This window comes from Archocentrus centrarchus, chromosome 5 (assembly GCF_007364275.1).
Source record: "Archocentrus centrarchus isolate MPI-CPG fArcCen1 chromosome 5, fArcCen1, whole genome shotgun sequence".
Lineage (NCBI taxonomy): Eukaryota > Metazoa > Chordata > Actinopteri > Cichliformes > Cichlidae > Archocentrus > Archocentrus centrarchus.
Window position 1 is genome coordinate 5,666,503 of NC_044350.1, and position 72,089 is coordinate 5,738,591.

Below are 72,089 nucleotides of genomic sequence, written 5' to 3' on the forward strand. Positions count from 1 at the left end.
TGCACTTGTAGCTGACATTTTGGGGAAAAAAAAATCAATGGCACTATTATATTTGTGCATGCTTAAAGACAACACTTAAAACTTTAACTCAACAAACTAATTAAAGGAAAGAGAGTGACTGAATGCTTCGTTTAAAAGCTGCATGTTAAATAGGTGACACCTGCTCCTTTTGTCTGTATTTAGAGTTAGAGCAAAGTAAGTGGAACTGTAGAGTCGAATGGGGAAACTGGGGCATGGACCTGTGCTCAGGTTCGCTTCTCAGTGAAAGATAAGAACTCATCTTCCTGTGTTTATCAAGTGCGTGCATCCCGGAGGGCTGTAGTGGTCCTGAAATCCACAGATGTAATTGTGCTGTTGCCTGTGAGTACCGGTCGGGCCAGAGATTTGTGGGGCATTTAAAAACCTGTCAGAATGGTCCCAGATGGAACATTTCTAGTTGCTGCTGCTTATTCCATACATCTGCAATGCAGAGGACAATCTTACAATATTATTACTATTATTATAGGGTCTTTACCTTACAATATAAAGCACCTTGAGTTGGCTGTTGTTGTGATTTGGTGCTATATAAATAAAAACTGAATTTGAATATATTCTTTTTTTTTTGTGTGCAGAGCTGATTATAAAGGCATTAGAAGCTACAAAATGAACACAGAAAATATCATGAAAGAGCAAAAATTAATTGAAACTGGTAACACGAATCCTTTTGAGTTGAGACCTATGAAAAAAAGAAAGCAAAAAATAATGTTAGCAAAGAAATCCAATACATACCGTTTGTGTTTCTCTTTTGTATCAGACTTAAAGCTCTGAACAGGGGAAAATTGCTTGCAGTCTGAAGTACGTCTACCTTCTTGACAAAGAGGAAGGCCATTTGGTTTACAATGTTTCTAAGATGTCCTCTAAATCAAATTGCCATAAAGAATAAAAATGTGATGCAGCATCTGAAAGCCAGGCTAAAGTTGAAAACTTTCCTTTTTTTCCTTTTTCTGTTTACTGAAATTTCAAAACTTGAGTGTGAATATGCAAAATAGTCATTTCTTTTATCTCTCCTTGTTTTCTTTTTACCAAACTGTCTCTTCTTTAGTAACAATGCAAACACACAGTCATGTGTAGCATATTCCTAAAGGATTAAACTTACAATAAAAAGCTCCACTAAGTTTGCAGGGAACTGCTGATCGATCACAATCCACACAGAGTTTTCACCGAGGGCTAAAACAGAAAAGCCACATTTCAGTGGCTGACTGGCCAGGTTACACCCCTAGGCGTGCGTGTGTGTGTGTGTGTGTGTGTGTGTGTGTGTGTGTGGCTGCACTGACCAAAGTTTTTCCTCTCACAGCCGAGAGGTTTTCTGGATGAGGATGTGGGGCAAAAATAATGTGTTGTTGATTTTGTTTATGCATCAGAAGCTGTTCAACAAACATTTTTCAGACATAGCTGCGAGAGATATTTGCAGACAGTGAAGTTGAGATAAACAGTGGAAATGCTGGAAAGTCTGGTTGTTTGCGATTGGCTGTTGTCTTTGCTTTTTTTTGTGTGCTGATTCACAAATGCAATCAAGAATTGTGACAGTTCATGTGTAATTATAAATTTGATAATTATGGACAAGCATGGGAGAACTCTTTCACAGTTTGGTGGAAAAGTCTGGCAAAACTTCAAAACAGTTGTAAAATCTGCACATACTGGAATCTGGAACACAATCAACGGTTATGCTTAAAATACTCACAAGTGCTTGTGAATGGCACAGTTTTCATTATAACTTAACACCTGTCTTTAGGCTGTCTTTCCCTTCAAAGGTAAATAAATCATTGTCCATAGAGGTATTAGTTGGATTTTTGATTCCAGCTCTGTAGACACTGCGCAGGTAACAGACAGATATTGTGTTTCTCATGTTACTCTGGGGAAAAAATGAATGAAGTACTCTTCACTTTAGGCTTTAAATGGCTACAGCTTTCCTGGCACAGGCTATCTTGTACCTTACTTTGCACTTATACACTGCGGTACTCCATTTAAATGCTACACTTCATTTTGATTTTTTGCACTTAATGTATTAAATTTCAGTTTCATGAAACTTTATCCACATAATGTGAAATACATCAGTGAGTGTTTTTTTTTTTAGCTACATTTTACCCTTGAATTTTCAGCGGTCTGCTTTAGTTTTGAAATGATCACAACAGAGTAGTTGCTTTTTTAAAAATATTCTAATGAACACGTTTCTGTTTCGAATAGCTTCAAGCCAGTCATAATTTCATGAAATCTGAAACACTACTAAAACGCAGAACATCCTGCCTACACAAAAAGAAACACAAGTCAGAAGAACTGACAACTGAAGACCGAAGCAGTAGATACGACCGACAGTAAGGTGGTTTAATTTCATATTGTCGTTTTACCAACCTGGCTTGCCGACTAAATCCATTGTCATAAAACTAAGTTTTTCCTTTTCCATCTGATCTGTGAAAAGATATCTTTAGGTTCACTTTCAAGCTCTTCTAAATTTGTTTGCCAATTCACAGAAAACACTAGATTTAGATGAGAAGTTTTTTGTGTTTCTTAATTATTAAACAATATAAGTGGCATACACCCAGACTGGCTGAACTGAAGGCCAGACAGTCCTGATCTCCAAGGACCCCCAGAAGGGACAACTACCGGCCATTAACCTGCCTCAGAACAACATGGAAGCTCCTGTCAGGCATCAGAACAGCTAAGATGAGCAGGCACGTGACCCAGTACATGAGCAGGGCCCAGATATCAGGGGAGCAAAACACCAGCTACTGGTAGATAAAGCAGTCACTCGAGTTTGTAGGACTAGGCTAGCATCGCCTGGATTGATTATAAGAAGCCTATGACTCGATGCTGCACACATGGATCCTGGAATCCTAGAACTATACAAGATCAACAGGACCGTAAGAGCCTTTATCAAGAACTCAGTGGGAATGTGGAGAACAACACTAGAGGCCAACTTCAAGCCCATCGCACAAGTCACCATCAAGTGCGGGATTTACCAAGGAGATGCTCTGTCCCCACTGCTGTTCTGCATAGGCCTGAATCTCCTCAGCCAGATCATTAACAAGACTGGCTACGGATACTGACTATGGAATGGAGCAACCATCAGCCACCTACTCTACATAGATGACATCAAGCTGAATGCTAGGAGTGAACAAGAGAGCGATTCACTGATCCACACCACACGGATCTACAACAATGACATTGGAATGTCATTTGGACTGGAGAAGTGTATGTAGCTGGATGGTAACAAAGAGAGGGAAGGTAGTCAGAACTGAGGGGATTGCACTACCAGACGGCAACATTGCAGACACTGAAGACAGCTACACGTGCTTTGGAATCCCAAATGGGAACCATGAAGAGGCCGCTAGGAAAGCTGCAACCTCCAAGTACCTGCAGATGCCCTGAGACAATCCAGCACATAAACAGCAGGTGCAAGATGCTAGCAGGCAGGGCATACATGGAATGCCATAACCAAGTGGGGGGCATAGTATACAAGAAAATCTGTGCCGACCTGGAAGTCCTGAGGTCAAATGGGATGCGCCCTCAAGGGTGGTTGAGAATAACAGATCTAAGATCCTGTGGGACTTCCGGATACAGACAGACAAACTTGTGACAGCTAACCACCAGACATAGTGGTGGACAAACAGAGGAAGGAAGCCATAGTGATAGACTTTGCAATACCAAGTGATGACAAAATCAAGAAGAAAGAACACGAGAAGCTTGAAAAACACCAAGGGCTCAGAGAAGAGCTGGAAAGGACGTGCAAGACGAAGGTAACAGTGATAATATAGAGTGGTAATCGGAACGCTCGGGGCAGTGACCCCCAAACTGAGAGAGTGGCTCCAGCAGATCCCAGGAATATCGAAGATCTCTGTCCAAATTATCTACAGTATTAGCAAAGTAGTGTTCTGCAAATATCTTAGTTTGGCCAAAGTATGACTTCGGCAATTCTGTTGTGGGGCTAACAATATAATAAATAAGTCCCGTTCATGTCTGCCATGACCCAGTGGCTGCAACTAAATAATAATCAATCTGCTTGATGTTTTTATGACTCATCTAAAAAAGAAGAAAGAAGATTCTTTATATTTTCTCATTTTTAGATAATTATTTTGACAGCTTTTTCTACAATTTGTCTTCCTTTTTTATTAGCCTGGGTTATTTACACTATTCTAATTTTTTAAATTCTACAGTAGAAGCCTAGATTTGTTGATTTAGAGTGTGTACAAAATATTAAAAAAACAACAAACAAACACAAAATTACAGTGCAGAATGAATTAGAACGGTCAGACCTTGTTTAGACATCTTAGATTATTTTCCCTATTTACACATTTACTTGTTTGTTTTGACAACTAAAGAGAACCTCTTAAACTCTATAGTCTGTTTTAACTAATTCATCATAGCAGTACGTCAGCTTTACCTGATTACATTCTTGGGTTTTAATTGCATCAGAGGCAACTGGTTGATACTTTGAGTGAGGCTGAATAATGTGGTCTGATTGGTTCATCAGCTACAGCTTTTAGGCAGCTTGCCTGAACTGACAGACAAAGTTAAACTGTTTTGTTGCCAACAAATTTAGACCTAATGAAAGTGGTCAATATCATAAATAAATAGCATCTACTCTCTCAGTGGACATTATCACTGCATGAAACTACTTGCCATTGTTAGTATATATGCCAAAAATGTTGAGCTATTGTAAGTAGCTATGAATAAAACAAGAAACTAAAAAGCACAAGGTTCTTGGGTGAGATATCTTTTGTATATTTTGTGTCTCTCCCTCTTGGTTGCATGTCAGTCTAATTACAATTTTATGTGTATTCTGTTCAAGCTACAGTAAAGCTGATAAACAATATCAGTCACACAGGGGATTAGTCACACACAGTACACCCACACTGCTTCTCTGCCTAATTCCAACTCCCATCATTTGTATGCTATAGTGTAAGGAACTTACTGGACATCTTTGGTATGGCGGATGGGACCGCTGCTGGTGCCATCGCCCCCTTCGGTCAGAGCTTGATCTCAATGAGGTAGTCCTCTCCAGAAGGGATTTGCAGCTCCACACTTGTCTTATTGGTTTCCAGTACAGTAGTCCTGTCATGCCAGTTCCGACGATACACAACCTGGTGGACAGAATGTATTTCGTTGGCTGCAGCAGTAAAAAAATGACACATTTATGACCTCTAAGCAGAAAATTTTACAAGTTATTTCAACATATTTATCTTTTGTGTAAAAAAACACAAAACCAAAAGGAAGACATGAGAGTGTAGCTACATTTTGGTTATACAATCCCTATCTCTAGGAGGTAATGAATTCAAATGCCACACAGCATGACGGGGATGATTTAGCCTGATGACTCAGGCACTTCAAAACAGGACTTCAGATATCATTTTGCACATTTAGTAGTGTAGTTTCACCTTCATTAATATGCAGCAGAATGTTTTATTTTGTCCTCTAAAAGAAACACACAGTGTAGAGAGCCACAGTGCAAAATTTGTTTCAAAAACATGAAAAATATGCAAGAAATGTTCACAGGAGTCTCTTTGCAAAATCATAATGTCAATCATGTCTACATTAGAGCTTCACAAAAAATACCATTAAATGGAGCAGATGTCTTTTGCATATTGTCCCACTTAAATGTTTCAGATCATTAAAGAAATTTTATATCAGACAAAGATAACCTGCAACTTTTAAATAATAATTTTGTTTATTAAAGGAAAAAACAAAGTTATCCAAACCTACCTGCTCTGCGTGAAAAAGTAATTGCCCCCTAAACCCAATAACTGGTTGTGCCACCCTTGCAGTAACAATATTATAGTTTCTTGCAATCAAGCATTTGCAGTGACTGGCAATGAGTCTTTCACATCGCTGTGGAGGGAACTTGGCCCGCTCTTCTTTACAGAATTGTTTTAAGTCAGCTACAGTCGAGGTTTTTGAGCGTCACTGATCTGTTTAAGATCACTCCAAAACATCTGGATTTAAATCCAGACTTTTTTTTTTTTTGAGCCATTCAGAGGTGACTTGCTGGTGTGTTTTGGATCACTGTCCTGCTGCATAACCTGAGTGCGCTTGAGCTTCCGGGCACAAACTGACTGGTGGAAAACCTCCATCAGGAATTTCTGGTAGAGAGCAGAATTCACGGTTCTTTCGATTACAGCAAGTCGTCCAGGTCCGGAAGCAGCAGAGCAGCCCCAGACCATCACACTACCACCTGTTGGTTTGACTGTTGGTATGATGTTTCTTTTTTTTGTCTAAAATTTGAATTTATTGATGATATGAAACTTTTAAAAGTGACAAATACACAAAAAAATAAGAAACCAGATATGATCAATAACAGTGTGTTTTTTGAACACAAAGTATGCAAAGTGGCTCAAACATGATTCATCGTTTTACGGCTCAGAAGAAGCTGAATTTCTCTGTGGCATGACGCCCTTCATTTTATCACCTGGAAAAGATCTTTTAATTTTGAAAGGCCAGACAGGGCCAATCCATAATATAACACTGGAGTGCTGAGGTCTATCTTTCCGCTGCGATGAGAAAGCCATTTATTGGGATGACAGCTGCTGAGGCTCTATTTGTTTCCCCAGTTCTGGACTTTCTGCTATTATTCTGACAAACTCACCTTGTATCCTGTCACCTCAGACTCATTCGCCATCGCTTTGACATGTTCCCAATTTAGAAAGATCTTAGAGTTGGTCAGGTTCCACTCAATACTCCCCGGAGGCTGACTTGGTGCTGCAAGACATGTAATTACACAGACACAAGATTCACAAATGAATGCATAAAGCCATGCCATCCACAGTATTCGGTAAGTCTCAAAGTCTATACTCAGCCTTGTTTGCATTTCACATGACATAATCTTCAACCTTGAAGAGCACACTGCAGAAAAATGAAGGTCAAGAAAAACAGAATATGCATTCTCTTTGAGTACCCACAGGAAATCTGAATATTTGATTAGAAATTAATCCGGTGTAGAAATAATTTGCAGGTTCATGTGCAGCCCTAATGGTATTGGGCACAGCAGAACTAGCAGTACTCTAAGTCCAATGTATTGGTGGTGGTGGTGGTGGCAAATATTCTTTAAGGTCAACTCTTTGTTTACAATTCACTAGCAATGGTTGTTATAAATTATCACCAGGAAATATTACAGTTAAAAAAACAAAAAAAAATATTTAAACCAATTGAACCTCTACCACAGCAACACTGTTTGCTTTGCAATAAGGTATTCTTACCAGAAGTGTTACCTTTTCACCTTTGCTGTCAGCACACACTTGTTTAATCACTATGTCTTGCACACTATTTTTACCAGCAAGTTTTCATTCTGAGGAATCACATGATGCTGTTTCATCAGATGCCACCTGCATCGGCTTTGATATGCCAGCGTTGGCCGGCATGAGATAACAGCCCTCCGAAGCCCTGAAAAATCTGTGTACAGACATTGACGAGATGGTGATGGTTCAGAGCCCAGTGTGTCCAAGGTCTTAGACTTTTTAGGTTAAAAAAAGGTGTGACTGTAAAGGAGCTGAGAGATCCACTCCCAGCGTGCTTTTAACGAAAGCAACAAGGGAAGAAAATTCACAATTTCCCTTGAGTGCAAAAATGTACATATGATACAGTTTGGAGGATGTAACGCATTAAAGCTTCAGCTGTTCCATAAATCAGATGAAGTTACATTTTACCACAGATAAACATATTCCCTGTTTGTCTATAGTTGCGGGATAATAACAAAAGATGGGCTTTTGTACTCAAGAGGCTCTAACAGGAAGACACTGTGAAGCTGAAGCTTTAATGACTTCAAAGAAACTTTTGAATACAAAATTGTCCTGAACAGGGGCTCCAGATTCTGTTGCTCAACAGGTAATATTTTAATGAACTACACCAGCAGGAGGACTCATGGACACCTTAATACTGTTTCATTGACAGGTTTGAATTATTCTTACAGCTCTCTTGTGTTTTCACACAGTAAACAAGGTTTGCAAAATTCTTAATTGAAGGAGTGAACGCTCTTCTTTGCCCTTCCCTTTTCATCTTTATTTTGGTTTAATACACAGAGGTACAAAACTTTTGACTGCATAATGATAATGAAGCAACTTGTAAATTGGTGTTCGTTAAAAAGAAAATCAAAGAGCGTAAGAGAGGCAGCTGTGATGTAGGTGTATGTGTGAATGTTAGTGTGAGGTGGGAAACAGCTGGAACTGCTGGAGACTTCAGTAGTCTGGCAATAAACTGCAGGAGTGTTAGCAAACAAATGCAAGAATATAAAGTGGCTTTCTTCCTCAAAAGCTGGATTTGCTGTACAATTATTATATCTGGGAGAATATGACAGCAAATAAAAGTATGACTTAAAGTCACTCTGAGGCAGGATAAGCGACAGTAAATAAACAACCTAAACTGTTGAAGTTGTTTGACTTGTGTTATTTTAAGTATGCTTTTACTGTTTTTGTGTTTGCATTTTAATAACTATGCAGTCCTAGTGTTGGGTTGGGGCACATTCTAGTGATGTGGTTGAGTGATAATGCAAATCCATCGTGGAGAGGAATTGAAAAAGAATTAGTATGATCATTGGGTTCAATAATATTCTGCAGAAATAAAGTATGATAAATAATAATGAGATACTTCTGGAGCCCAAAATTCATTAAATTTTACTTCAAATTAGAATAAAAGTTTAAATTCTCAGTGCTGGAGGGGAAAGGAATTCAAGTGCATACATAATTTTTACTCGTACAATGTTTTAAATAAATTTTGGTTATAAGTTTTTAAGTTTATAAAAGAGGTATTTATCCATCCATCCATCCTCTTCTGCTTATCCTGTGAAGTTTAACATGATTCAGTCATGTTTCAGTTCATTTAACTATTAAAAGAATAAGCACGGCAATATGTGTGAATAATCACTGCAGTCCCAATTGTCATGAGAAACATGGATAAAAAGACAACACAGTGACGAGTAAATCATCAGGCATTTATAGAGTACGGCATGTGTGAGCGACATTAAAATGGACTCGAACCTCTTTTTAAAGAAATAAACTTTAGTCAACATAATCAAAGTGATAAAAGTGGTTAATGTAAACAAATCCCCGTATTGTGTCCTGTTTGTGTGCAGACTCACGTGGTTTCTTGGTGGTGACATTAAAAGGTGGGCTGCAGGGTCCAAGTCCAGCACTGTTCTGGGCTCTGACTGAGATCAGATAAAGTGTGCTGCCCTTCAAGCCGGAGAGCAGAGCTGTGCTGTTGATAACCCTCACTCTGTCTGCTTCACTCTGCCCCAGTGCTTCCTCCCAAAAGACAACCTGGACCAAACAGACAGGAGTTACCACAGACCTCTAAGCATAGTGCCTACTTTTGCCTTTTTTTTCCCCCCTTTGAAACAGTTTTCATATCTGTAAAGCTTTGGCAGCTGAGTCAGGGTAGCCTGTTTTCCCCCTGATTGGCCATTAAGATCGTCGCATTATGATTATGAAGTAAAACATCCTTTCTAGTGTCACTTCAGAGTGGATATGCTGGAGGTTCAAAGTGCATACATATGTTCAAGCAGTGCCTTACACACAGTAGAAGGGAACATACCTTTGAATAAGATACAGATATCAGGTTGAAAGGAACATCATTTTAGTGCTTCCATTTTATCAACTTAGCTATTGTAAGTCCCCGAGCAGTCCAACACATATTTTTAAACCACCAAACGATACTGTATCTGACAATCAGCAATATCAAAAGCAGCAGTGAGAGTGAAGAGTACCAGAATAAAGAGCTTGTCAGAATCTGCATTCACAGAGAGATTGCTCATGACCCCAACACGAGACAGGGAAACCAGACAGGGAAATGTCAAACAGATGGTCTGAATGTAGGTACTTATTTAACTAACTGCGAGCACATTTTATAGGGGCTTGCTTGGGAAAGGCAGATTAGCAATCGTGCCTGGAGTTGCTGATAACAGATGCATCTGGGGTGGGTTTTTTTTTTTGGTTTTTTTTTCATCAGAATTTGAATTTTTGAAGTCTTTTCAAGCACTTGGGAAAATACCTAAAATACCTGAGCACAAGAAGTTTACAGTTTTATACCACCTCTGCAAGGAATCTAAACACACCCTCAAAGAAGGATGAAAGAGAGGGATCGAAGAAGGCTTAAGCTGCCTTGCTGCATCTTATGCCGTCTTATAGAGACAGTGGCAGTAAAGTGCATCATACCTCCAATACAAAATGTGGCTGTGTGTGGTAAGCACAAACACTAAGTGCTGCTGATTTTACCTGCAATATATATTAAAATATAAGTTAACAAAGCAGAACTGTGAAGAGGAAGAACCCCCCCCTACACACACACACACACACACACACACACACACACACACACACACACACACACACCACACACACACACACACACACACACACACAATCTTTCCTTTTCTTAGTATGCAGTTAATCCATGAAACATGGCACATATTCTAACTGGAATTTTGAGCTAAGGTAGCACTCATACAATGAAGCTCATTACATATTTCTCAATATTAACTGAGAACTTTTCTCTCCTGAAATTTGAGAAAGTTCAGGAGACAATGAATGTGGATGATTGAGGGATTCAAACAATATACAATAAATACAATCCAGATAATTTTCTCACACAATTATTTTGTAGTAAAAACCTCCAGTTTGTTCTTATCTCTTTCACTAATTTGTAGATTTTAAAGGCATTTAAAGGTACCCCAAACTACTGAGCACCAATCTGAGTTGCTGCAATGAAATTTCAGTAAAATTGACTCCCCTGCTGAATCATTTTTTTTTACTTTGATTTTCAGGATGTTTGGAATTCAGCCCTCTGTAGGTTGATCATTTTCATTTCCTAATGATTACCCAGTCAATATCAGTAGATATCCAGCATGATTTTTCCCCCCATTGAGATCTGATGTGTTTTCAAAGAGTTCCTTTTAAATTTTCTGAGCAGTGTATTTTTATGGTGCAGTGGGTCACTACATTATTAATATCACACAAAGATGTGATCCATTTCTGATGGGCTCACAATAGTCCACTGATTTTGCTATAACACAAAAAAAGAAATGCCTAGCAATGTGCCAAAATAAACTCTTTAGGTTATGATTGTTTATGTTATGTAAATTATGAATATTTAAGATGAATGTAGCCTTAGGGTCTGAAAAGTGAAACCATTATGGAAGTGTCTTCAAGTGCCTTCTTTCTAATGGCCCATGGAGGTGACTCCCTTGGTTGCAAAATTAGATTGCTTAATTAATTGATTAATTACCTCAGTATATTTTCCTCATAAAGTTATGGACTAAAACAGTCATTTCAAGTTCTATTTAATACCCCATGATGTTTATTTTGCTAAAGAAATTGTCACATTGACAGTAAAATAAAAGATAAAGCAGAGTATGCCTCCTGAACCATCTACCACGTGGTTTTGATCTGTTATTCTCAACAAAGCAACTGCTTTGTCTTTAATAGCAGATTATTTTCAGTTAGCTTCCTCACGAAGTTAGGAAGTTAGCAGTGACAAGGGAATGCTACACACTAAGAATCAGAGGGACAGAAGATAAGATGATAAGATAAGATGGTGTTTATTTGTCACATGCGCAATTATACACAGTACAATGCACAGTGAAATGTATTTTGTACCTGCAGCCATATATACATACACACATATAAATAAGGAGAATAAAAAGTAATTCACACTATATACTATACACTATACACACAGAATTATAGAATATTATATTATTGGACCTAAAAAGGTACAAAGGCTTTGTCGCTCCAGCTGTACCCTAGTGGGGTACAACATTGTACCTCTGAACCTCAGAATGATTTTGTACCTTATTGTCTGTACCTTTAAAAGAACATTTCTGTACCTGTAGTGACAAATATGTACCTTTATATACAGGTTCAAAACTGTACCCATTAAAAAGGTACAAATTATGTACCTGATAAGGTACAGCTGGAGCGACAAAGCCTTTGTACCTTTTTAGTGTGTAGAAATGTGGCATGCTGGTACACATGTACAAGACCCCAGCAAGGCCAATGCGATGACACTTTACCCTGTCTGGATTTACCTTTGAATTATGCATCTCAGACTGCTGGCTTGTTTGTAAGAGAGACCTGCATAAGAAAAAACAAAAACAAAAAAAAAAACATAGATTTTGCAGTTGCCCACAGTTTGAAATAAGTTAACATGGCAACATCTAAAGCTGACCATCATCCTCCTCAATCACACATTGAAGGAGCGGTACATCCCAAGAACCTCCCAACCACCACCAGTGTGTTAGCACAAGCACACACTTCAGTGTGATGGGCTAGAATGGTGTGCTACCTCTGTCCAAAGTGTGTGTAAAGGTGGAAATCCCAGAAATACAACATGTTCTCGGCTTAAATTCACACCAAGTGTTTTGGAAAATATGGTAGAAATAACGGGGCTCTAATGCCCAAAAACATGCTGTCGCAGGTGGTTCAGTTACAGTAACACACATTTGAGGAAGGTTTATGGTCTTGCTGAAACGTTTTAAGTGAGTTTAAGAATTTTATTTGATTTGCACTAATCTGGTTTTCCCATAAAGGGAAATCTCAACAGTTTGGTGTAGGCCTGTATTTTAAAAGTGTGAGATTGTTTGAATAAAGAAATAAAGATTATTGTTATTATTGCCCAAAGAATAAAAAACATTAAGAGAACATTGTTTTTTCTTTTGTGTCCTTTATAGGGAAATTGTTCTTGCACAGCTCGTATACAGATTCATATACACAGGACATGCAGCTGAACACTAACGTCTGTTTCAGCTCCAGTGTCACAAGTACAGATATAGAAAATCTTGATCATCTCATACTGCAGCACCTGCATCCTGCTTTTTAGACTCTAGCTTCTGCTTATTGTATCATTTTTATATTGAAATTTATTGAGCTCTTGTTTTTTTGTATTTTCAATTTAATTGAACTCCTTCTTAAGTTTAATTTTTCAACTTTCCAAACCATTTCATACTCTGATATTAGATTTACATTATGCTATTTTTTATGTTTTTGATGCTGTAACACAGTAATTACCCAACTTTGGAATAAATAAAATATTCAATCCATCCATCCATCCATCCATCCATCCATCCATCCATCCATCCATCCATCCATCCATCCATCCATCCATCCATCCATCCAAATCGAAATGGAAAAATGGATATTCTTATCTTATATTCCAAATAGAGTTAGGACATCTCATGCACATAAATCATTGTTTGTTATATCACAATATGAATGGTTGCTGATATCTGGTTGTGTAGGCAAATAATGAAGCTGCCAAGTGCTGTGATCAATACCCCGTTTTCACAGCAGACATGTTGACCTTTCACAGTAGAAATGCACAGATGCTAATAACCTTAAAGATGTATATTAAAGTGTTCCAGGTAGATATGATAATATGATAGTGAGCCAGCATGCGTAATATCAGCTACATGGGATTCTGCCGTTTGTTCACCATGCATTTACACCTGTGCTTTTCTTACTGGTAGACATCAAAACATAAATCTGATGGCAGTCGTCATCATTAAAACCATGTTTTGTATTTTCAAGTGCAGAGCAGTAATCACTGGGTTTTCAGAGTGTTTTTTTTTTTCAGGCATTTAACATCTGGAGCTGTATTTTTGGACTTGCGCACTCAGATGGATAAGGCGTGTCCAAGTGCTCCTGTTACTTTTGCTCATGCGGCTGAAGCAGTGCTGTGAATGGTGGGTTGGGTGGATTGAAGGGTGTGGTGATGACTCATTACCCTCTCAGCTGGTCAAGTTACTTCTCTCATACGTTTCAAACAGCTGTTCCAATCAGAAAGGCATTGGAAGAAAACGTCACTGAGGTCTGACCTCAAGTACAAAATTGTATTGTGCAGCAGTGCAATTAAGTAAGATGTGATTTTGCTCAATTTTAGGCAGACCCAGGTACATTTCCTCATTTGGTTGAAAAGCATTCCTTTAAAGGTACATTTAAAAGGTACACAACTGACAAAGACATACAGATACAAAGGGGCGTGTCTACAAACGCAGGTGCAGATTGTCACCAAGAGACGGTGCTTTCTTCACAAAACCTTTGACTTGTATAGTTTAAAATAGTTTTGATAGCTTTCATGCTGGGATGTTTTTAATGGCTGCTATACAAAAAGTTACGTTTTGAAAATGTGACAAATGAAACTTTACAGTCAGTTTGACCATTCAGACATTTTGCAATGCAAAATGTGCCGCAATGCACCAAAACTATTCCCAGCAAACATTCTTCATTCATCCATTTTAATTTCATTTAATAGATACAAATTAAAACAAAATGAAATAAAAAAAATATTTTTGCACACAACTTTCTCAGATCCAAAAGCAGACTTTATGAAAGTCTTTCAGAGTTGTTCTTTGGACATTAGCTGTTTTAAACTCATTTTCGTCCAGTCCAGAGACAAGAGATTAATCTCTTAATCTCTGGTCCAGTCTTTGTACCTGAAGAGGAATGTTTTCTGTTTGCTAAGCCACTTAACAATGAACTATGAATTACTCACAAAAGAAACTTGACAATGGGTTTCATGGAGTTTATTCTTCTTGCCTGGAGAAGAATTATTCGACACTGGATCATTTAGAGGTGACAAAAGTTTCACAGTAATGAAAATGATGCACAGCAGCTGAACAACAAGCACTAAAACAAGAAAAGACAAATTCCTCATTTTAACGTTGTCCTAGTTCTGGAAAATACAAACAGGAGGACAAATTTTATTGTTATGACAGTGTTCTGTAAAACTTTCTGCCAAAGATTCCTCCACAGAGGACCATGTACTTTGTTAAAATCACACCGGGCACAGAGCGTGATATTTGGGCTTGGGTTTGGAAGTTGTTGTCCTGTGGGGGTGGGAGAGCGCCTAAACTACCACAGAAGAATCTACTGTAATGCTAATGATAGTCTGGGCTCTCTTCCCTGTCTGCAAAGTTTTTTCATACTTAAAATTACAAGACATGGACACTTTTTTTTTTTTTTTTGGAGTGCTGCTTTCAGAGTGCACATTTTAAAAAGGATAACACAACGCGGTTTAAAATTATGCAGTCCATAACTTATTTGTAAAACTAGTGATAGGACATCTGTGTAACACGTTTATAAATCATGTTATTAATGTGTTTATTTTTCTTGTCAGTCTTAGGAAAGCCCGGAAAGACATCAGGAAGTTCCTGCATTTTAAGACACTGTTTCCTGTAAATTTTGGGTTATTCCCAGCAGTCAGGTTGAGGGATCGTATGATTATACTGTATAAGCTGTTGTTGCTTTGAGTACACAATCACAAGGAATGATCTAGAAAATGTATAAAACAGTTATCAGTTGTTTAATCTCTGATTGCATAGTTTAAGAAACATCTTTTTTTTTTTTTAAAGTCTCCTGCAGTCTTACAGTATCTATACAATAAATCAAACAAGCGTACTGTGATTAAAAAAGTATTATGGAGGGATGTAGATAGAATGATTTTATTGTCATTATACAGGATGTACAATGAGATTGGAGATGTTTGTGGTGGGGGTTGAAAATCATGGTTTGTGGGGGCTGGGAGAGCTGTTTGCATTGTCATTAAGTGCAAAGAATGAATGCTAATGGTATGTTAATTCCCTCCTACCTGTCAGAATACGCAGATTTTGCACCTATAAATAAATAAATAAATAAATAACAGAGTATTCTGGACACCTTTTTTGCAGGACATGTATCTGTTGTTGACAGATGCAGCATGACTGCGATCGTTGCTGCTATGACTTAATTTATTTGGAAAGCCGGCGCGTCAGCAGCACGGCATTATTCCCTGTAACTGGCCAAACCTTTGGGCCCCTCCTCTACAGTAGCTTTTCGCAGAGTCGTCACCCTAAATGCTCTGAACAGAGCTCCACGTATTTCTTGCATTTCTTTCTGTATGTGCACGTGTAGCAGAATAAACACACTCATACTGTACAGTACTGTTGAGCAATCCCAGTGCTCTTTGTCATATCACATCAAAAACCCAGCAATACTTGATTCGCGTTTAAATTTAATTTTAATTTTTGTTTAAAAACATAGCAGAGTGGTTAAATAATGCTTTCATGTTCAGAAACATTAGTCACCAACAGCAATCGAGTGTAAGCATCACTTCCCGTGTTCTGTTTTGCTTCTTTGTTGTGCACAACCACTACTTTATGTGCTGCAAGCGAATATCTATATCAGTGTTCACGGAAAGATTCAACATTATGATTCTGTTAAAATGACAGAACCCCTGAACAAATTTAAAATGCATGTACCGTATTTTCGGAGTATAAGTCGCACTTTTTTTCATAGTTGGCTGGGGGTGCGACCTATACTCCGGAGCGACGTATATGTGACATTATAAACACATGAACCAAAATACTCCAGCCACTTGACATCTCCGTGAACTGCAGCTTTAAGGCAGTCTTGCGTAACCTGTGGGCGCAGTGGATGATGGATGGAGAGCACAGCTTAACGGCAACTGGGAGAATGCGCCACCCAAATTTCCTGGAAGTCATTGTATGGATCAAGAAAAATGGGCTTCAGTGACAAAACCATCCTGTTGGTATTCAGAAAGGCTGGAATAATGGAACTGCAGCTGACGACGAGTCTGACTAACGCGACACAGAAGAGGAAGCGGCGCTTCGTCTACGGAGTGTACGGAATTGTTTAGAAGTGACACCGAGGATGAAGAATTCAATGGATTGATGGTTTGGTTAACTTGTTAGTATGTTCTTTATGCTATGGTTATCTGAATAACTTAATGTTACGTTAACATACTGTAGCGATTCTCTTAGTTAGAGAGCGTGTGATGTTGTGGGATTTCGGACTGTTCGGGAGGTTCGTGAAGGCAGCATGGAGAGAGAGAAAAAGACCGAGAGCTTGCCGTGTGTGTGTTGCTGTTCCGCTGTTGTAGTTGTGGTTGGCGTGGCTGTGGCCTACAGCAGCCGTTTTTCTGTTAATAAAGACGACCTTTGTTGTGAATATCGCCGACTTTGGAAGTGTGTTTACAACGTTACAATACCGAACACGTGTTCGTTGTGCGTCATGTAGCTGAATGTGCTACGTTAGCATAACGTAGGTGAACCGTGTTCGTCCTGTTCTTTAATCCTTATTATTTTAAATTGCCGTTCAAGATGGAATTTGTGCTCTGAGTCTCGGATTCTATCAACCCCCCCCCCCCCCCCCCCCCCCCCCCCCCCCCCCCCCCCCCCCCCCCCCCCCCCCCAAAAGTGCGACTTATAGTCCAGTGCGACCTATATATGTTTTTTCTTCTTTATTATGCATTTTTTGGCTGGTGCGACCTATACTCCGGAGCGACGTATAGTCCGAAAAATACGGTATATACAGCGTAGCAGGTTGTAAATGAATGCGCTTCCAATATCACTGCTCCCCCTGGTGGATAAACAGGACATTACCACCATTTTCCTGCTGCTTTGGCGCCTTATCACTTGCGTTCGCACTGCTAGTGTCACAAGTGAGGGATCTCATTACGGTCAAGAACCAGCCATGGCTCTATCAAGGACCATTTAAAGTGGCTGTATCTGTACTGTATGTATCTGTATTGTAGGTTCTTTGCATAACAACTGGCAGTTCAGTTTCTGGACAAGGCAATAACAAAAAGCACTATATCAGTTAACCTAATGCAGTCACACCTGATCACATTTATCAATCTGTGAATCCTTAGTTCTCCACAGGAATTCAGTCCTTAGTTCCCCCTTACTACAAACCTTTGATAAAATAACTCAGAGAAAAGTGCTGCATTTTGGCACGGTGTATGAACAGGATCATATGAATGGGCAAAGCTCTCCAGTTTCACTCCCACTCTTCCTTCTTTTGCTGGAAAGAGGAACTTACTGTGGGGGAGGAACAGGTATCCTCTTCTGGGAGATTAAAGAGCAACTACAGATGGAGCTTATTTCTGGAATTCCTCCAGAGGATAACAGGTAAAAAAAAAGAAAGTTTGTAGGCCAATCCAACTATTTTCTGGGACTCAGGAAAAGTAGGTACAATCTCTCCAAAAATGCTTCTTATAATGCCACTATGGTACTTGCAATAAAGACCCTTCCTCCTGGATTTTCAAAGAGTAATGATGTGACATGCTTCTACCTACAGTAGAAGTCCCCAGTTTAAAGTGAATCCAGGGAGTGGCTCATGTTCACGGTGTTCAGTTAAGGAATTTCTTAATGCCACAGGAGTTTACAACCATTTAGAAGAAAAGGAGCTCTGATGCCACCCAGCAGGTGTAGTAATCACATAGTGTGTACACATAGTAAAACCGGAACATTAGCAGAGAAGAAGCTGCAGCTTGTATTCAGTCTCTTGGGGCACATAACATTGAAATATAATAGAATAAATTTGACCTGAAGTGTAAAAAATGCTGAAAAAACACAGATGAAAGGCCTCCTGTGTAGCAACACAGCTAGACCGAGCCACGCTTTGGATGATGCTTTCAAAGCCCAAAGAGTCAGTTACTGTAATAACACAGCAGACAGAGCAGCAAGACTGAAGAGCCACAAACCCAACACTTCTCTGTCTAATGCACAGGAACTACCTGTACTGCTGATTTAATGATAGTTTAGCCTTAAAGTGGCTCTAATTTTTTTAGTGGCTCACACAATGACGTGCATGTGATCAGGTAAAAAACAGTTATCATCGCTTTGCAATTCTCCTCACCTTCACGGAGCTTTACAGCTCATTGTTGCAGTTTAACGATCTCACGTTTTACTGTTCTGGTTTGCTCTCCTCACCACAGAAGGCGGCTTCTTTCAGAGAAAAAGTTTTTAAGAACCCTCAAAAAACAAACAAAAAAAAAAAACTAAAACAAAAACCTGTAAACTCCTGACTGAGCACTAAACAATTATTCACAAAAGTGGAACTATAGTGGATGTAACTGAATGAATGACATATTTATGAAGCAGTGAAGTACAAAACAGAGTGAAAGTACTTATATTATACAGTTTGCCATGAACCTACAATCAGCTGCTAATTTATTAGCTCCACCTAGCTAAATGTAAAGCATTATAATACTAAAAGTGTCCCTGTGTAATGTAAAGGTTACAATATACAGTTTTTGCAGATTTCCTGTTGATATACTTTTTGGCTGTTCCTTATTTCCCAAGGGACCACCACAGCAGATGGATCCACAGATTTGATTTGGCACCGTTTTTAGGTAGAAAGCCCTTCCTGACACAAACCTACCATTTATCTTGGTCTTGGGACCCACAAAGCAGTTACATTAGCTTGTGACCCCCTGAGTGCGGATTCCTCCCGATCTCAATCTTTTATGTATAAGGCAAACGCGTTAACCTCTACACCACGGAGCCACTTCTCGATCTAAATGTACAATATTTTTGAAGATGTAATTTCTTGCTTTGTTAGTCTCTAAATTTTATATTTCTCTTATTAAGCCTAGCCTCACTGATTTAAACAGGATGGTCAAAATAACAGCAATAACCTTTCAGTGTAACATGATTTAAATAGCACCACAAACTTTAACCTGATCACACAGTGCAGCTCTCTGCATTAGGTATAAGAACACCTGAATATTACAACCTTTAGCCAGGGCTAGCTTAATGCAGCTACAACTGTTTTTAGACTGCATAAGCTTTAGCACACAGTTCCTAATACACTGGAAACTGAGTGTGAGCGATAATAATGTGCAGTGTCCAAACAGATCATTTACAATGGGTGTAAATGTCAGCTCCCCTGAGCATTCCCCTGACAGCTTGAAGGGACATGCTTGACCAAAACCGGACTTGGAGCAACTTAGGTACGAGTGGTCTGACCAACACCAATCAGTGACATTGGGCACTGGAATATAACAGTATAATTACAGTAATGTCATGATGGCAATAACAGCCTTCTGGCACAATCCCACTTTAATTCCCAGTCAATCCACTGCCACTGTAGCTAACACCATAATAATTTAGGCTATAAATTTTCCTCTGGAGCACTGCTGCAAGACAATCACACTCCGGGGGGGGGGGTTGTAACCAAATGTGCAGGGTTTAGGTATTCTGAAAATAATCAACAAAATGGACATAAAATAATTCAATTTCTTAAAGAAAATTCCATTATGTGATGATCCAGATTATAATAGGTTTACTGTGTACTCTGCAGGCACCAAAGTGAACAGCGCTGACGGACGTGATGCTGCTGCATCCCTGAACAGTACGCTTGCTGGAATTATGCCAAGTCTTTAAAATTCAAATGATCCTCTAAAACAGGTTTTGAGAGGCAATTTAAGCTCTAAATTAGATTAATTAGAATGTATGTCCAAAATCCAGTGGACCTCTTTAGGAATGCTTTGTCATTGTGAGACTTCAAATGTAAATATCTACCCACAGACTGCTGAAAGTTTTCTCAGATGAAGCTGGACCAGCCAGCTGACAAAAATATTGCAAATATTTATATTTTATAGGAAGATGGATTTTTCTTTTATTTTCATCCAACTGGCATTCTGGGTTTGCTGCCCCAAATGGAGGAGTTTGAGTATCTTGGTGTTTTTTCACAAGTGACAAGAGTGGGAGATTGGTGCAGTGTCGGCAGCTATGTGGATGCTGTACCGGTCTCCTCTGGTGAAGAGAGAGCTGAGTGTGAAAGCAAAGCTGTCAATTTGCTGGCTGATCTACATTCCTACCCTCACCTATGGTTACGAGCTCTGGGTAGTGACTGAAAGAAGGAGAAGGTGGATACAAGTGATGGAAATGAGCTCTGATTAGGATGCCTTAAAGGTGCCTTCTAGGTGAGGTGGTTTGGCCATGTCCTACCAGGAGGAGGCTCCAGGGCAGACCCAGGACACGCTAGGGAGATTACATCTCTCAGCTGGTTTGGGAGTGTCTCAGTGTTCCACTGATAGGAGGCTGGGTGGAGGGGGGCCTGGGTGTCTCTGCTAAGACTGCTGACCCCACAAATTGGACGAGATAAGCAGCAGAAAATGGACGGAGGGATTTTTTTTTGTTGTCTGTTTGGATTATACACCGATCAACCATGGCCACCTGCCTAATATTATATTGGTCCATCTTTTGCTGCCAAAACAGCCCTGACCCATCGAGGCATGGACTCCACTAAACCCCTGTCATATCTGCACCAAGGTGTCAGCAGCAGATTCTTTAAGTCCTGTAAACTGTGAGGTGGAGCCTCGGGGGTCAGACTTGTTTGCCCAGCACATCCCACAGATGCTCGATTGGATTGAGATCTGGGGAATTTGAAGGCCAAGTCAACACCTCAAACTCATTGTTTTGCTCCTCAAACCATTCCTGAACCATTTTTGCTTTGTGGCGGGGCGCATTATCCTGCTGAAAGAGGCCACAGCCATCAGGGAATACCATTTCTATGGAAGGGTGTACATGATCTGCAACAATGCTGAGGTAGGTGGTATGTGTAAGTAGGTGGTACATCCACATGGATGGCAGGACCTGAGATTTTCCATCAGAACATTGCCTAAAGCATCACACTGCCTCCACCGGCTTGCTTTCTTCCTGTAGTGCACCCTGGTGCTCTCCAAGTAAGCAATCCACACACACCCAGATTTCCATGTGATGTCAGAGAAAACACGATCCATCAGAGCAGGACACTTTCTTCCATTGCGCCGCAGTCTAGCTGTTGGTGTTGGCAGTCTAGCCCAGTGCTCAACAAACTGTGATGCACTGTGTATTCTGACACATTTCTATTAGAACCAGCATTAACCTTTACATCAGCTACAGTAGGTGATCTGTTGGATCGGACCAAATGGGCCAGCTTTTGTTCCCTACGTGCATCAATGAGCCTTCTTTGGACCAGTACTGACCACTGCAGACCAGGAACCCCCCACAAGAGCTGCAGTTTTGGAGATGCTCTGATCCAGTCTAGTCATCAAAATTTGGCCCTTTGTCAAACTCGCTCAAATCCTTACACTGCCCATTTTTCCTGCTTCAAACATCAAGTTTGAGGCCAAAATGTTCACTCGCTCCCTAACATATCCCACCCACTAACAGGTGCCATGATGAAGAGATAATCAATGTTATTCACTTCAGCGGTCAGCGGTCACAACGTTATGCCTGATCAGTGTAGGATTTACTTAGGATCAATAAAACCAGCAGGATTATACACTATATTTTATAACTGAGCAATAAATGTGCACTTACAGGGGCTTCAAATATTAAGCTGAATATTTGAATACATTTTTACTCTTAGGGAGCTGTATATTTCATTATATTTTCCCCATGTTAAACATGAATAATCTAAGCTCAGTTAAACAGCTTTGTCTCGTTCCCAAACATGGAAACGCCTGCCTTAGAACAATGTGTGTAGCAAACATTGGCAGCGACCTCAAAGCATCTCTGCAGAGGTTAGGCCACCTGGGTACACGCTGCCATGTAAAATATCTGGGGTTTCAGAGAGAATGTTATTTTTATCTAGGTTTAGCACAGCTAAATCCCAGGAGAGTGTTTGTTATACAGGATAGTGATGTATGATGTTCACACGTTCCCTTATTTATTTTTTTCCCCTTTGTTTTTAATAGCAGCTCTGAGACAGCCTTGGGAGCAGAGTTCTTTTGGAGACTGTAACAGTTGATTCCAACACATGCGGTATTTTAATGCCAGAATACTTCTACGATGTCACCAGTGGTGCTTATGTTCATTTATATATTCATTTATTGTACCACTACTACTTTAACTTTTCTTTTTCCTACCTCATATGCAACGATCTTCTCACTGCTGGACCTCGGAGAAACTGGTGCCCAGTACACCTCGATCTCAGAGGCTGACAGAGCACGGGCCCATACTCTCGAAGGTGCATCAGAGGGTTCTACAAAGGACAGATCATTAATTATGCATATGTGCAATTAGGGCTGCCACAATATCAGATTTTCACTTCACAAATATTTTGGTCAAAAAAGATACTTTTTTATTGTTTGTTGTCTTTTTTTTTAGCACATTAATAAAAATCAAAATGCAGGAGCGGACTACATAGCGTGAGGGTTCCAGGTCACCGATTCTCAGAGTTACATAAGACATCAATGTCACCTGACTTTAAATTTCTACCACAGAACAACATCAATGTGACCTGCCCCTGCCGAGCTACCCTGTGCCCCTGGTTTGGGACTTCCTTCTGTACCACTCCATCACCGCTGACTCTGTGCTGACTCATTTTTTCATCTCCTTTTCTGTCACTTTGTTGCAAAGATCCTGGACAAGACTAGACTGGACCAGACACAGCATTTCCTCACACAAACACACACATCCAAATGCACAAATCTCTTAATCTTTGCATCAGTTTGTCTTGTTTCTCTAAGAGTCCATGTCGTATCCCATTTTTTAAAAAATAAGCATTTAAAAAAACAACTCAAAATACACGTGAATGGAGTCTATAACCATAAATGTGCAAAAGGAAAAAACAAAAAGCAATATTACAGTTATTTGTGATATTATCATATGTGCATCATTGACACAATAAGGATATTTATTTTAAAATATTACAGTTATGATCGGCACACTGTTGTTGTGAAAGCATAACATGATCGGCTTTATTTCTATGTGCAGCATGCTCACCTTCCTCTGCAGAAAGCACTCGAACGACGCGGCTGAACGGTCCCTCTCCCACATTGTTGTAGACTCCACTGTCACCTCAAACTGGGACAGGGGCGCGATGCTGTCATTTCTGTAAATGTATCTGGATGCATCAGGTGATGCCAGCACTGTCTGGATCCAGGTGCTGCTGCCAAGTGGGCGGAAAGCTACAACATAGCCAAAGCCCTCTCCGCTCTGCTGTTCCTCTGGAACTGGCTGAGATAGGGACAGAAAAGTTACGCCTCTGACCCAAACAACTGTGAGCAGAAATTAAAATTAGGCAGCTGCAAACGACTAAAGCAGTAATAATGTTTTATGTCTAACAAACTTTTGAACAAATCAGCCATTCCAGCACCTTTCTGTGCTTTGACCCACGCCCCAAAAATGTAAAGCTGTCACCTAATTCTAGATTTAAAACATGTGCAATTTGCACTAGCCCTGTATCTTCTTGTTGATTTACACAACAGGGGGAGTCAGCAGGCAGCAAATCAGAAAAGCTCTGCCTTTTAATTAAAGCCATTCCACTGAAGCCAGACTGCTGCAGACACAGTAACCTGCCAGGATTCCATTCTCATCAAAAGAAGAATACTCTGTCACAATGAATGCCCACTCAAAAAATGCCATGATCCTCTTACCTCCCACATAATAACAAGTTCTCCTCGAGCTCCTCCACCGCCACTCACGTTAATCGGTGCAACCTTGGGAACTAAACAGACACAAAGGAAACTTGCTCATCCCTCAATTCCAACTGTTATGTCTAACGCAGGTGCAGAAGTAGTTTAAATAAGGGGATCACAGGCAGGATGGGGAGCTTCTGTTTACACAAAAATGGGTTAATCACACAGGAGAGGAATTAGGTTTTTGTTGACAGTGGCATTACCACTCGTGTGCTTGCCGTTATTAACCGAGCGCCATATGTCAGCCCCGTGTGTGAGACTCAACGGGAAACTTGCTCCCTTGTGATTCAACCAGCGGGATGGAATTACTCAGCAAACCAGTTAAAAGGAGACGCACTCATGTCAGTGTCTCGTGGCCCGTATGAACAGGACACCGTTTCTCTTGGTGCAATTGCTAATTAAACTCAACACATGCGAAAGAGTGCACAAAAGCTTAGCGCCGATACTTTGAAAAGTGTTAAAAAGTGTGACTCAATTTCCGCTTATCCTGCATGTGATGTGAGCAATCAGAGTAATGGCATGAAAACATACAACAGATTTAAAACATCACGGGAGCACGGACAAAAAGTGAAACTAATCAAACGGTTAAATTGTGTTTTCCAAGTGGGACTGATTAATTTGTTATGAAGAAAAACAACAAATCGAGAGGGTACCTGCTGCTTTGGTTCGAATCTGTTTTGATGGCGTGCTGGGTTCTCCAACACCAACACTGTTGATTGCCACCACCCTGAATTCATAATCCACCCAGGGGTTCAACTCTTTCACTGTTGCATGCATCATCTGTCCAGGCACCGAATCAGGAACTAGGATTAAAGAATTTAGAATTGAGATGTGTTTTGTATTTTTATGTTTTATGTGGCACGTTCACAGTTGGTCCCAACATGTATAACTGGCACATATAACAATGAAATATATCAACTGAAACTATGACATTTGTAAATCTTTATAAATTACAGTATATTAGGCTTGTCAGCAGTCCAGCAGCTCTGCAAGCTCTGTAATTATTGTGGCTGCTGCACAGTAGCAATTTTTTATCAGAAACAACAATTAGATAAGCAGAATTAATCACAAGACTCTATCACAGAAAGAAATTCTCTTTATGTGACTAAAATGCGACTGCATTATACATATTAAAGAAATCAATTTAGGTCTCAGGAAAAACAACAAACAAAAAACAGGTAAGTAGTTTACTTAAAATGTCAACAATAGTTTGTGAGTGAATTATCATACGTCCCACACACATGAAGATATAAAAATAATAAAGACACCCGAGCCTGTTTTACTTTAATGCAGGGCTCCAGTAAAACACAAGCATCTAATGGGGTACATACACGAGACAAAGCATGCAACATTAAACTAGCTTGAGAAAGTGATTAGAAGCATCAATAATATAAAGTATTATAGGGTTGTTGTACTGAATATATATATATATATATATATATATATATATATATATATATATATATATATATATATATACTATATATAGAAAGGTTGAAGAAGAGTTTTTACCCACAAGCCATCCGTCTGCTCAACTCTGAGCCCTAACTGGACCATTATTGCACAATGTAAATATTATAATTTATAAAAGTGTGTATAGTGTATAGTATATAGAGTATAGTGTATAGTGTGAATTACTTTTTTTTATTTTTATTCTTCTTATTTATATGTGTGTGTATATATGGTTGCAGGTACAAATACATTTCACTGTGCATTGTACTGTGTATAACTGTGCATGTGACAAATAAACACTATCTTAATCTTAATCTTAATATTCAGGGGTGGCATGGGGGAGCATTTCAAGTTCAGACTGGGCCTGAAAATGCCCAATCTGAACTTTTTGTACTTTTTGCACAGTGGTTTTACATTGGAAGGACTGGGTATTTTTGAAACCTCACTGTTTCTTGTGAACTAAACATCAGTATATCTCACTTTTATATATCAGTGAAAAGGCAGTGCTGAGTTGCTGAACTACCCCTTTAAATACAGTAACACTTATGTACAAATGCTGCTCAGCTATGCTATGTATCTGTGTGAAAAACAAACAAACAAAGAAAACATATAACTATAAAATTCTGAGAGTATGTTCAAAACAAATTCTGATTTTTTTTTCTACTTCAATTGTCCCTGTTATTGTGGAGCTATTTGCAACTCACTGAACAGCTTAATTCACTGGAAAAGCTCTGGAGCATTTAGCTTTCCTCTGTTAGACTCATTAAATGAAAATATGATGCGGGACGGTGGTGCAGTTGTACCTGTCCTCACAGTCTGCCAGCCTATAGAGAAGGGCGTCCTGGCCTGCACCATGTACTTAGCAACAGGACTGTGGTTGTCAGGTCCAGAGCCCCAAGACAGTTGCACAGTAGTGTCAGTAATGCCAGTCAACAGCCAGGCCCTCGGGGGGCCCAGGAGGTCCTGCAACACCCAGAAGAAAAAACACCCTGCATCAGCCTCACTGTGCAGCAGCCAAAACGAATGAGAGCACGTCAGCTTTGAGACTCCACTGCAGGTGTTATTCATAGCTCAGGTAACAGGAGATATAATGGGTTGTGACACTATCATAATTAATATACTGAATATCTGAATCTCAGATCAGTGGGGACTCAGGTTAGATTCCTTCAGTATTTTTAAATGCTTTGTACCTTCCCATAGCCCCTTAAAGCTTAAATATATAGATCGATTCATAGATTTGGAAAAATGAGCAACCCAGATAAAAAAAAAAAATTGCCAAGGCTCCAGTTTCCCAGAAGAAAAAAGTGGATTAGCATCATCTGCTTTTATGTTTCATCACTGGGTTTCAGAGATTAGTTGCACAATAGGTTAAAGTTGGATTTACATGCACAATAAAAAGTGTGCGTGCACAAAGTTATAGTTTTATGCGCTTTGGGATAACCTGTATTGGGGTAGGATGAGCTTATTTTGCTCACCAAGCGTCTTGACTGTGGTTCAGTACTTTCTAAGTAAAAGAGGAGTACAATAATAACAACAAAAGATGACATTAATTACCAGAGATTTGGAAAAAAAAAAAAAAAAGAGATTTTCAGATGGTGGCTCAATGAAATTAGTGAAGCAGCAACATGAGATCAAACAAACAGGCCGGGACTTGGATAACTGACATGAGATTTCCTGCTAAGCCTTGCAAATCTGCAAAAGTAGCGCTGTGTCCTCAGTGCGACTAACTACTGCTGGAAGAAGATCACGGAGCATCAACAATGCTGGTTTCAGATAATGCATACAACACACAATATGTATAAGCTGCACGACATAGACCTGCTGCAGACTCCTGATGCCATGATTTGCTGATGTGAACGTCCCAGACAGCAATATTATTTTCTTGCTTTGTAAGGCTGGTCTGAACTTTCCTATTAATTTTCATTGTGTATTTCCATTGTGTAATGGGTTGTGTATGAGTGTCTGTGAAGATATCAGGTACTGAGGCTGACTGGTCGGGTTCACCACAACTCCCCTTAGTTTATATTCAGAGAGGCATTCCTTAAATCAACTGTCTGACCCAGAGCAATGGGTCAGACATCTACCTTACTGTAAATTATGCTAGTGTTTGCTGTTTTTGCCAATTAAACATGGAGAAATCTGACATGGAAAAACACAGGTATTGTGAGAAAGTATTATACATTTAATGACACTAAATAAAAAGGTTGATAAAAGTAAGGACATTTGATGGCTTGATAAAACCTGCCTTGCAGGACAGTTAGCACATCAGCAGTTAGGCTCCATCACTGACTGCAGGTCAGGTAAATTAGACTAAACTGCTAAACTGAGGAGAAAGCCATACATTGAATGATTTTTTTTTTACAGATTACATCTCTGCTCACACGATGCTCGAGAATAAATCTGACCAACGTTGAAACAGTCCTTCCTGGCAGAGCCCATTGACCGCGTAACATGACGGTAAGCTATGCTAACTCATAATAAAACATCATAAAAAGAAAAGGAAGCGGCTGGAGCTGAGGTGGCAGGTATATCTCTGAAAGCCATCTAGCAGCAAACACTGAGCTCAGCATTGTTGAATACTGTCTATTGTGTGATGCGTCAGGGACATACAACTTTGACCCCTGCATGAACTACTGTCACATTAAGAGACTGGTATGTAAGATATCTACAATCCTTAAGTTTAAACATCAAAAATGATCTCCCCAAAATACAGTGTATGGTAAGGAATCTGTTAAAAACTTTTAGTCTCTGATCTTTCTGAATAGCCCCGAGCTTTTGTGGCAACTTACTTATTCTCTTAAAGTTAAATATAATGAAAGAGCCCATGGGTTTAAAAAATACAGAACTTTTTTTTTTTCTCAAAAACTTTGCAGTTGTCAGTCTGAAAGCTAATATGGCTTTTTTTCCCAGCTGAAAACTAATCATTGGGTAACAAGTGTTGGAAAAAGATGTTTAACAGAAGTAACAGAATAATTTAATTGACACTAAACTTAATTATCCATCTATTTTCCTTTTTTACTCCTTAGCTAACATCCAACAAGTCTGTCCAAGCTGAAATAAGGCGAGACGCTACGGCCAATTATAATCAGCAGTTACACTAACACCCATCTCTTGGATTGTTAGAAGAAATCGAAGTACACAGGAAAAAAACCCACCACTGTGCCACCTTTAATGAGTTACAGTTAAAGTACAAATTCCACTCACTAATCCTAATGATTACAAAGTGTTTAGATTGGGATATTTTATTTTCACAAAACATCTTATAAGCAGAATCCAGTCTGCATAATGCCTTCTTTTGGCATATTTCCAGCAAAGCCACTGGGACAAATTTGAGTGTAACACCATCGTGGGGATGGGTTACAAAGCCCTGTCTTCATGTCTAGACAGGCTCCATTCATTTGGCACCGTGAAGCATCGTTCTCTTGGTTGAATTTGAACCGACTCTCGTCTGCCAGTCAAATCGATCAATCAACGAACGGCACCTGTGAGCAACCTGAGTCTGCACTGCCTGCAGCAAGCCAACCACTCCAATGCAGGCAGCCATGTCGCCGTAGGTTAGTAACGCTATCAATAAGTAGTAATGAAGTAATTAAAAATACACAACTAATTACATTATTAGCAGGATGTCAGGCAGTCTGTAACTTGCAACATTTCTAAAGTCACACTCTCCAACACTGTGGGTGGTACAAATCTTATCATCATGTTAAGAAACAACCGCCCCAAAATCAAGATATGGAAAAACTCCATTAAGACTGCTACAACATGACAAGCAGTGCAAATAAGGAGGAGAAGGCGTACCTCTGACAATTACATCTGCTGCAGCTGAAACTGTGTCGACTTCAGTGTGTACCATACACACATACTTCCCAGAATGCTTCAGCTGAATATTCCTCACCATCAGGTCCCCCGCAATCCCTGATGACAGAGACATATATGAATAAAAGTGTTGGAGAAGGAAAAAAAAAACAGACACCAAAAGCAGCAAATTCAAGTAAAAAAGAAGTCTGGGAAAATCCTCAGGAGCACATTCAATTTTGTTCTCAGTCATGTGTAAATCCTCCACAAAAGAAGCTGGAAGAATCCACCATAAGACTATAAGAAAAAAAAAAAGGCAAAACTAATTAATTTGGTTTTACATTGTAAGAAAGGCCACACAAAACTGACTTGTTTTCCTCTTTGGATCAGTGTGTGTTGTGGTTTACACTTTACCCTTACAACTCAGATGAATGGTTCCAAGAATAATTTCAGAGATGCTTTTCTCACTTTCTTGCTGCTCACACACACACACACACACACACACACACACACACGGGCAGAAAAATCCAGACTCTTTGTTTGATTTTTTTTTTTTTTTTTAAAGCAAAGTGAAGCAGCTGTTGTCATTATGCTCACTGTGAAATGTTAGTGTTTACTTCAATGTCAGTGGCCCTGCTATGATCAACCTGAGAAAGCATAAATCTTGTAATCACAAAAATTTAGTTCCTTTGTGCAGGCATAAATGGACTGATTTGCACATGCGTTAAGATTGCCTCCGGGCTCGAAAAGTCACATCCCTGCTCATAGACTTTCTCCTCAGTAACATCTGTTGGCATCTCTGAATTAAATGTACACAGTTTTTAATGTGGGTTTAAACTGGAGCTAGTCTAAAAACACCGGGTCCCCCCGGTGCCTTTATGTTCTCGCACAATCAGTTCAGCGGATACCACATAGGGGAATAATTTGACAGTGTGAGAAATGCACTTAATTAGCACAGAATCAAGAGAAAAGAGTGATACCACTCACTTGTCTCACAGATGGGCTGGGAGGCATTTAGCCTAGCTTAGCACACACACACACACACACACACACACACACACACACACACACACACACACACACACACACACACACACACACACACACACACAGAAGGCAGTTCAAAAGCTTGTTTGTTTGTTTTTTTTCCCAGGATCACAAAAAGCTCAACAATGACAGAAAAAATAAAATACAAAATGTGAATCTATTCATTGAATATAAGGCTACACGTAGCAAGAGGTTAAAGACTGCCTAACCCAAACAGATCACTAATTTCTTTTTTACTCTTTACACAAAGAAGTGGCTAAAAACAAACCTCGAGTCTGTCTGGGGGATTTTTTGTGCAGGGATGTCCTGGAGTCTCAGCTGGCTGCTGGAGCACTTTATTGTTTAGCGAAAAAATAAATAAATCTGGCACATAATCTCTCTTTAACTAATATTTTTTTCATTAAAGTTGAACCCAATGTAATTAGTGAGGTTTAGATGAGCATGTATGCTGTTTTGTTACCTTTGCACACGCACACACACACACACACACACACACACACACACACACACACACACACACACACACACACACACACACACACACACACGCACACACACACACACACACACACAGTATTTTTACTAAACTAGCTTAAATTTGCTAGATTTACATTTAAAAGGAAGATTATCAATCATCATGAAAACTGATGAGACTGATGAAACCAAATATTTACACAAGTTTTTAACTGTTCTTAACATGTTTCATCACGTTTGTTTAATTGTGAACAAACAACAATTTATTGAATCACAGGCAGGTGTCGTCATTGTGATGAACTTCAATTTATTATTATAAAAAAAAAAAATGACAGCACGCTGCATGACGCAGTGTTCTGTCATTTGATGGCTGCAACATATACAGAAGTAGTCAAGGGAGCAACTGCTATTAAACTGCTGCTGTTGTGGTGAGTTGATGTATGTCAGTGCTGGAGAACAGGACAATAGTGTTTCCTGACTCACTGCAATAATGTGTCAAAACGTGGCGCCTGTGTGGGCAGCGATATTTTGACACATGAAAGTCTTCCTAAAACCACACATTGTCATTTTTCCATTTCTGTTGCTATTTATTAAAACAGAATTGATAAAACATGTTAATTACTGAGCTGCGGAGGTAGATGAGCTGTATATTGTTTCCAGGTGGCAACCTCCGGGGCTTAAAAAAATGAAGCGCCAAAAACAACTCATTGTTTTTTATGTTTCATAACAACTACACAGGGCGGGTTATATTTAGCATCTTCTTAGACTGTTACTATGGCTAATTAGCAGGTATCTGTATTGGTGCATTACACCTGTACAGTTTATGGATCCTCCTTGCTAATAAGGCTTTCTAGCTTTGCCTGATAGCGCTCATGTTGTCAAAATCAGGTCACTCTATAAACCTCCACGGAAGAGGCCAAAACACTGAGGCTGACACTCCAAAATTCAGAACCCACAAACAAATGAGTGGTTTCAAAAAGACTACAGAATTTTTTTATGGAAAAGAAAGATTATCCTCTGTTTTTAGCTTGTGCGCTGACCTAGGCTAACTGACCTCGAGTTTATAATCAGTACTCAGGCATGAGCGTGGTGTGTTCAACAAACTCAAAGCAAGAAAGCTAACAATCATACTGTACATTTGTTTCCTATATATACATACCCCTCCAATCATCTCAAAGTGCTCCTGCCTGTTGAAGTCGATGGCTTTGCCATTGAAAAACCACTTGAAGACAGGACTCAGGAACGAATCACTTGACACCTCACAGGGCAGCACAATACTCTGTCCCACGGTGGCGTCCAAGCTTAACGGTGGAACTACGATCTTGGTGGGCTCTTTGGTGAGAAAAAGAGAATAACTTACTATTGTATGTATGGAGCATGGTATCTCTCTAAAATCCAGCCACATGAAGAAGGTATTAAAGCTTATTTTGCCTAGAATAGCGAGACAGATTTTGGTCTAGCGCTGTAATTAAGTGACCTTAAATAAGTTCACTTAAAAAGCAAAAGCAGCCCATAACTCAGTAATGAATAATTAAAGACACTGCAATCACACTGTCAACTAGAAAGAAATAAAATGACTCTCTCACTCTCTTTCTCCATAATAATCATTATTTAACAACCCCAAATCTGAAAATGCTACAGGAGCTCGTTTTAAATTAAATGAAAATATTCTTCACTCACAGCTATAGACGTCAGTGGCGTGCCCCACTCTGCTACATGAACAATAACTCAGAGCTGACAAAACCTAGGATGACTTATATGTCTGTCAAAGCGGCAGGAACATAAAACGGCTATATATTTCATTATCCATTTCATGCTTGAGCTACATTTTTTTTCCCTCGAACAAAAGTTTAAACCCTTGGCTTAGAAGGTGCACTGAAAGAAAAAAGAAGAAGAATACCTTTTACCACCAGCGTTCCTGTGCTGCTCGATGTTCCAAAATGGTTTCTGGCCACACACGTGTACCTGCCTCCATCCGACTTGGAGATGTTGGTGATACGAAGAGTTCCATCCTCCATGATAGTCTGTCTGAGGAGAGTGACAAACCTGAAAGCAGCCCATCTCACGTGTGTTTATCAGTTCTTTAGTAATTAATTGAATGAACAGTGACGAAGAATCAAAGTGACCAGCTCTGACTGTGATAAGGTTTCATTTCTCAAACCATTTGAACGCTCTCTCTCTTTTTTTTTTTACCCATTTAATTCTTTTTGAATGAAGGCTTTAGAATCTATTCCAAAAATCTATTTGCACGCTTCAGAAGATAACAATTATCCTAGCTGAAGCAGAACAGATTTGCTGTAGGGTCAGCACAGTATTGACACCACAATAGCTTAAATGCACATATTAATTGGACACACAACAGGCCACCAGGGCCGGGCGGGGCGGTGATAGGAGGAGAACAGCACTGTGGAGAGGGATCTTTACCTGCAGCCTTATCGCTCTAAAACATGTGGCGATTATATCAACACGCTATAAGCCATTTCTGAAATGTAATAACATGGAGATATACAAGAATCGCTCTTGAAAAATAAAAATGTTTTGCTGGCAGTCTGATGAGAGTGGCAGACAAAAACATGACTAAAACAACAGTTACACAGAGGATTGATGACCTTGTTGTATGAGCGAAACAGCTGGTGACTTACTTTCATGAGCTACATTTTTCTTTGATACAGGAGCTCTCCAGTGGCAGCGTGGTCAATTAGAGTGGGGAAGATGGGCTTCTTTTGGGGGTGATGATTGGGGAATGTAATACACTTTTTTAAAAAAAGAATAACATACATAATACATATGTCACATAAAATCCTGTACAGTGCTGTGCAAAAGTCTCGAGCCACCCCTAATTTCTTTATTATTTCTCTAGGAAATGTCTGGAAAAAAGGTGCACTGATTTATTGAAATAAGTTCAAGTATACTGGAAATACAGTGTATGAGGCAAAAACAGAGTTTGTACAGTTCTAATGAGCTTGAAAGTCAACATTTGGTGTGACCATCTTTATTCGTCAACGCAGCGTGAACTCTCTGAGGCAGCTTTCTTGTCGTTTCTTTTTCAGGAATAGTCCCCCCAGGCTCACTGAAGGACACTCAAAGCTCTGTGTAGGATGTTGACTGCTTTTTGTTCCACTTTCTGTCAAGATGATCCCACACTGCTTCAATAATGTTGAAGTCCGGGCTCTTGGATGCATTCCATTGTGTGTCTGTTTTTTCTGTCCATTGGTGTGTTTGGGATCATTGTCATGCTGAAAAATGAAGCCGATGCCAATTGGATGCTTTCCAGATGGTATTGTATCAAAATCTGACGGTACTTTTCAGTGTTTATAATTCAGTTTTGATAAAATCCCCAACACCACAGGCCAAAATGCAGCTCCAAACCGTGACAGAGCCTCCACCGTGCTGCAGACACTCACTGTTGTGCCTCTCTCCTGACCTCCTCTGTACATACTGACAATGATTTGAACCAAACATTTGATTTGGTTGCATCACTGTGTCACACCTGTTGCCACTGATTTTCAGTCCAGTGCTTTGGTGAACAGTAAATGGATTAGCTGAATGGCCGATGCATCTTTCAGGTCCTGTCAGGTCTTTGCTGGATTTTTTTTTTCTTTTTTCAATTTCTTAACAACACAACTTTCAGATAGTGTTCATCTCCCACTTCTTCTTCCTCTTGTCCATTTTCACCATGCCGAGACATGTCAACATGTCAAGTTTTCAGCTAATAGCTCTTTAGGAATCACCTTGTTGGTGCAAAGACATTATTTTATGCCTGTCAAACTGTGGTAGCAAATAATGTGTTTTTGCGACAAGCTGCTAGCAACAAAGTGCCTAAAGATACAATTTAAAATTGGCTCTTTGTTGAGTTGTCTGTTATCTGTGGACACTACACTGGTTCATCCCTTGAGTTAGGTGCCTCTTTATGCTTGAACGTTAGAAAAAAAAAAGAAATCCTCATCTGTGTCTCGAGACTTCTGCACAGTACTCTGCATAATATAAATATAATAATCACATACATATGCATGTGAATTACATAGGATTTTAAAAATAAAATGATTGTAAATGAAGAAATTTCTCAAAAGATTATATCAGCATGGTCAGTTGCAGAGTAGAGTCTGCAGGTATCGCTTCCTGAGAGCTGTCAATAAAAAGCCAGCGTAACCTGTATTTTGCTTCAGAGGGGAAACTCGAGGCCAAATAAGCTCATCGCACTAATTGCTTTAAGAGCACATAATAGCTGAAGATGATTCGGCTGAGTTTATAAACATTTTTATCTACTCAATCTTCTCTCAGCTCATTCATCGGGGAAAGGCTCAGGAAGGCTTTAATAACTAAATCAACCTTTTAATGATAAAATGAGCGGATGAAAAAAAAAAAAACCAAAACAACTTTTTAAAGTTATTCAGACTGTGAACCGTACACCTTTGTTGGTAATACTTTACATCACACCCCGGAATTTATTGTGCCACCTTGGTTCAGAAAACAGAAGTGGGAAATCATATAAACACATGCATAAATGCGGCACATAATGCTCTCCTGTTGTGACCTTTGGATTCGGTAAATCAAACACAAATGCTGTGAGCAGCCAGCTCAAAAAAAAAATCAAACAATTTCATATTGGCTTCCAAGAATAAATATGTATTCACTCGGGCCAAGCTGAGACCCAGGGAGCATGTCTGACACAGGGTGCTTTGCGCTGATTTATTGACAAAAATTTCAAACACTGAGTGATGGAGGCACACTGAGAACATGACCCGAGGAGCAATGAGCTGCAAAAACAAACAGAAACGTAAAGAACTATCTACTTTGTAGACAAACTGCGTTCTAAGCTGTGAATTTCTAGTCTTGTTCAAATGTGCTGCCTAGGCAATGCCTCGGTAAATTTTTCTCCCCTTACTCAAGACCAGCACATGGAAAATATGATAACTAATCAATCCCACAGGTCACATGTTGAGGCAGGTCTGCAGAGTTAAGGAAAGCCTACGTAAATGTTGCTGTACATATTGATCGGAGCAGGAGCTCAAAAGCAGGTAAAACACTTCACAGTCTGTCTGAAACGAGCATTAATCAGCACCCAAATCAAAAAACAGCACTTTGGTCAATTCTTGGCATCTAAAATGTTCTCCTCAATAAAAATGTGATACTTACACCAGTGTACTTTTACTTTTAAGTATCTTGTACTATGTTTTTGATGTGTTATAATACAAAAGACATTTATTAAGAATCCATTTCTGCTTTATTTAAATAGTTATCTTCCAAGGAGAATGGACAGTTCATCAAAGATACACACTTCTTGTGCCTTCAGGGGTAAAACACCTTGTCACTGATTTACTGCTGTTACACCCTCGACAGGAGGCGTGTGGCTCGTACCTTACAGTGACCAGACTTTAACTTGTGGTGACAATTTTTTAGCTTAATGTAACACAAAAAGGTACAAAACTGGCTACAAGGGTACCCATTGATTTATTTTCTATATTATTATTATTATTATTATTATTATTATTATTATTATTATTATTATTATTATTATTATTATTATAATACATGCACTGGTATGTCTATAGCACATTTCTAGTCTCACTAGTCTAACATGCATATCTTTGGTCTGGAGGAACTTTTGAACTTTTCCAGAAGTGACACAAGACAGATGCAGAAAGGCTTTTGATTTTACTTAACTAAGGAAAGAGTAAAATGTAAAAATCCATGAGTAGAAACAATATTCTACCTAAAATATTTTCGTATTTTGCTGAACACAGGCTGTCTTCTAGTATTTGCACCTTAAAAGCTAGAAGAAAATGTGCAAATCTGAGAGGTTTTTGGGATCACACATGTATATTTTGGACCCTGAAAAGTTTCAGATAATTACTTTGAGGGCCTTGAGGTAGTGTTGATTTTCAGTCACATGAGATAATTACCAATTTAAATACTTTTTTTTTCTTTTCTAGTTAAATCCATATGAATATATGACTGTTACAAGTTACTAAAAATGAATTCAAATGTAAGTGCCATAATGAGTGAACTGTGTCCATTACTGTATTTTCTGCTCAAGTCTACTGCCAGCGAGTTAAAGTAAAATACTTTGTTTCAACTGTCTGCATTCATGTTTAAACAAATTCCCAGCAAACTGGCCAAAGGTTCACCACAGGCAGTTCCATTTTATACAAGAACTTGGTGAAATATAGTGTGTACTAGATACTGCTGCCGAACCTGGGAAAGTTCTTGCCTTTAATATGTTTTCTAGTGAAGCCAAATTTAAGGAATTTACCTCAACAAAAAAAGATTTCTGAAGTTCTTTTGTTTATGAGAATAAATTTCTAGGGTAATGGATAAAAAAGAAATGATGCATTTGATCTCGAGAAGCATTAAATTCCCTGTGCTGAACTGTCGAGTTCAATTGAAGACATTTTCTCTACTGTAGGGTTATTCAGGATTAAGAAACATGAGCCTGCTAAATGAGAAAAAAACATTTTGAAGCATTTGTGGAAGCCAATTTTAGGGGGGAATATTACAGTCTGGTCATGGTGCCTGCAGGTGGGGTCTTTGAGGTTAGCATACAACCCACCAATTAAGATCCCCACAGATGAAGAGACATGTTTTTTTTCTGCTGCTGTGTGCATGAGTGACAGTAGCAGTAAAAAGGACAATAATGAAAAAAGGAAGCGGCCTTTTGAGACTTTCCTCCCCCCGTGAAGCTTTCACTTGTGGCACATATGTAATTTCTAGTGAAAATGGAGGCAGTGCAGTCAGAATGTTCTGCAAATTCTGCAACAATAAGTCCCTGATTTAAAAGGGAAGAGGAACAATGTTGCTTCTCGTTTCAAGCCGGTGACCATCTTTTTTGTTTTTTTTCTTCAGGGAAAATGAACAATATCGAGCTGTATGAATCACAGCCACTTCTGAGACTTTTGAAATACAACAAGTATCCTTGTACCCATCACCAGGCTGACTGAAAATCAACACCTTTACTTCTGCCTTACCAAAACTGTAACATACAGAGTGAATAAAAGCCTTATAACACTTTAAACACTAGTGCTGTGGAACCTCTAGATACGTTGCAAGAGAAGTGAAACTACTGCTACATCAATTTTAATCATGGTTGGACTGAGCGGCCTCTTCAAAGAAGACGCACTCACCTTTAAAAAATGGCAACAAGTAGCATTTTAATAGCAGATTCAGTCTGGTCTCAGTACATGAGTGCTGGAAATAGTTAAGAGGGAGTTAATCTGCTCGTTTCCAGCTCCAGATTTTATTCTAAAGTAGCTCTGCACGAGTGACACTTCAAAACATTATTTATATTGTACGAGGTTGTAGTGCAGCCGCTCAGTTTGTTCGCTGTATGAAGTGAGCCACATTAGCTCCATCCCACCTGCATATAAGCCAGATTTCTTCTGATTGGCTGCCCCTCACAAACTGGTTGAGAAGCCATTCTCAATGTTGGAACTGCAGGTGGGTGGGGGTTCTGCGCTCACAGATGGACCTCTGTGCCTTACATGGCCATCTCACACATAGCAAAGAGGAGAGCTTTTTGAGGCCTGAGCTATCGGTTCTCTGGGATTACTCACACAGAAGCTCACTGTTTTAACCCCTTCATATCTGCCATTGTAAAAAGCATGAAGGCGATGGGAAATAAGGAAAAGCATAGCAGGTCTCCTTTAATAATCCACACAACACTAAATAAACAAGTGTTATTATATAAAGGACAAATGTAAAATCATACTGTTCCTCCATACAACATTATTCTGGTTGGTTACATAGCCAACATATGGAAATTTTTTTTTATTTGTATAAATTTAACAGATAAAGAAATTCTAGATAACAGCACTACAAACATTTTCCCTTTAATAAAGTTGTCGATTAACACTTAAGGCTAATGACTGCCTTATTGTGACATCGATGCACAAAACAGCCTGTTTGTGGTATAAAATAAATCTCATCATTCTTTTGAGGTCATATTTTAATTTGTTATGACCAAATTTATGATTTTAGAACTCTAAGCTTAGGATACAATTAAAAATCCAACTTCCTGCCAAACTTAGTGTTAGGACGTGTTTAAAACTGCGGCTCTTGCCCTTTTTATATTTCAAAGCCTCCCTTCATGTTAAGGTGTTGTAAGCCACTAAAGCTGCGGTGCAAGGAGGCGAAGCACTAACAGAAAATTGAACCCATTAAGTTAATGATACAGTGTGAGGCTGTGGTGTTTTACACAAAAGACATGCTTTCAATTTCATGTCTGATGATGTATGGGTATACTGAACAATGGGACAAAGGCGGATAAAACAAGACTGCCAGTGCTGCTCTTCATTCCCATAGAAAAAAGATCTAAACGCTCCAATATTATCAGATTAAATTAAAATCGTGGCATCAACAGTGGGAGTTGCAGTTGGGAGCAGCTCTGATGTTGAGCAAGAAAAATGATTTTCAGTGGTTGTTGACAACTGCTAAACTGTTGTGAAGTTTGGAGGAAAATGATTTGATTGTTTTATTGCAGCCTGTCTACCAGTTATCTTGCCGTCACTATGTGACCTTTTATGTCCCTTTCTTTTTCATCCAGCGTTTAATGAAAGCGGACCTCATACTGCGCTTGAACTCTGCTTGGCTCATCCTATGTGTATTAGTCTCTGCTCAGGCTGGATGCAAAAGCAAACTGCTTCTTTTAGCTCGTAGGTGTCGCCTCAGACCTTAAATCGTGACACGGTGCGGCCTGTCATGTAGCCCGAGGTGCAGGGTTTTTTTTTTTTTTTGCTGAAAGATGGAATCAGATTGTTTTTCTCTGTGGTTTTCACACAGACAGTGTCCTGACAGCATCTCTGTTCTACTTTTTTTTTTTTTTTTTTTCCTGCCTCGATGCATTGAAGTTTCAAACGGCTAAATCATACGCTGCTCTTCTTTCTGTGCATTGCAAAACTGATAAGACTCAGTGTCATGGCCTCATTCACACACGCAGTAAACAGCAGCAGAGAAAACTCCTATATGTCAGCAGAAAACCAACATCTATATCCAAGTGAAGAAGGTGTCTATCTAAAAAAAATGAAAACACACACACACACACACAGGCGCGCACACGCACGCACACACACACAAGGAAGTTTTATGCAACACTGGCTCCAAAGTCCCCTTGAGCAGAAGCATAAATAACAATCGGTTCTGGAAATTAATGCCTTCAGTGGGTTGTGCAGTGGTGCTTACAATACCCTACCTCTCACTGTCCTTCAGGAGTTTCCCCCCGTCTCTCCACCAGGAGACTGTGGCCCTGGGAGAAGCGTGGGGGCGACACTCTAGCACCACCTCACCCCCCCTCTGGATCACCGTGGACTTCTTCACAGGCCGCCGGGTGAAGTCAGGCGGTGAGGCTGGGGAAGAGACCCGTGTTGATGCCGTTTGTCTCGCTTTGCGTAGGTACAACAGCTGAGCATCAGCCAAAATGTCAAGCGCGTCACCAGCAATTATGGAAATTATATTTCACCCGCAGACTGGCTCATTGTAGGAAATAATTATGGAAATGAAAGTGCAAGGCCATGGCTCAGTGAGGTGCTAGTTTAGCCTGTTTTTACTTATTTATTCACTTTCAAATAGGAAGTATTTCAATTCCAATGAAAACACATTGTACAGACAGAATATCTTGCCTTGCCTCTTGGATACAGGGGCAAACAAAGCTGCTTACCTACAACCTTGAGCTCAGCACTGGCATAGACAGATCCATGCTCATTCTCCGCCACACACTGATACATCCCAGAGTCTGACAGACTAATCTTGGGTATGGTCAGTCTGCCAGCTTCCAAATGGATCCTCCCCTGAACATTAAAAAAAAAACAAGAGAAAAAAAAGATTTGCCAGAAAATGTCACTTATCTTTTATTGTTAATTAATTTGAAATGTGTAGCACTCACACTGGTGATGTCTTACCTCTGCTTTTAGTAGCTGGCCATTCTTCAACCATCTATATGAAGGCCTTGGCTTACCTACTGCTTTACATTCCCACTGCAGGTTAGCATCAATTGCCATGTGGGCATCTTTCAGTGTCTGGACCCACTGTAGATGTTCTGCATCTACAGTGAAAAAAAATAATCACTATGAATATTTGACTATGAATGAATATGAATATATAGTGGTACTAGTACCAGTGCTATAAATTCAAAAATCAATTGCCTAGAAGTGTAGCTCTACTAGAATCAATCCTGATATGAAAAATCTGGACATTTCAAAATTGACCTCAGCAATTATGAGTAAGCGAGAAAGAGAAAGAATATTTTAAATGAGGAACTCCTGTCAAAAAAAGTTTTTTGAGAAGGCAAAATTGAGTTTAATAACTCATTCCAAAAAGGGAGAACGCAGAAAAGTCGCCCATGTTATTGTACGGAAGAAAAAGGAACATATACCAGTGTTCAGGCTTCTGGTCTCTTCTAGTTGAGCATTAGTGACTTGACTTCATTAGTGGCTTGACTTCCTATCTGTCGCCAACACACAGGGAGTGGCAAGTAAAAGAAAAGGTAGCGTGTCACAAGCTGTCTTTGGGTGATTGTAGATTTGACATGCTGCCACAAGTTTGGGCCATTTGCAGAGGTTTTACTGTGCCTTCTGACAGCTCTACTATTAGGGCATAATCGGTGAGCGATGACACCTCTGTACAAAGAGCTGAGCAGCCCTCTCTGTCACACAGGACCTAATCTTTCTGAAGTTATATAGTGCATGGTACTGATTCTTCAGCGACCAACAGTAAAGGCTTTCAAGTTATGCACAATGTGGTCATTGAGTGGAATCATTAACATAATCTATCTCGAAAACCTAAAAGGGTATCAAAAAAAGCACCCAAGGAGACTCTACAGAGTTAAGACTATTCTAACTCTCAAGAGAATAGGTGAAGGTGTGTTAGTTTAAGATACGCCCCTTCACTACATCAACCCTGCACATTTAAAAAATACTCTGCTTGTTTAAGGGTTTTTTACAAGTGTCCATATGTGATAGATTTGAGATGGAGACCGTTCTCACTGCTGCCATAACCTGGTGCATCTCTGAGGTGCTTAACTCCAGTATTCCTACTATCATAGGAATGAACCGGCTCTCCGTGCAGCGTTTGTCTGAGCTTCCATTTCAAGTTAGTCAAACTTGTGTGATGGTCTTTTGATCAGCTTCAGCTTTTTCAGATTGTTGGGGAATATGGATTTGGTTTATAGCCGAGATATGCGGCATCTCTGACTGTCAACTGAATGGCCCCTCATTGGTAACTAAACACTAAGTTGTACGATTCAGTTACTTTGACCTGCAGTTTGAATTGCAACAAAATACAGCTGTTGTTCACTACTACTTTCAAGTACTGGTTAAAAACTCATATTCCTTCCTGCTTTTGACTAAACTTTAAGCTTTAATTAGTTCCACTTTTGACCTTTTGATTTCTTTTAAATGTGTTTTTTCTCTCTTCTGAATTTGTTCTTTTTATGTTTTATCGTGACAGTGTTTCAATGCCATCTCCATCTCCTTTTGAATTCATTCTGCCGAACACCTTGAATTGCATTTATATGAAATATGCTGCATAAACAAACCTGCCTGGCATTACTGCAGCTTTGTGTCAACAGCCATTCATGGATTAATCTTTAGCACTACTGATGTCAAAACTAGACACCTCAGAATCCACACGGCATGTACACAAGGTCTGCACAAAACAAAGAATCCTGAATCTAGTTTAGACGCTGATATGCATCCTTCTCACTACTAATGCAGCACACAGGAGCAGGTGAGACACTGACTCATCTCTCTGCTTTTGGAAGTTAAATATGAATATTCACAGATGGCATATAAAGGACTTCTACAGAAGTCTTTGAATTCCACAGTCAGATTCTGGGATGGCAAATTATCCTGACAGAACAGGAATCTAATTTTCTCATTTAAAAATATGGATCATGCTGGGAGGATTTTTGCTATGATCATAAAAAGCAAGTACAATAAGGCAATATTAGTCAAAATTATTACGCTTATTAGCCTTTCATTAGAACAACAAAAAATAATAATACAGGAATAAAAGGGCTGTTTTCTGGTAATTACAGGTCTTACTAAAGCTCTTAATAGTCCTGAAAAAGAAAAAAAAATAGATGTAGTTTCCAATGAACAATAAGTACAATATTTTGTCTTCCTTACTGTGGAATATAAGTTGACCTCTGGCAACATCTCGTCCTCTGCTGTTTTCGGCTACACACTCGTACACACCGGCATCCTCTGGGCGAAAATATGGAATTTCCAGAACCCCACTGGAGTGGTTGATTTTAATCTTTCCAGGGAGTGGATTTCCATCAGCTCTTCGCCATGAGATGGAAGGCACAGGGCTGCAGAGGTCAAACACAAAAAGGTCACACAGGCCACGTACTCCTGCTCCACCACCACCATCGGAAAGACTGCTGCCACGTCTGCTTGTAATAGAGGAGGTACTTTGCAAATATTACAGTGCACCGTGCTGTTGTTTGTGATACTTACTTTCCTAAGGCAAAGCATTCCAGTTTCACTGATGATCCTTTGGACACGTGAACGGTGTCAGGAAACTGGACCTCGATCTTTGGCTCGTATTCACCCATCACTACTACGTGAGGCATGAAAGTAAATCATAGCAGTTAAAACACAAAACAAGGGCATGCAGCTTCTGTAATGCACAGTGGATATGAAAGCTGCGGTGCAGATGACACAGGGACAGAGTGAACCCATGTGTTAACACCACATAGAACAGCATTTGGCTAAGCGGATGGATGAGTTTGGATTACATATCTGCCTCAGCTGAAATCTGAAGTGGTACACATAAATGGTCCTGATGGGTGGCAAGCTCCTTGCTCTGTGTGTGTGTGTGTGTGTGTGCCTGCATGCAATTGTGTCACTTTAGACTACATTTTGGGTTATATAAATATGTGCCTACATGCAAATAGATAGGGGTTTCTCTCAAACATAACCCTGTGTAGCTCCTAGGGTGAAAAAAAAATCACTTTGAAGTAAAAGCAAAACCACTATTACACTTTTATCTCCTAGGCATGCCCTGCTAGTGACAGATAACCACAAGATGGACTGGTGATGCTCACCATCCCTCCGTACCACCACTGGGGCTGGAGAGCTGAACACCGTTGAGTTGGTCATCATGTTTCTCACTGCACATGTATAGTTCCCTGCATCCGATGCTTCGACTTTGGCTATGTACAAGTTCCCCGTCCTCTGAGAGATGAAACGACGGGCATCCTGTTGCAGGAAGCTGCGCTGTCCATTGAAAACCCACGAATATTTGATCTCTGAAATAACAAGACAGTGAGGCATAAAAGAGATAAACTTTCCAGTCCCATTCCCAGAATGACCAGAACAGCAAGATCAGTAATATACAAACTATATGGACAAAAGTACACAGTCACCTACACATTACACTTACAAGAGCTGCTCAGCTGTGGATACCCATGCTGTGAAGCTTCTGGCACACAGTTTTGGTGCTGATATTAATGCCAGAGGAGGTTTGGTGCTCTGCTGTTATTAAGTCAGCAGAGCCTTGGCAACTTCTAAGCACTATAATGCCACTTAAGAGTTGACTTGTTGCAACAGTGTCATCCTATTATAGCACCACACTTGAATTCAGTGAGCTCTTTAGGACAACCCGTTCTTGCACAAATGTTTGTAAAGACAGACTGCATGGCTATGTGCTCGATTTTATACACCTGTGGCAATGGGACTGAAAACACCTGAAAACAAACATTAAGAGGTGTCGTCAAATACTGTAGTCCATGTAGTTTATCAGGAGATGTAAAGAAATACATTTTGAGATATTTAATTTCTCTGTTGAAAAAATACAACATGACTTCAAAGGTCACGGCTGGTGATATTCCATATTTTTTTATTTGTCCACAAACCCTGGAAAAACAAAACAAAACAAAACAAAAAAACAGTGATAAACTCGCTGTAGTACACCCAGCATCCAGCACCCACCTATTTAGAGGATAGAAGACTGGATGAAATTATTTTATTATCATAAATATGGGCACGATAGTTCATTCTGAGTCAGTTCCACAAACAACAAATGTGCAGCTGGTGGAAAAATTCAAGTGCACATAAGATTATTTGTCTGCTTTTAAACTTTTAAGTTTACATTTGTATGTTATTTTTAAAGATGTTTTGTCTTCAGCAGGCTCGAAGTGACATGGGACTGGGTGCCACCGAAAGGTTAGATAACGCGGGAAACGTTGAGAGATGGGCTAAGGTTATGTTGACATATGGCAAATAAAATAGCCTCTGTATTTTGACTCGGATCAGTGACTTGCTCAGTGAGGCTGTCATCATGGGGGGCTCCAGCAAAGGACTGCAGGTTCGATAAAAGCTGAACTTAGCACTGGGACCAGTTTTTGGCTATTTTGGTGGGATTCATTGTTTCTGTCCAATCTGTTGAGCATGTGGACTGTGGCAACACATGAAAGCATGCAACATCACATGTGCTTAGTAGTCTCTAACATTATTACTATTATAGTCTGTATTATACTGTATATTAAAAACAATTCTAATTGATCTACACCTTTATCACACAGATTAACAAAGATTCGTGTCAAAATAAAGCGTGCAAAGGAAGGATGTCGATGTACAAGTGCAAAACACACACAGAAAGGCGAAAGAGACAAAGAGACCTAGGAAGAGGGAGAAGTGTCTGCAGGGAATGCAGAATGAACTTTGCTATTAGTGCAGCCCTCCCGTATCAGACACATGACATTCTGCAGTCAGCCCTTTTGACTGGGCAGACGGCAAAAAAAATCCCACTTGCTTTCCTTCAGGGAAAGCTGTGAATTAAAATCATTACAAGGAAAGTCAGGGCAGTAACTGACAGACCTTTCATGATTAGGGACTATCAGAGAGTGGGTCTGTTGAAGAGCTGCAGTCTCACAGCAACAGAGGACTTGCAGGCACATAATCTCATGTCCTCTGACAGAGTTTAACTCTCAGAGCAGCTCCTTTTAGGCCACTTACCTATTGATTGCTCAGAAAAGCTTCAAATGTCTCCTCTTTTAATAAGGTGCATCAGTGTATTCCTCAAGTGGTGCATCAACAAGTATTCAAGAAGCTTTGACATTATCTAAAGGGGAAAAAACACCATTTTGCACCATTTTTTTTTTTTTTAATTTTAAAACACCTCTAGCTATTGTTATCACTATCGTACAAATCCCATCAAATGTTTGACTATGCTTCATTTAAGAGGAGAAATAAAAAGATGGAGGATTTTAAAAAGGGAAGGGAGGGAATGCTGGAGGGCAAACTGCTAAAGTGTGGAATCCCACGTGGCAGCGGGATTCAGTTGGAAACAGAGAGCGGAGAAAGGCTGGTATGCTGGCGTGAAATTGTGCTGGTGGGCATCGAATGGCTGCAGGAGTGTGGACCACTTTGAGGGTCTGCTAATCAGTAGCACACAGACACATGAGCCGACTCACAGCTGTGCTACAGGATAAACGCTCCCGCGGCCGCAGCAGCCACCAGCAGCCTTTATTACCCAACAGATAACCTGCCCACATCCAGGGAAAAAAAAAAAAAGAAAAATGACAGTTGGGGAAGTGGAGCACTGGAGACTTTATAGATGACAGCATGGTCACAGATCATATGGGCAAGAAAAGTGAGCTCAAGGTTAAGAAGTATGAGGCTATGAACTATAGATGAAGGCATGGGTCTGGGCAGGTAGAGCTGCAGGTATGAGCTGATCATAAAAAGTTCCCTGTCTGACAGATAAGGAGAAGTGAGTGGAAAACAGTAAGTCAGAGTTCTGAAAGGAGAGCTGCAGAAAGAGAAGGTGGGAGGGTATAAAAACAAAGAAGACCCCGCAATGTTACAGTGAGATAATAAGCAGCAGAGTAAGGGAACAATAAAGATTGCTGAAGCAAGCAGGAGTCCGAAACTATAGCAGACAATGCAGAAGAGTTAGGGACAGTGCACCGTACCGCCGTAATGGGGTGGAGGACCGCAGAGCAGAACCACGGCTTGACCCTCTCTCACTGACACGGTGTTCCTCGGCTTGCTGCTGAAGTCGTGCAGAACTGTTGAGTGCAAAATAAATCAATAACTTTTCAGGGTTTGGCAACTGTAATAACTTATTTCATGTACAGGTAACATCCTGGGAAGGGCATTATAATTCTGCACAGCATTTCCCAGTTTGTTCATATTGCTTACAAGTTAAATCCAGCACCCCCCCCCCCCCCCCCCCCCCCCCCATTCATATCACAGGGTGCGCAAGAGACCAGACAAAGGGTATGCCAAAATGCTCCTCTCCAATCGCGTCTTAGAGATTACTTTACCCTTTAATTAAATGCTGCTGTGCTGCATGAGACAATAAGCAGTGGGGAGCCATATCAATTCCAGTGTCTTAGAAATACCATCAAGTCCCAGGAGGGAGTAAGCAAATATCAGCGGTTGTCAAACCAGAAATCAACTGATTAAAAGTCCCTCCAAATCAAGACATGCAGTCTTCATTCCTTCATGTATTCCATCAGTGCTACTGACTACTATGCAGAGCTAACACACCTACTGTTACAGACGGCATCCATCTAACATGATTTTTTTGCTGCATTTATATTTGATATTTGAATTGAGCATGTGGTTTTCCAGGAAATCACAGGAAAAATTATTCTCTGTATTAATCAGATTTTAAAAACTATAAAAAAAATGCAAACAAGAAATACAACTGTCAGTATTTTATCAAAACAGGTCAGTGCAATTATATATATATATATACACACACTGCTCAAAAAAATTAAAGGAACACTTTGAAAACACATCAGATCTCAATGGGAAAAAATCATTACTGATATGGACTGGGTAATGTGTTAGCAACTAAAGGGAGCCACATTCTTTGATGGAAATGAAAATTATTAACCTACAGAGGGCTGAATTCAAAGACACTCCAAAAATCAAAGTGATAAAATGATGCAGCAGGCTGGTCCATTTTGCCAAAATTTCATTGCAGCAAGTCAAAATGGTACTCAGTAGTTTGTATGGCCCCCATGTGCTTGTATGCATGCCTGACAACATCAGGGCATGCTCCTAATAAGACAGCAGATGGTGTCCTGGGGGTCTCCTCCCAGATCTGGACCAGAGCATCACTGAGTTCTTGGACAGTCTGAGGTGCAACCTGGCAGCACTGGATGGAACAAAACAATGTCACAGAGGTGTTCTATTGGATTTAGTTCAGGCGAGCATGTGGGCCAGTCATCTTCCAGGAATTCCCTGCATACTCTCGCCACATGAGGCTGGGCATTGTCGTGCACCAGGAGGAACCGAAGACCCACTGGACCAGCGTAGTTTCTGACAATGGGTCCAAGGATTTCATCCTAATACCTGATGGCAGTCAGGGTGCCGTTGCTTAGCCTGTAGAGGTTTTGTAGCTCTGGCAGTGCTCATCGTGTTCCTCCTTACACAAAGGAGCAGATACCGGTCCTGTTGATGGGTTAAGGACCTTCTATGGCTCTGTCCAGCTCTCCTAGAGTAACTGCCTGTCTCCTGGATTCTCCTCCGTGCTCTTGAGACTGTGCTGGGAGACACAGCAAACCTTCTGGCAATGGCATGTGTTGATGTGCCATCCTGGAGGAGTTGGGCTACCTGTGCAACCTCTGTAGGGTCCAGGTATCACCTCATGCTACCAGTAGTGACACTGACACTAGCCAAATGCAAAACTTGTGGAAAACAAAAACAGTCAGAAAAGATGAAGAGGGGAAAATGTCAGTGGCCTGCATCTGTAAAACCATTCCTGTTTGCAGGGTTGTCTCATTGTTGCCCCTCTAGTGCACATGAGTACACCAAAACAGCTGAAACTGATTAACAACCTCCTCTGCTGCTTAACTGACCAGATCAATAATCCCGGAGGCTTGACCTGATGCCATACTCTGATTCAAAAGTGTTCCTTTAATTTTGCATGTGATTGAGCCAGCTTGAGCCAATTCAATCGCAAATGGAAGGCAGGCTGAATGTATCTTATTGGTGTTTTATCACCAATGTCTCACAAAAGTCACTTTGAAGAAGGCTACTGACTGTAAGTGGTTGCAGACCCCCCCGTCTTCGAAATTCTTTGCACACAGTCGTAGTCAATTTGTTTGTGCTGCGGTCTCCAACAGTTGTTTTTCCACAGTGAAACATTATTATTAACCAAAGTATTAAAGTATGAGCCTTCTATAATCAGTACTCTTGATTGTTTGTTTGTTTTCCTCCACGTCAGTGATTGTTAGACTTCTTCTGGTCTGCCTCACTTCTAAAGTGGAAAAAAAAAAAAGTTCACACCCCACAATTTTTAGCAGTGATTAACTATTTAAAAAAAAAATCTTTGTAAATAAAGGCCAGAACAATTACATCAGCAAACTGTCATTTGTTCATTTCCTAACAAACCAATTTCCCCTGGCAGCCCACACTCTACCTGCAGTGACTCTAAACCTTGTTAGTAGTTAGTATAGACAGTTTGGGAACCGCTGCCATAAGCACTAGATGTTGGCAGGTTAAACATCATGGATCAAAGAAGAGTCCATAAATCTGGAAATAGCCATTTAATGAGCACAAAGTTAACAATTAAATCTTTATTGTAGTGGATGTTTGTTTTATATGGAAAGTAACCCCCAGGAAAATGATTCACTTTCTTACCAACGATGATCAAAATACTGCTAAATGAGAGACTGAGTATATAACACTTATATACTCAGTCTCTCATTTAATTGGGCTTTCCTACATACTGTAGGAAAGCCCAATTATGACATCATCTCACCGGCCTCACCAGCAAAGCATTAAGAGTGATACGAGCACCAACCAACCATTTCCTGTTCCAGGATCTGAAATTTTTGTTCTGTTGCATTGAACAGAATATTTTGGGGGTTTAGACAGTTGGTCTGATGAATATGATATTTGTGTTCTGGGATTTTCACCATCTCCTGATATTTTAAAGACCAAATAAATCAAATGATTAACCAGGGAAATTATAATAGAGATAAATGGAATTATTCATTGGTTGCAGCCCCATTCTCACTGATTTGCATTCTGTTCAGTCACACATAATATCACACCAAGGCAAAGTGAAGTAGGGGAGTGGGATGTTTCACTGCTGTAACAATATGCATATTTAAAAATAAGAATCTACTCACATGCAAACTGGACTTTTGCCTCCCTGCTGACAACAGTCCCGAATGTGTTGGTGGCAATGCACTGATACACTCCTCCATGATTGATGACATGAGGGTTACTGATCAACAGGTTCCCCTCTACAAGGCTGTAGGTTAGATCTGAGTCTGTGTTTATGTCCCTCCCATCCACTTTCCACCTGTACAGACAGTACATCACACACTTTTTCATCAAGGGATAATTTCATGACTATTTACTGCTTGTAATCCTCATATCCTCATCTGTTTTAGTTTGCTTTTCTCTTTTTGTATTTCCTAACCAGTCTTGATGAAGGCTGAAACACTGGTACCATCAATAAGCTGCGATGCTGCCCAAGAGCATGTTTCTTTCTTACACCCATGACTAAAATACGAATAGCCCCACTTGTAATCAATGACTCCATTAAAATATAAATGTGTTTTGTAAATTTGATCCCACACACTCACTCCCGCTATGCAGATAAACAAAAAGCTGTCAGACCACTCACCTATAATGCGGAGGTGGGTTCCCTTTTGCTTTGCAGTTAATAAACACCTGCTTGTCATCAGTGCTCATTGGAAAAATACTGTCACTGGGCTCCTGGGTGAAGACGGGACCATGGCGTGTGTTCTCTGTAAAGAAAAAAAAAAAAGAGTGCAATGCAAGTGACACAAAATGAATCCCCCCCCACCCACCCCTGGCCCCACTCATTGCTTAGAAAACTGTATGTGAACTTAACACCTATTATAATTAGCTGTCAACATGGCTCCTTGAGCAGATTCTGCATTTAATAAACGCTCTTGTGCACATGTCATGAGGCAGATAATGCATTATGATGAAAGAGCAATTAACCAAAGATAACCCTCAAGCATTTTGGCTAACTGACACACTCTGTGGAGTCTATGATAGTCCCATTCTACTACATCTACATGCACATTCACTGTCCGTAAACATGCGCAGTGCATAAATACATTTAAAGCACACATAGCTGACAGAGTTATGCAATCTTTCTACTTACAAGAATGCAAAGACAACATACCGACTCATTATTGTTGCAAAAACAGCTTAAGTAAACACTAACACAGGGTGCCTTTCATACAGTTAATTGCTCATTTAAACAAATATTTGGATTCTTCATACTAAACTGAGGTTAAAAACTCAAGATAATGATCAGCTTATCAACTTCTGGCATGCCCCCCCCCCCATGACACTATTTCTAAAGCTTTGATTGTTCCAAGGTCGCAGTTCACTGCTGTTACTTCTATGAATCACAGTGCTTTCAACAGCTGATTGTGAAAGAAAATAAAATATTATTGTGGCATATTTTCACAAGGTTTAAAAAAAAAAAAAAACATGTAACTTTACTTTGAAGCATTACAGATTTTCTGCTACTCCGAAGGTCAAATCAAAGGTCAAGAGGTCAAAAAGAGACAAAAAAAAAAAATTTAACATTTCATACTTGATAAATTCCAATTTATCCAAGCCTGATTTCAAATTGGATGAATAGTTTTGTGCCAAAATTCAGGAGACAAAAAATATTCTAGTTATTTCTGGATCCTAGGAAGAACTTTTGGTCTAAAGTACTTTTGTGTAGAGCTGACGTAGCAGCATATCGTAAGAATCAGAGACAGACAACGATTTTAAGCATCGTTTTCAGTTTCAATGATGCAAAATTAGTAAAGTTTGAGTAGAATTATTTCAGAAGCATCGTCTCTATAGACCAGTGTTTTCTAGCTAATGACTTCACACATATCGTGAACGACGGCAAACTCAAGCACAGTTGAAGCTATGAGTGGGTTCAGTTTGTGATTTCTAACATGCTTCGGCTCCATCTTTGGAGGCTGTTGAGTGTAGATTGATGGGAAGACATTTTTTTCATTAAAATTTAACCTCTGAAAGACAACACGGTGTGCAAATCCTTTCTGAAGCTACAGCACGTGCATAAAGCCAAAACACAAGCAGAATTTAGTCTAAACTGAATTACATGTCAAGAATAATTAGAAAGATGGACAACTAATCCAGCTGGCTAATTGAATTTTTTTTTTATTTCATCTTTGTTTTAATGCAAGTAGGATAACCTGGTTAAGATGTTTCCACGAGAGCTGCAATAATCAGAGTGGTGCCCCATTCTGGTTATAATCTAATTAGTCGAGAGCCCGTAAAGCTGTATACATGTTGTTTGAGCATGCATGTCTGCTCTGTCACGCTTGTTCGTTTGGTTTCCTCCAGCCAAACTATCAATACACAGGAGTAATTAACTGATATTGCACTAATTACTCCCGTGAAATGTGACGTTTCTTTAGTAGATGCACACAGACACACTGCGGCACTCACCCTCCCTTTCCTCTGACCATGTGTGCCATACACCGAGCTGCTCTGGAAAAAAAAATTGTTCATTTGTCTTTTGGCGCACTTGAAAGGATGAGGTGCTTTTCTTTTATAATACAGTCTCTAACCTTGACTAGGACAAAAAGTGCTCCCTCCCACACCATCATCACCATCATCTTAATGAGAGTGGGAGTCTTTGCCTCTGGTAAGGGCCTTGTTTCCCCAACCTCTGAGGGAGGTGCTTCATTTTTTATCCTGTTTGCGATGTCCTTTAAATTAAACAAATTAATGAACCTTTAATAGCCGGGCTATTTCACCTGGGAAATGATTGGGCTGGTTTGTGTTTATGCTTCAGAACAGACCTGCCCTGAAAACACACCAACCGGACTGACCATTCGCACACACGAACACACACATACAAATTCACCTTAATTAGATTTCCTGGGAATGCAAGTAAAATGTGAGCGCTGTAGTCGGTATGTGCATGTAGAGTGTAGCATGTAGTGACATGTGCATAACCCTCTATTCTCTGTTCTGTGACTGCAGACTACATTATGCGCCCCAGTGAAAATGCTGACTTGAGTCGAGGTTCTAAATCAATGGAAATGGAAGCATAAATAACAACACAATAGACCCCACTCCATATGCTGTATAAATTTAAATGCATTCCTTGATGCCTTGTAAACGGTTGGCTTGAGTTGAATATACAGTATATTCCTCAAATGTGACTGTCAACACTAAATCTCTACGCTGCACAGGTTACCGTTTTCAGAGCTCTTAGTGAGATTTTAATGCCTTAGCTGTAACTCATGCAGGCATTAGGAAAGTAAATTCTAATGTTACTCTGCTTTTCTCTCGGCCCAAAGAGCCCCTCAGCATACTGTGTACACGTGCTGCTGAGGAAGAAGTACAGAATAAATGAGTGTTAAGGAAAGAGTTTGTATGGATTTTTACAGTGCTCTGCCACATTTCATGGAAGTGGCAGCAGCTGGATATAAAGCAAGAAAATTGCATAATAAAACAGGGAGACATAAAAAGACAAGAGACAGTGAGTCCCGCACAGGATGCTGGTCTCCTTTCAAATGTTACTCTTAACAGTGATTCACATCGTGAGTCAGAGGTGCTCTGAAAGGAAAAATATGAACTCTTGCTTGTGGCTAACAGCTATTATCAATATGTCAATATAATGTTAATCTAAACAGTGACACACGAAAGCTTTACTTGATCTTATGACCAGTAATTCCTGTTAAATAGTGGATCAAACTGGTAGATTTCACCCATAAACAAAAATACTAAAACAATGATCCCTTCTGAGGTTGCTCTCATTCCGTTTGATGTGAAATGGTAACTTAAACATGCAGCAGAAAAAGGAAAGCCCTTCCTTTGAGAGATGTACTGTATTCATATTAGGTGTGTTATAAAAGGCGACTTCAAATGACATCTCACCGGCAAGGCACTCTTTGAGTGACAGAAGGATTAACAGTTCCCATGGCAACAACATCTTCATTTTCCAAGGTCAAAGATTCTCCTTCTTCCCATCCAGTTGCCAGAGAGTGGAGAATATTTCCTGGGCAAACGTTCCTCCGTTTGGCTCTGGAACAGATGGAGGGTAAACTGGTGCTGTGAAGATGACGAGATGCAGTCTACATCGAGCCGGCTAGAGGGGAAAAAAAAAAAAAGAGGGATGGAACTTGTGGAAAACTGGCGAGCCATAAATAATTCATTCAACCAAATAAGCAAAGCCAAAATCCCATGCTGAAGGGCCAGAGATGGGGGAGCTGATATTTAGTGTACATACACTATCACCAAAAGGAAGTCAAGCAAAAAATAAATAAATAATGTGTGTTAAATGTGCACACATGGAATACTAATGAATGGAGAGAGATAAACTATAGGAGAAAGGCTTCTTTGGGTCATGAACTAAGAACTATCAGCAATAACTTAGAATTAATAAATAAGCTTTTATGGTTTGGGAACCAGTCAAGTTGCATTACATGTAATAATAAGCTAATAACACATACCGCTGCATTAAATTGGTTTACTTACAAAGAACCAATATTTTTTATATTAAATCAGTGGCTCAATCATCTACATCTGACGGTGGAAGCAGTGACACAGAAGTAACACAATAATAACACAACTTATTTTGTCACCGCTTAGGTTCACTCATTTCTTATTCATTTGTGCCTTCTTTTAAACACAGCAGGAAGGAGTTTTCAGTCGTCAGCTACAGCTGGGGGAACAAGCATTTTATATTTTATAGCTGATTAGCCAATATTTACCTCAGGAGGTGGTGGACTTGAGTTTGTCACACTCGTAATGAATGCTAATATTGCTTCATATGTAATTAGGCATGTGTTTGCTTACAAGTTAAACATAACTGAATGTTAATAATATGACAGTTTTGTGGTTACAGCTTGTTTTCCCCCTGCCCTGAAAATGTTAGTCTGTGGACACAGCAGACTAATGATTTAAAGCTGTGTAAACAGAGCCTGACATCTTTGTGACATACTATTAGTGCTTATGTTGAAAGGAAAAAAGAGATATAGTATATCTACTATAAGTGTACATATGTTTATACTCTCCTGTTACATGATTTTCCTTGGTTTCATAGATTTTCATAGACTTTATGATTAAAACTGTTATGTGGGCTAAAGGTTTGAAGCCTCTAGTTTTTGGCAGTTTGGCAGTCACCATCTTTTTATTTTGGTTTGGTTTAGTTATTTATTAAGAACATTTGACCAAATTTGGACAAGAGGGTAGCACTGGCTAGCTAGCTTGGTCGGCAGGGTGCATTTACGGTCCACTGGGATTGTCATGTTAATTTTAGCTAGCAAAATCAGGCTTATAACAATATGGGCTTTCCATAAAAACAAACAGATGACTTCTTTAATAGCCCTTCAGTACAGCTGAATGCTAAACGAGTCAAAATGGCTCACACGTTACACCCACATTATTTCATCCAATTTAAACTGCCGAGTGACATAAAAATTAAACATAAAGTAGCCATAAATGGGGAAATTAGCTTAAGAGACTACAAACATGTCTATTTCTGCCATAAAGTTAAGGTATTTTAAGGGATTGGCCTGCTTTCTTTTGTTGGCTTCATGTATTAGCCTCAGAGTGGCGTGATGGTTAGCACTGCTGCCTCACAGCAACAAGGTCCTAGGTTCAAATCCACCTTGGCTGGGCCTTTCTGTGCAGAGTTTGCATGTTCTCCCTGTGTCTACATGGCTTTTTTCCAGGGTACTCCGGTTTCCTTAAACAGTCCAAAGACATGCAGTGAGTGGGGTTAGGCTAATTGGTGATTCTAAATTGCCCATACGGTAGGTGTGGATGGTTGTCCATCTCTGTGTTATCTCTGTGTACCCTGCCTCTCGCCCTACGACAGCTGGGATAGGCTCCACCCCAGGGACTCAGTAAACAATATATGAGCTACAACTTGAAACTTTTTTTTAAATCCTATTTTGTTTACATTTGAAACTGTGTTTGATGCACAAATATCACTTTAATACTGAAGAAAGCTTAAAATATGAAAACAGACCACTGATTTCCTCTCTGATTTATAGGCAGATTTAATGACATCTGTGCTAATGATGTACTTGGAAAGAGTTAGTCACACCAAATCTTAGCGTATGTGTGCCATGACCACTGTACGTGTTCAAATCTGACTGAGTTATGACTTGGAAATGGAGTGCAACCACTGATGCAAATTGCAGCACTCGGACACTGAGGTTCTCAAAGTATTTGCCTGCATGAGGTGTGTGCCACAGGTCACTGATGCAGTGATGTGAATGGAGTGTTGATAACAAGTCAAATCAGCAGGCCAGACCAAAATAACAAACTTGGAACCCTGTCATGAGCCCGCCCTTTCAACTTGCTAACTATATTTGCCTTTCTGTTCGTGGATGCAAAGCATAGTCCGCATAGCTGACACAACCCTTGTTTGCATTATTGAAATAAATAAAAAAATAATAAAAATAAAACATTTTATCTGTTTTTAAATGTACCCCAAAATTTACAAACCAAACTGTGACCCCAAAACAAGACACAAACACTATTAGGCGCCGGCAAAGACCTGTGGATGTCCTGACCCCTGAGATACAGTTAGTAAAATTTTCCATACATTGTGCTGGAAATATAAAAAAAATATATTAATTTAAAGAATGTAATGACAACAAATGTCATTGTTCTTGAGAATTGTTGACCTGTTACAAAGTTGAAAAGTCAATTTGTAGGTAAATTTGGGACAGAGTTTGTTTTTTTTTTCCAGATTTTGGCTTATATATATTCATATTTGCTCATTTTACTATGAGCTATGCAGTTCTAGAAGAACGGTCCCAAAATCCTCTTGAACATTGTGTAGATTTGATGTGCAGTTAGTCTAAATGTTTGGCGAGTTTTTCAGCTGTGAATACTGTGAATGTTTAAATTCACTGTAAAAAAAAAAAAAGAAGAAGAATCAACCCAGAAACTCAAAATCTCAAATAAACTTGATTCAATACGTTTGAGTTTTTCTCAACTTTTTAACCAAGAATTACACATTTAGACAAAATTTGAGTTTTCTTGTTCAGCTAATTACAATATTCTTGTGACACATTCTTGTTGAGTAAACAATAAAAACTGAACGATCCTGGGTTCAAACTCAGGACCTTTCACATAGGTGGTAAATGCACTAACCAATACACCATAAAAGCATTATTATTTAACCTGGTCAAATCAAGGTTATTTCTGCTGCTACAGCTTTATTTAAGGAAGGCTGATTAAATGTTTGTGTTATACAGTATTTTTGAATGAAGTCTTAAAGATAATTCAAATACTGAGCATAAACATCTTCAGAAAATTTGATTAAAATAAAATTAACTGTCACATCTTTATCGTTCAAGTTTCCTTAGTGTTTGAAATAAAGATTCAAAAGCATTTTGTAGTTATCAGTTGACAGAGTGTGTATGCTGTTGAATTGTTCTAAACAAATCTGAAATGCCTGCAATATCACATCACAGTTCTTCCCATATCGTGACGCACACATGTGGAGCTGTCAACACGTAAAATGCAAATACATGATCAAGTGATCAGGCCTGTGGTAAACAGACTCCCTCTGTTTTCTTCTTTTCTTCTAATTTCCCTCTAAAGAAATATCGACATATCAGCAAAAACTGTGGCCCAACAATCGAGGTATTAATTGTGGTTTTGGAAAATTGCTACACCCCTAATATCCAGTGTTTGAACCCTTCAGATACATTTTCGGCGATCAAGTGAAATGTCAGTGTTGGAGAAATTAATAATGCCACAGATTTGTTTTGCAAAGGCAAAGAGGGCATGCATTAGAAAGCTAAAGTCTCCAGGTTCCTCAAGTTAACATATTTTTAAATCTCTGCAGTAGTTTTCTGTGTAACTTAGAAATCCCTGTTATACAGCTCGGAAAAATACGTGTTCAGGTAACTGCAGGGTGAAGCTTGTTGGAATGTATTCCACTTGCTCCCAGTCACAAATTTTTGAGCTAAATACATTTGAAAACAACAATAGTTAGTTGTCACTTTTACAGTGTGGCATGTTCAATTAAACAAACAAACAAACAAACAAAACAAAAAAAAACACTGCATATGAACTTTCATAAAACAAATAATGATCACAAACACAACTTTCCCCCCATACCCATTCTGTTTTGTTGCTTCTTCTTTTTTTTAATCTCAGTTGTAATAAATTGGTCCAGACAGGTAGATGGAACAAAAAAGGCAAAGAGAGAATGGGCCTTAGGTATGTAGAGAAGGAATGGAGTCAATTTCTTCTTCTTTCTATTATTTATTCTGAGTGCTCAATAGTGATCATCCAAGCTTCATCTTGTCAGTCATCATCATTGATTTGGGTTCCACTTTTTTAACCTTCAGCCTTTTTGTTTGTCATCCTGCCCACAGCCTTGTCATGAGTCTCAATCAGATACGGGAGGACTGATCAATAAAAGTTGTGTTTGATGTCTTTCCTTATGAGACTCACTGGGTTGATGTATTTCCTGTTCTGCAGAAACGCAACGAAGAAACTTTATCCATCTAACAACTGAAGCCAGTCTTTTGACCTACTTAGGCTTCTGAGGTGTGAAATGTTCCCTTCTTTCAATAAGCTGCCTCGCCTCATGCTATTCTCAGCCTACTTTAGAGTCTGAGGTAATTATATGTTGATTAAGGTGCTGGATGAAGAGATTCTAAATGACTGACACCAAGCTGCATATGGTAATTACAGTTAGACACAAGGCTTTTATTTTGGGCCTGAAGACACTTTCAATCAATGGGAAATGTTTTCCAGACATTTTGTCAAAACGCCTATCTGTGATCAATACTGTTATAGACCAGCACCTGTAAGTAATTCCCAATCAATATGTTTTAAAATTCAGACACGCTTGCTAAGTGCCATGTGAGCAGAAGTCAAAAACGACTCAGATGAAAATACTGAAAACACACATCTTGTACTTTCATGGTGCTGACTGACAGTTACCATACCTTTTAAATCTTCAGATATGAAAAGTGTAAAGTTCTTGATATGGATCAAACTGTTTTCATAATTATGTTTCACAGATTTGAAATTTTCTAACACCTTTTTTTTTTTTTTTTTTTACTCTGACATGATAAGAAGATCTAACTGCATCTTTGAGGTAAAAATTCTAGGTAGCACTGCATTATCTGCATTAATCCTCCCATCATTCATTTATGCGTGCGAATTGAAGACAGATCATTTGCCAATATGAGAATACTAAATTAGGAATTAGAGTCTTTGGTAGTTCGTGGATTGTGAAGAAACCATTAAAGCTCATTGCGGTGGTTGTCTAACAAGCCCCTGCAGCCGTGAGTCATTAGCAGACTTGCTCTGCCCACTGACAGATGTTAATTTATGTTCAGCGGAGTCAGCTGTCCACTTTCACCATCAAGATGATCAACTTTATTTTGCCCACTTGCAAACAGCCTCATTTGTTTAGCATTCAAAGTCGGGCTCAAGGATTCTGGTTGCATTTAGCAATAGACGGTAGCTATTTATGCACAGCGCAGAGGCCACAGTCCCGTAAGGTATATACAAGTGAGGGAGCGGGCACTGTTCCTGTGTCAGACAGCACAACTCTCTTTTAATGATGCATAGGTCCTTGGCATCCTCAGGGAGGATGTGTTTCTTGGTCACAGTCCAGAAATTTAAAGCAGTTGCTTGTGATCCCCATGATTAATTTATATACCCTAGAAAAAATACAATGGTAATAATTCTTGTGCCCAGTGGATGGTGGTCGCAGGTGTTGGAAATACCAAATGGGATGAGGCCAAGCTAATGGTGCCTGGAAGGGAAACTATCTGTCAAGGATAATCCCTAATACTGTAACACCCAGCATAGATAATGTGCTTCCCCCACCTCTCTCCTTAGCCCGTGATATTGAGATAACTGTGCAGAAATTATTACATGAGGAATGGGTACTGACATGGATAAATCTATGTATCCAGAGTGAAGTTTTGCCTGGTTTAACATTTAGTGAAGATTAGCTTTCCCACTCTGGAACAGCCAAACTAAGCTAAGAATAAAAGGCAGGGTGGAGGATGTCCTGTGAACTCCAGTGAACCATGTTCCACTTCATTACACCCTGAGTAATTGGTTAAATATGTGACTACAGAAATTAACTTCGCCAGCCTTGTGAGAGGTAATTAAGGCTTTTTTTCCTCTTTTTTGGAGGCAGGGAGGATAACCAAGATAGACGCAACATTCAGCATCGCACAGGGCCCTATAAAGACATCAGCCTGCATAATCATAGCTCAAAGTACCAACAGCCTGAAAACATATAGCCTCACTGCCTGATTGTTCAGTAATTGTACAGTATGCCAATGCTCATATCAACATGTCTTCACTGTAGAGCTATCATTTCAAAGTTCAGGTGGCAGACTGTCACTGATTGCACAAGTATATATTTCACACACTGACTAAGAGAAGGCGGGGGATATTGAAAGCTAACATCCTGCCAGTTCAATACAGACTCAGCAAACAGAACTGTACATGAAGCCGGGGCGTGGAAGGAGCAGAAAGACCTGAGATGTGAGGTGAATACTTATAAATGCTCAAGGAAAGAAGATATAGAACCTCGGCTGTCTTTTGTCAGCTTTTGCTTTTCATGTGGCTGGGCGAGGTCAGAATCTGTGATCAGCTTCTGAATTGTAAAGGCGTACATGTTATCAGTTTTCAGAAACTGGGGGTTATACTTTTCAAGTGCTCACAAAGCAGAACATCCTTTAAGCCTTGAAGGTTTCCTTAGGTGTAATTCCTTTCTACAAGTGACCTGAGACATTACTCAACGGTTCTGCACGGGCTCAGCCGATACTGTACGTGCCGTTGCAGCTATAGCAGCTTCAGCAGCTTCAGCAGCGTCAGGTTTAACATGTTAGCATTTGGAAATATTTGCTATATTTTGTGCCAGGGAGATAATAAGTGTTTAGCTCCACTAGACATTATGAAGAAGCACCTGCAAGTTAAGTACAGCTCATTAGCAATAGTTGTAAGGCTGTTAAGGAGGAGAAAGATGCCGGTGCCACAGCTCCAAAACTGCTGTAAAATTAGCAAGCTAGTTGCTGCTTCTGTGGTAAGGGGGGATGCTATCAGTATCAAAGTGCTATGCATTGAGTTAAAGTCAATACATTTAGAGATAAATGTACAGTCGGCTACATACCTTCTGGACAACATGATGAATATGAACAAGCTAACTGCAATGGGGTGTTTACGTTTGGTAACACAAAAATACTGTGAGTATTTAAGTTACGTTTTCTCAGTAGCACTATAAGAGATTATTTGTCAGTGGCACTACTCTTATAATGTGACAAGTTGCTTTCAAAAGTAATATCACCCCCAACACTGTTGTGCACGGTATCCTCCAAAAAATATCTGGACAGTAAATTGAAACAGTGACCATTTTATCCTCTAATAATGAATGCAAATATGTTACCATCACCTTGACTCATTGCTTTATATGATTTGTAATTATTTTGGACCCTTGTCCTAATAGTCCACAAATACTAACTGTAAATATAAAAGTTTTTCAGGGCATTACTTTGGTAAACAAGTTATATTACTTAATACTGAAATACAACTCCACTATTATTTTTTTTCTCTAAATTTTGTTTCAAATAGAAATTAACTAAAAATAAATTTTTGTTTTACCTCATTATCACATTTTATGAAAGTGTGTTGTCAGTACCCCTTCATTTCATCTCCAAACTAGCTCAGTGCATATGATGTCTGATCTGAATGACAAACAGTTGAGAATTGATTGGACAGAACATATACATCTATCCACCCACGCATTCCCAGTTAGAGCAGATTACTATGTGCCATCCCATTCCCTCTACCTGGAAAAACAGCTACGGTCTCAGTCATTTATAGCATGTAATAAATCACAAAGGCCAAAGACAAGCATGTTTCACACTGATTGAGTACTCACAGTAAGTGGAGAGTGCTTGCTCCTTCCTCCACAGCCAAGACACAATCAGTCCTTTGGCCAGCTAAGAGAAAACAGAAGAAATGTTGAGAGTGCTTGTAATAATATTCACAATACAACAGCATTCAAACAGATTTTAAATACAAGCAGACAGTCTGCACACTCACCCAAGGCTGTTATGTTAAAAATCCCATAGACTGAAGGCACAAGGTGATACAAGATTAATAAGTGGCATAATTCTGAAGAAAATGTACATTGGAGAGTTGACTCTAAATATTTATGTGAGGGAATAATCTTTAGATAAACAGATCTGTGGGAATCTCCAAATAAGTGCTTTATTCTTTGACAGTATCAAATAGGTTTATGATTATATTATATTAAAATAATACATTTGCTGCTGTTAAATTGGCACAACGAAATGCAGGTTTTGTACGTGGGCTCATTCAATCAGCATTAAAAGCTCAAACAGACTAACTGATCTTTTGTTATATAATATGTTGTGAATACTTTATAGATTGGATCCACTCCTATAGGGTTGTCATTGTTTCAATCAGTGACTCATTCTCTAGCGCTGAAATATAATGAGTTTCGAGTGAGCCACTTTGGAAATCAAATACTGTTTTCACAGAGTGGAAATGTAAACATTTCTTACATTTTTGTGTTCATTACTTTTAAAGTAAAGACTAAGCTGAAACTTATAGGTTATACTATAAAAATATTCACAATATGTGATTCATAATGTGGATGTCACACATGCAATTGACACAGCTGGTTAAATATACTGTTCATAATCCTAAAGCCATGCAACTAGCTTACTAGCCTTATTTCTAGCATAGGAACGCTCTATAGTCCTGAGTTAGCATGTTAAATGTTAAAGTTCATGACAGTACTATTAGAAAAAGACAAGTAACAACATTTGGAGAATGGAGGAGAAAGCCTCTTCTTACTATGACATGGCAGCAGCTTAGGCTTGCAAAGTTGTATCTGAACAAACAACAAGTCTTCTGCAACAACATCCTTTCAACAGACAAGACCAAAGTAGAGATGTTTGGCAATAATGCACAGAACCACATCTGGCAAAAACCAAACACAGCATATCAGAGCAAATATCACATACTGACTGTCAACTGTGAAGAGGTGAGGATTTGGGACCTGGGCATCTTGCAGTCCACTGTGTCCACCATGTGAGGTCATCGGTCAGCTAAAGCTTGGCTAAAATTGGGTCATGCAACAGGACAATGATCCCAAGCAAATCTACAGCATAATGGCTTAAAAAAAGAATCAAAGTGCTGCAATGGCCCAAAGTCCAGACCTCAACCCGACTAAAATGCTGTGGTGGGATCTAAAGAGAGCTGTGCACAAACGTATGCACAATGACACGAGAGACTGATAAAGTCACACAGAAAATGATTTCTTCAAGTTATTGCTGCTAAAGGTTCTACAAGCTGCACTTTTTTCACAGGACTATTGGCTCACATTACTTTTAACTTAGAAAATCAAGCTCCACTGGGCAGTAGCACCGCAGGCTTTCTAATATTTTTCATTTAGCATCCAGCCTTCATTGTGTCAATGACTGCGACCCATCTCAGCCCCCACCTTTGAAGAACAATAATTACAAAGGCGTAGCCTTGATATGAATGAGGGCTACTGTGCTGCACACAGTGCCCCCCCCCCCCCCCCCCCCACACACACACACACACACACACACAAATGTGACAGCCCACATAAAGGATTAACTGTAACATTAAATAGGACATATATTGCATTTGCAAACATTGGTCCCACTTTCCTGAATATGAAAATATATTTCCACAAGAGATAACATTTATTAGGAGGAAAAAAAGATAGATATCACAAACATGTGCTTCGAGACACACTGCAAAACTAATCATAATGACCTGAATGTCTGCACTGGCACCAGGGAGGCCATTTACTCAGTGTAATTTGGTTTCCAGCAAGACAGACTCCTACAGAGCCATCACAAAAAGACTGATTGATTCTGCAGGTGGACAGAGCCCTGTTTCCACTGGCCTTAATATTAATAATACAGCAAAAACAACAAGAAAGAAAAAAATAAACTACATTTGGTAGTTTTCACTAAAAGACTCAGAAGCAAAAGGTGCCTTTTCCTGACGGAAAGAAAATGGGAACATTTTTACACTAAGAACAACTTTGTTTGGAGCTAACAGGTCTTACATATTATGCAAGAGCTGTGCTTGAGGAAAACACTGACCTGAACAGCTTCCTTTGGGAACTTGTTTGAAAGAGTGGAAATTTTTCAAGAAAGTGAAATACATTGAAATTCAATGCTCAGCTCACTGTAGTGAAACTTGCTTGCCTGTGTTCTAAAATGTTCTGCATAAGCCCTCAATTGTTGTTTGCATTATAAAATGTAATTATTCATAAAGATCACAACCTTGTTTGGAGTATCTTGACTGGATTGTTGATGAATTTGTATCAACAGTACTGGCAGTTTTGGTATTTAAAGATCTCTACGTGATCAGCATATTATTTGTTTAATCACCCATTTTTCTTGTAGCTGCAGAGGTCATTAATAAGATCTTAATCCAGTGAAAATCTGCCATGTCCTCAATTTTTAAAGAATAAATTTGACCGTAAATGACCAATTATTTTTCGCTCTTCTAGTTATATTAGTCCTGTTGGAATCACCATCTTTGTGATTTCCCTCTTTTGTTGTCTGTGGCCTTTGCTCTACCGCTTTCCTCCAAATCACCGGTGAAGTTAGTGTTGGAAATAATGAAAAAAAAAAAAAACTGGGTACATGTACTGTAGTACTTTATGTGGAAAGTCATGAGGGCTTGTGTTGCTACACAGCATGGATGCACACTCATATGTTAAAGTAGCTAAAAACCTAGTTCTTTTTTAGAAGCTGATGGAGCCTAATGCTTAGGATGATCTGACAGCTACAACCATGACAGATAGATAGATAGATAGATAGATAGATAGATAGATAGATAGATAGATAGATAGATAGATAGATAGATAGATAGATAGATAGATGATAGATAGATAGATAGATAGATAGATAGATAAAATTGATTTATTTTGTGTGTGTGTGTGTTTTCTCTAAACTGCTATTGACCTTATCACATACAGTATAACTTTCTGTGCTGCGAGGAGCCTCAAGTAAATTCTAAAATTTCAAGTCAAATGGAGGTTATGATTGCTGAATTTCAGAGGCAGACATGTCAAACCCTCAGGAAGCAAAAATGATCTCTATGGCTACATTAGGGACGAGTGAATGTTGGCTTACTTAACCTTTGATCCATGAGGTTCTGTTAATGGTGAGCAAGAAGACGCTGATGGGACGAGAGTCCATCATCAATAAAAAGAGTTTCAGCGTTCTGCACTCTCGTAATAATGTGAAACAAGGCCAGAAATAGACTATTAATTCATCATCAGTGAATTCAGAAAATTCATCCACATCAACACGGAGCGCTGGCTAACTGAGACACCTATGCAAGCTCATTTATTTCTGTGATAGGCAGGAAAGGCTAGTTAGTTTCTACAGTCTGGGGAAAATTGTATAGCTCTCCTACACCTTTCATCCCAGCAGGAACAATTTTCTCTTCCTCCTCTCTGCCTGTCTCCAAGTAAGAAGTCAGTGATGGCTATCTCCCAAAATCTTTGATATGTTCAGCCCTATATCCCACCGTCCCTCCAAACTTTCTGACATATTTTCAGATTCAAACCAGTGGCTGAACTGAACAGGCATACAGGCTAAAAATGTTCATATTACACATAGTTTCACATAAACTGTTTACACAACCCAACCCAACCCAAAAACACACTGGTATTCTGTTCTGAGTTGATCTTAGTTGATATTTAGGATATGAAGTTTGCATGCATGAATTAACTTGCTTAATCAGTTCCCTGGTGTTACAATTACTCTGGTTTTTTAGCTGAAACTTAATGCAATTTAATTAACACATCAGAATTATGCCTCTCTGCAAGGTCACAAATCTGACTATTTGCTTGACTGCAGATCTGCCCAGGCAGTGGTGATATTAACACTGAAACTGGTAATGCCTAAAAAAAAAAAAGACTCAAAATTGTGCACTCGAGCAGTTGTATGACAACCAAAGATGTACAATTCTTTCTTATTCCCAGAGTATCCAGAACTGCTGTTTGGTTAAAACCCCTGGAGTTGCAAACATAAGCACAAGCTATCTTTTGGCATCACTGCATTGACTCACTGGCTATGACAATATTGGATGAGCAAATGATCCAGTTTGAAAGAGAAACAAGGTCCAAATAAGGACACTGATGGTGGTGATGGTGTAAATCACTGTCAACCAGGACAGCATGGCATGTGGCCCAGCTGGAAGCTTTGTACTGTGCCATGAAAAAGCAACCCCCCCCCCCCCCCCCCCCCCCCGTTAAATCATGAATTAACCGTGAGCAACCACATTATTTGGAAAGCTGAGTGCAACTTCACTAGCCACATCCCGACCTGACTGCTGCCAGACCTGCTGAATCAAGAACTCGCTGAAACAGAACCTGTCTGACAAACTGAAGTAGACTAAAAGATCCCAAAAAGCAACAGGTCATGCCACGAGCTTAAAAAATGAACAAAAACCTCAGGAACAATTAAATAACAAAATCTCAAAGTCCAAAAAACTCTAAACACTGGGCAACTGATCCTGGACAGTTTGGAGCATTTTAATAGATATTTAATATTTAATAGATCTGTGTTTGTTACGTCTGCACAATTTCTAGATGCAGCTTGCTAACCAAGATAGCTACACTAGACTTAAACAACAACTGCCTCTAATTATGGTCACTTCCTGTCCCAAAAAACAATATGATGCTATTACTTTAGGCTTCAAAATGTGTAGAACCCAGTGGGTCACACTGTGGTTATATCCATCTCTCATTTACAATCCATGGACCCCGCCTCGAGGAGAAAGGCCAGTAGGCTAAACCACACACCGTCAGAGACTTGAGTGTGCTGTTAGCAAAGGCACTTCATGTTCCCCATAAAATGCCTTTGCTAACATAAATAACACAAACAATACACGAAGCGGGTAGGTGAAGGACCCTTATTAATCAACGCCTCTAGTTTGTCATTGATTTGTTTTCTCTGAGACACTTGACTTTCCACAGAACACAAGTTCTTCAGCTCCGCACTTAACCGTCTCGTCCAGGTGACCATTTATAAAAGTGCCTCAAAACCGCTTATCGAGGTAGGGTGGTGCAGCGAAACTGGATGAGAGCAAAGTATACCCCAGACTGGTTGCCAATCCATCATGGAACAATATCTATAGACATTTCAAAACCGATCAACCCAAACAGAACCGAGTCATATTTTAACCTAGCGATATTTTGAGCTGGTATTCCACTGACACAAGAAATGGCAGAACAATATTAAGTAATCAAAGAATTCTTGCAAGCGGTAATAATCACAAAACAATCACTGGCTCAGTGTCCTTGACAATAATAGCGAACCACCGTGTAGGGGAGTCTGAAAAGAGACTCTGCATTCACCATTGCAGCGCAGTGTATGGTCGGGCTGAAAATAGACTCTAAGGAAGAATGCATTTTATCATTCTGGCAGCAACAGGGGTTTGTTTTGAATAAGTAGAGGAATACTTAACATGTATAACAAGGCACCCTGGCTATCCAGACAAGAAATACAGAGACTCTGACTTCATCATTGCAAATCCTACGGAACAGGAACCAACACATAAATAAATAAACAAATCAAGGACGAATCAGCTTACTTTTTCAGGGCCTCGAGAGAAAATATATTCAGTATTTTAGATTTTATCTGAGAGCACAAATTGAGAGCATGAGTCATGATCCATTATGGTGTCAATGTGTATCTATGTTCTTCCTTCCACCCAGCAGGTAATTATTATTTTATGTGAAGCGGTACATTATCTCGAAACAATCATATACTATATATATATAAGACACCTCTGTTCCTGAGCTTCAGTGTGTTGCAGATTGCTTCTCTAGGGCTATACTGCTATATTTTACAGATTTTGTAGACTAATAGGAAATCTTAATAACTAGATGATTTCCAATGCTTTCGATTTACAACCTCAAACAATATAATGGTGTAAGAAACAACCCCCCCCCCCCCCCCCCCCCAAAAAAAATAAAAATAAATAAAAATAAAACAGGCAATCCCTCTGCATGCATTTCAATCCCTTCTTTCCATGCACAGGTATCACATGACCTGCTGGAAACCCCACTAAGTGCCTGCAGCAAGAGAGTCACATTACAGCAGCTGTACAGATTATGAATGATAGGGAAACTCTTCTCCCATTCATTAAAGTGCCACAAATGAATAATTCATAGTTTCAAATTTCAGGCTTCTAAATATTCAGCCATATTGCACGAGGCCTTTCCTCTCCATTTGATTGCCCCCAGTACAAGTGATGTATTTTGGTGGGCTGAGATCTGTTGCCAAGCTAATGTAAAATACAATGGAAAGTGTCATTTGTCAGGTGACACAAAGAAACAGATAAAGAAAGCTAAAGTCATCACCAGAGGGCCCATTAGTCTTTGGATAAATGAGACATTTTAGCAAAAAGTACAGTGCAGTAAATATACTTTGCTCCTGGCTTAAGTTATTATTTGTCTATGTGTCAGCTGGAATAGTAATGGTGCTGGAACAATCTTTTATAAAATGTTGTAAGAAAATATTGCTCAAAGTAATAAAACAGCCACAAGAACTTCGTAGAGCTGCACAGAACTGCTAATTCAAGATGAAAACACTGTCATCCTCATATTTTCCTTTTGGCCTGCAGATATCTTACATATTAACCTTGACCGTTGTATTATCTGCAGAAACATCGACCGCACTGAAGGGCCTGTGTATTCATGTTTTGACTTTCTTATTTATGGAAGAGATAAATCATCAGTTTGGGGTGGCAATGCAGAGTTGGAAAATTGAAAAGAACTGAGCTTCAGAGCAATAACAGAGAGCTTGCATCAGTATACCAATAATGTTTTCTAATTTTTTTGAAACAGATGGATTTTTCTTTTTTTGATGTAGTGATTCCAAAATGTAATATTTATAATTCCAACTTACAACTCCAACTTACAACTATACTTACAAGTATATTTGTCACTGTGTTGCACCACTGCTATTTTGTGTTTTTTGTTTGTTTGTTTGTTTTGTTTTGTTTTTTGATTGTTTGAAAGTGAGCCCAATGGTTTGGCATTCTACTTAAGGAGCTGTGTTGCTACAATAGATGCTAAATGTTTATTTGGCATTGTCTTGCTGAAATAAACAAGGCTTTATCTGAAATATGTAAATAAAGTCAGGATGCATTTAAATCCAAACCAGGTAGGAGCATTTCTGGATCACCTGTATGGATAGATAAATTTAGATAGATAAATTTATTACAGACTCCTAGTCCAAATCACATAAAAAAAAACCAACAATCAATGATAAAAGAAAAAAAGAAGAATGAAAGTACATAAAAAGACTCCTAATCTTTTAGGAGGCAGTCATACCAATGTTTCCAATATACAATGTATATCTTACTGTACTATATTTAATATTAGTCAACAGTATGATAATTCTATTATTGGCCTCATTTAGTTGGCAAACAAATTTATACACAAGATTCCTTAAAACAGCCATAAAGAGCTGACATTAGCAGACACAAACAGTTCACTGGCACTGCTCCATCTGGGCTTCTTTAATAAAAGTCTTAATGCATCAAGCCACCTTCAATCTCTGAAGGCTGGCTTTTTTATAATTGCACCATAAGTGTGCCATATACAGTGAGGCACAATATGATCTAAACAAGTTCAGTTTAACTTCATCAGAGCAATATCCAAATTTCCGTGATAAAACATTAGCTTGAGCATATAACATTCGAACCTGACGGTAAATGTCCTCATCATCTGATAGACGATCTGTCGGCACATGACCAAGATATTTTACTTCAATAAAATCCCAGACAACTTAAAATTAGGGAAAACCCTATATTTGTCTTCTTTAGTGTAACATATCAGGATTAAATGGTACATGGACTAGCTCTTATATAGCACTGAGCACTCAAAGTGCTTATACAACATGTTTACATCTATCCCATTCATACAAGCACTTCCATGATTAACCAAGCTAATTGCTTTTTATTATCTAACATTCACACTCCAACGCTTGCGTTGGAGAGCAACTTGGGGTTCAGTATCTTGCCCAAGGATACTTCGCCATGCAGTCTGGAGCAGCCAGGAATCGAACCGCCAACCTTCCGATCAGTAGGTGACCTGCTCTACCTCCTGAGCTACAGCCACCCCACACTTTTTGGTGGATTGAATTTAACATCATGTAGTTCACCGTATACTGAACACACATTAAGCAGCTTCTGAGGACCAGATGAACTTGGACTAAAAACCACTAAGTCGTCAGCATACATCAAGTGGTTTTACAACTGTGTTTCCAACTATACAGCCAGTTCTACACAGATTTAACTGCTTAGAAAGGTCAATCATATAAAAATTAAACAATGCAGGGGATAGGATGCCTCCTTGCCTGACTCCATTACTGACCCGGAAGGGTGCAGACACACAGTTGTCCCACTTGTTAACTGTTTTACTGGCAATGCATCTTTTAGAGAAAAGAAAAAAAAAAAAAACTCAGTTTATCCTTTGCCTTTGTACCTTTTTTAATTAAACATGAGTTTTAAATGATTTGCAAATCATTACTTTCTGGTTTTGTTTTATACAGCATCACAACTTTGTATATAATCTAAGTTGTTGACATTGTGGTAAAATCACCAAAAGCAAAGTTGGAAGGAACTCATCTTACTGATGAGCACCCCTTCAGCTCATCACAGAACAATTGTTGCTGTTTGGCTTAGAGTGAATAAAAGCAGGAAAGCTAACGCCTCCCTCATCAACCTGCATTTTATCACCTTTATGTGTTGACAAAGGTTTAATTAAGCTCACTGTACTGTAGCTGACAGGCATCAAATGGCTGACTGATATACTTATTGAGAGCATGAGTATATTTATTGGAACCTAATAGCTATATAGAGAGACATAACCAATGAGCTGGTAGAGAGCAAAACTGAGATAAAACTGCTTTGCTGCAAAGCAAAGAATGTAGGTACAGTTGAGCTGAGGAACATAATTAGCAATTGATATATCAATCTGGTTTTGTACTACTGTAAAATTAAAAGGAGAAAGCCGCATCGCTTTTGTGTGTAATTAAAACCCACAGATTCTATCTAAATAATGATCTACAGAAAGAAAAAACAAAATCTCTGACTGACTGACGTGGAAATTAAAACTCCTGGGACGTCTATGCAAACATTCTTCTTACTTTGACAACTACCTTGTAAGCCTGAATTTCAGCACTTAAGAAGTCAAGTAATCAGAAGACGATGGAATAACAATGTCACCAAAACCAAAATCAGCCCATCTGTATTTCCTCAGCCAGACACACTGAAATCAAAATTGAAAGTGTTTCGGTGAGCACCTTGGAATATTTCATCCATGAAAGAAAAGCTGAGGCAGCCTTGGGAAGAAAAACTGTCCACTGAAAATTACAGTTTTCAGTGTGAGCAATGGCAGCTCTGTGTGTGACACCAAAACAAATTTTTCTGTAGGAAAAAAAAAAAAAAAAAAAAAAAACTCAATCATAAATTGCTGATGCTGTAACACCCACATCATCATGCCATACAGTATGATCACAGCTACTCAGGCTTTCGTCGACACTGCCTGGTTGTATAGCTGGCTGGGCAATTGCAGCTGTCAGTCACCTAAATAATGTGGGAGATAGCGGTGGTATTTCAGATAGTGGAGAGGGATTTTATCATCTTTTCTCCAGTAGGTCATACAAGGGAAAAAACAAAACAAATTTTAGTAAAGGTGGAGTGCAAGCAGCAACTGCTTTTCTTGACAAGGCTTTAACTGAGTATTGTCATGAAAGAAATGAAGTTCATGGCTGTCTGATCATCCTTCCTGATATCATGGAAGTGCGCCTACAAGGAGCTTGCTCAAGCTGGGAGCCTCACAGCTGGGAACTGCAGCAGAAAATATGAAGAAACCCCCCACAATACAGTTACTACATAAAAAATTCATGCCATTTTGCTTCTTCCACGGTTGAATCTCTTCAATGGTTCCAGTGGCGGCTTGTTGGAAGAAGCTTGATGAAGAGAAAAGTCAGCTCTCACTTCTCAGGAGATTTGTAGAGTCAGTCGCAGTGAGAGTCTGCAGGAAGGATCTGCATGCCCCCACTTTGAGCTAGCACATACATCACACAG

General features: G+C 39.4%; 1 protein-coding gene across 1 annotated transcript; it reads right to left on the reverse strand.

Annotated features, from left to right (window-relative positions):
- Window positions 1-624: 624 nt before the first annotated feature.
- On the reverse strand, window positions 625-53,951 carry LOC115780236 (contactin-4). Its single transcript, XM_075074370.1, is given in 24 exon segments — window positions 625-715; window positions 4,949-5,117; window positions 6,617-6,729; window positions 9,101-9,281; window positions 22,654-22,769; window positions 23,513-23,581; window positions 23,584-23,746; window positions 24,166-24,236; window positions 24,861-25,010; window positions 26,463-26,586; window positions 26,588-26,622; window positions 29,458-29,574; window positions 32,131-32,307; window positions 32,876-33,003; window positions 40,160-40,313; window positions 40,625-40,754; window positions 40,866-41,008; window positions 43,092-43,276; window positions 43,425-43,527; window positions 44,015-44,218; window positions 46,886-46,981; window positions 50,063-50,238; window positions 50,566-50,689; window positions 53,832-53,951. Coding segments are annotated over 23 exon segments (2,934 nt in total). The 5' UTR covers window positions 53,893-53,951; the 3' UTR covers window positions 625-715; window positions 4,949-5,003.
- Window positions 53,952-72,089: the final 18,138 nt, after the last annotated feature.